We start from the raw sequence: 64,602 nt of genomic DNA, 5'->3' as shown, positions 1-64,602 counted from the left end.
TGAACGTAGTTTTCAATTTAGACTCTTTTATATTTTTTTGTTTGGGCTTGTATCATATTTTCCCTCCTGTTTATATGATCCGTTCATCCTATATTGACTCTTAAATTCAAGAGTTTATCTAAAAATAATGGTACTTTTTTTTCTAAAAATGAGGGTACTTTTAATATTGCCTTCCAAAAACCATTTCGATCTCTAACATCACTGAAGAGACATTTATTGTCGAAATCCGGATCTGGTGTACTAAAAAAATATTGACACCGTATGTTTGTGGCATAACATCGTGGCCACAAGTTAAAAAATATTTGTCTGTTTAGTATTAAATTTATATTAAGATCCATTTTGTTACATCTTTTGATCAATTTTATTTGGCAATCGCCAATGACAGTCAACAGGGTTTAAGGACATCAGTTGTTCGACCTGTTAGTCCAATGCGTTTAGTTTAAATATACTTTTTCACTTTTTTGGTCTTTTGGAAAATGTTGTTTGTGCTGTTTTTATATCCTTCTACAACGAAATTTGTTTTTTTCATGCACACGTATAAAAATTGCGGTTTTTATCCAAGGTTTGGACGTTGTTTTCAATTTAGACTCGTAAAGCATGTTTCCGAAATTTCTAACAAGAAGCCTTATTGTAGGCACAACATGATTTTCTAGTATAGGAATTTGCGAATAAACATTTTTAAAATTATGTAGTAAAACATGTGAAATCATACTATATGAGTTTATAAAAGAAAAATTGACAAATAGATTGTAAACATTTTCGTTTCATACATTTGGAATTGCCAACAATGATCTCATAATAAACGATCAAACTCGCTTTTCGTAAACAAAATATCCACAATGACTTACATGAAGTAAAATGCTTATTTAATATTTACTTTTATGTGTTATTTGTGTTTTTAGGTAAAAACTTCAAATTGTAAGTCTTCTAAAGTTATCTTTCTTTACATGGTACATAGAACATTTATCATAACTGGCCAGGCATAATTTGGCGTTAACGGCGGTATCTCAGATTTCATGTATCACAATTTAGATATAAATTATCTGATCTGTACTTCTAATAGATTTGTCTAGTTTTAAATTAGCACAATACAAAGATGTTTTAACTTAGATATGAATTCTTTTCTAAATATTGCAGGCCAGTCCCTCGTCCCTGTATATTAATGATATGTAAGGTCAGGGTCAGAGTAAGGAACAAGAAAGATGCTACATTCAGAAAACACGAAGATGTACCACTTTACCTCATTAGATTCATACCAAAGTTTTCTACTTTCTGTTTTAATAAAATTGCGTCTTTTACAGCATGTGTGCTGGTGAGTTCACAGGTGGTGCCACATGTGAAGCGGAATCTGCTTACCCTTCCGGAGCACCTGAATTCACCCCTAGTTTTTTGTGGGGTTCGTGTAGTTTATTATTTAGTTTTCTATGTTGTGTCATGTGTACTATTGTTTGTCTGTTTGTCTTATTCATTTTTAGCCATGGCGTTGTCAGTTTGTTTTAGATTTATGAGTTTGACTGTCCCTTTGGTATCTTTCGTCCCTCTTCACCACCTCTTCTTTGGCAGGTGATAAGAAATCCGAATGTGTAAGTCTTCTTACCTGTGTGTAGCCTTTGCTCTACAATGCATCCTCGCAACAGCCCATGGTAACTAGTTTCTAATATTCTATGCATAAATGAGGAAGATATCCTAGCAGCAAGGGTTCCAGAGATGCAGTGTGTTGTCCCATTGACGTGATGACATGCCGTCAACCTCTACCCAGCTATGGATAAAATAGTTGGTCAGATGAAGAAGATGAAGCCCTGTTTTAAAAGCAGTTTTTGTAAGGACCACTGTATACAAAACCAATGGCAAAAAAGAACCATATGCGGACAGTGTTTTACATTTGATTCATACACCTTTCAATTATATTTCCTTATATTTTATGCATAATATAGTAATATGGAATGGAAATTACATGTCTAAACAGTTTATAGTAATTTTACGTTAAGATAGATTAGTGATCTGGTCCAGCTTGAAAAGGTCATAGATTAGGATGTGTCCCAAAATTAATACACTACACTTTTAAAATATTTTTTGAATCGAGCAGGTGCTAATTCAGCTGTTAAAATATTTTTGTTGTTTTCTATTATAGATAAATTCACTACGTCATAACTGTTTTCTTGGTCCTATATTTGTTTCATGTCTGTCTTGTTTATTACGTCAATTTTGTCGGGCTGTTCAATAAAGTTTTTATAAGAATTCTTCGACTGTTTTGTAAACTTTTTATATATTCTGTTATTGTAACTCTTAATTCAATGTGATGACTTTCGGCCTCATTGTATCTTCTCATAACCCTTTGAATAATCATGATTTTACGAAATGGAAAGAAAACACTTAACACCAATCCTTCAAGGATATTCACGTGCTCTAAAAACCTTATTCCAAATATTCATTCAACCGCCGTCAATCGAAATTCCCCATCTAAATTTAGCAGTTTTTATAATTGTGTTAAAGGTGGCAATGCTGCTGCAGCCAGATAATTCAATAAAAATGCACGTGGATATCCACAAATATTTCAGATGGAATGCCAGAAAATGACAAACCTGTTCTAGATTATTTTCTGATAATACTATAAGGTCAACAGTGAACGGGAGAGCTTTTTGCTTTCCTTTTCCTGTGACATAACATGAAAAACCCAAAGTCTCATTTATCTGGTTACATGATCAAAGCCAAAGTGTGGTATACAATATGTAGGACAAACAGGACGGGAGATTTTTAAACGAACATCTATACCGCTTCCGAAAACCTAAGAAATTCAAAAGTATAATTTATCAACATTTAGGTAAACACAACCACAATATTAAATTTATTAGATTTCAACCGCTCGAAACGGTAAAAAAACCCAACAAGGGCAGTCGCATAAACAATTTGAAGATTCCCGTAAAATAATCGAACTGTCTTGGATTAAACGACTTCAAACAACTTATTCCCTGGGTCTAAATGATAATATACTTGGACAAGGGAACATATCTTCTACTTCTTCTATTGATATCATGAATATTATTGATAAAAAACAACGCAATAGTAGGTCTCCTGGGAAACGTATCAATCGAAATCAACAAGTTAAACATCGTAAAATTATACACTTGGTAATCTCCTATCTATATTTAAAAACAATGGTAGGCATCAATCATTATTTAAACTGGGTCAAAAACTCATTAGTAAATTACACGATGTTTTCAAAAAGTGTGACACCATCTTATTCTTCAGCCCACTGTATGAATATTCTCGTATAATTACAGCCTTTTGCCACCATGACATAGGCTGTTCCCGCGTATCGACAAATCTGAAGATCATAAACGTCATTTTCTGAAAATTAAATACATTAGCAGACATGGCAGAGGTGTTGATTTTATCAATTTATCTAGTAAATTTAATGACTCTACCGTTCAAAACTTAATATAACACCTCCCTATTTTGATAATATAAAACCACCTATAATTTCATAAGCATACAAAAAAAAACAGCAGAAGTTTATTTTTTAATTATACGTCGGTTACATCAGACGTGAATATAGATATTAATATTCTCTTAACTTGAAACTCTGAATCGTCGAAGTTAAGATATGTTCCCTATGGCCATATTATTACAGGGGACCTCAATATCGTCCAGGACAGAGAGGTTAAAAACTTTTTGAAAAAAAGGACCAACATATCGTCCTCCATCTAGAATAGATTGGAAAGAGTGTCGTCAAGTCACCAAAGATGCTCTTTCCTCGTGTTGTAAAAAGTGGTGTAAACGGGAAAAATCTGATAAAAAAATCCCTTGATTCTTATTTAAATAGATGTAAGAATGTGGTAGATAAGAGAATATAAAATTTTGAAAAATAATTTAGAAGTAAATGATAGAGTAAATAATACAACTTTTTCCAGAATAAGAAATCAACTTCAAGAACTTTCAAAGCGGTTTGTGTTTGTACCAGCCGACAAAACAGCCAATAATGTGGTGGTGGTATGCCGTAAATACTACACGGACGTTCTTAAGAATGAAGTTTTAAATTCATCTACATTCTAGTCCATGCGCTCCACAGAGAGTCATATTGTAAACAAACATCACAACCACATCAAAGCTTAAGGCTTCTTTTGAACATTTGAAGATCCCTACTATGCAGTTGTTACCAACATTTCACAAAAAACATTTAAATATCGTTTCATTTCGGCCTCTAGTAAGTGTTCTACAACTAATCTTTCAGTGCTCTTAACTAGTTCATTAACTACTATTAAACAGCTTATCATAAACTATTGTAATAAAATATATGAACATAGTGGTATAAACCATTTTTGGAGTGTAAAAAAATCTTTGGGTGTTTTAGATAAATAACGTGCTTATGATGGTCCTTTTGATTCTGTTGACAGTTTTTATTTTTCTACTCTTTACACTACACTTCCACACTATCTTATTAAACAAAAGTTTTCCTATTTAATTAAATGGTCGTTTGGTAAAGCTGAATGCAAATATATTTGCTGCAACTCATTTAAAGCCTTCTTCTCTAATAAGAAAGTATGCTAGATATACTTACTGGAGGTGTGATGAGATGTTAGAAGCTGTCAATTTTCTCCTTGATAATATTTATGTACGTTTCGGCAACAAAGTTTATCGACAAGTTGTATGTATCCCCATGGACACTAATTGTGCCCCTTCAATAGCAGACTTGTTATTGTACTGTTACGATCACGGTTTATGACTAAACCCAGTTAAGACCCGTCGAAATGGCATTTAATTGATAAATTCAACAACACTTACCGTTATCTTGATGAAATTTTTTCGTTAAATAATCAAGAATTTTCTCAATATACTGCTGAAATTTACTCTAATAGGAACTTACTTTAAATAAATCAAAGTAGTAGGTCCGGTAAGGACCGATTTTCGCCTCAAATTTCAGGTTCATCTGACGAAAGATTTTACCACTTTTTAAACACTTAAGTGTCTATTTCATTTAATTCAATAAGTTCATGTGAAAGATTATAACTGATTAAGTCATTAAAAAAACCGATCCAATTCAAGCTCAAATATCCAAAATCTACCAAATATGCCGAAAAATGTCACTTTTCAGATGTTTTTTGTTGTTGTCAAAAATGAAAGTTGCCGCATCCGTGTTCATCCTGAACCTGTAAATATGTTATGTATTGTCATCAAATACAACTCAAATTTCAATATTAATGATGAACACGAATGCTGCCACATTCGTTTTACACGGAAACCGTCTAAAATTTAACTAAAATGCTAGAATTGTGAGGATATCTGTAATTTAGCATGAGTTAATGATGCTAGTACCCGATACATGTGCATTATATTGTCAAAAACAGCCCATATTTATGTAGCAGAAGCATTTTGTCCAATAAATAACTAAATGTTTACATTTTAACAATTTGGTAAAGCTGCTATATTTTGGGCCAAAAAAGGGTCTTACAAGACCTACTCCTTTATTCGGTAATAACTTTCCTTTCCTGAATTTAAACGGGAAACTACACACTAAAATTTACGACAAAAGAGACGACTTTTCGTTCCCTATTGTTAATTTTCCATTTCTAGATGGTGATATTCCTTTGGCACCATCTTACGGTGTTTATATTTCACAGCTCGTTCGCTATGCCGGTGTCTGTTACGACGTTTTTTATTTTAAAGAACGCAATCTATGTTTTACTGGTCAATTATTAAACCTGGAATATCGTTACCAAAAATTACTTAAAACCTTTACTAAATTTTTCCATAGATAAAAAGATTTGGTTTTGAAGTTTGGTTGTACCTGTAAAAAACTTATTTCAAACGGGATAGCACATCATCATTTTTACGGAAATGTTGTTAACCGTGCCCGGAAATTTAGAAATGATCCATGTAAATTTGTGGCTCCTTTAAATAAACTTATTCTAAAAGGTTACCTATTCAACACTGTAATGAGATCATTAAATATTGTTTTTATTGGTATAAATATTGATTTTGTTATCAGTAAATTAAAAGGTAACTAAATATTACTAGTATGTTATATACATATAAATATTCATGGATCTACAATCTGTCGATACCTGTAACTTGGCATTGGACAAGGGCATGTTTTCTCTGGCTGTTTATGACGTCTTTATACTAAGTCCATTGGATGTTGGATGTGTACAGATTGATAGTTTCGTCTTAGATGCATGATTTTTTTATAAGCTGTTAGTGGCTTTAAACTAGCTGTCAGATAACTGCGAGTACTCTTAGATCTGTTCATTATTTTTTTTGTGTCGGGCTGTATAAGTACCCGGCGACGTCCACTTGTATTTTTGTCCATCTGATGAGTGAAGCCTTTTTCAACTGATTTTTATAGTTCGTTCTTATGTTGTACTGTCTAACCACTATCCCAGGTTAGGGGAGGGTTGGGATCCAGCTTACATGTTTAACCCCGCCACATTATTTATGTATGTACCTGTCCCAATGAGCCTGTAAATTAGTGGTTGTCGTTTGTTTATGTGTTACATATTTGTTTTTCGTTCAGTTTTTTTTACATAAATGAGGCCGTTAGTTTTCTCGTTTGAATTTTTTCACAGTGTCTTATCGGGGTCTTTAATAGCTGACCATGCGGTATGGGCTTTGCTCAGTGTTGAAAACCGTACGGTTACCTATAGTTGTTAATGTCTGTGTCATTTTGGTCTCTTGTGGACAGTTGTCTCATTGGCAATCATACCACATATATTTTTTTTTATATATAAGTACATCTAGAGGAATGGAACCATGGTGATAAATCATATGTCCTCCTAGAAAAAGGGTTATGCGCTAGGCTAGGTACTCAACCACGAAAAGAAAAAGAATGCTACACAAACAAGGAAAAATCTATTAATTCAGTGAAGACAAATGGAAACATTGAGGAATGCAGCCTTTGACGAGCGGCAAAACTCCATCATGTCTCCCAAATAACTTAAAACAACCAGAACCGTTCAAACTTTACTAATTTTAAAGGAAAGAAAGAGAATCAAACTTGGTATATGTGGTATAAGTTAATGTAGATGGACTGATTCGGGAACGTCAGGCACAGTTCAGACACATATATTTATTATTCAGGACGTTCAGATGGGGGACATCAGGAAGTATTAGCTATTCTATTGAATAAGAAATAAGTTAGAATAAATTAAATCGGATGATAATGGACACATCAAGCACGATGTACTTACAATCATTTAAGATTTTAAGGTAGGTTCAGCTAACACATGTTCAGAAGAAGTTATCGAAAAACAGGGACTTGAAGAATTTAACCATTATGGTGAAAGATTAGTAGAGATGAGTTATATGAACAATATGAACATAAAACATACACAAAGCCACATGGATGTCTCCGAATGTAAAAGTAGAAAACCAGATCGATCACATATTGATGTATAAGAAATAGAGGTCATCACTGTTATATTTGAAAGTAAAAAGAGGTGCAGATGTTAACAGTGATTATCACCTAGTCATTAAAATTATCAGACTGTAATAAAGGAAAAAAAAATGGAAAAAAAACAAGCATGATTTTAGACATTCGTAAACTTCAAAAACCAATCAAGGTTGAGGAGAACAACTAAAGAAACTGAAAGAGCTTTTTAATAGTTAGAAAAATCAGACAAAAAGGCATACATAGATAATATTACTGAAGAGGCTAATAAAGCATCTAAAGTTGGAGATATGAGAAGGCTATATAGCATCACAAGAAAACTCAATGGCAGAGTAAATATCACAAGTACTAACATCAGAGATAAAGATGGCCAGATAATATGTTAATAGGAGAAACAATTGGAAAGATGGAAAGACTATTTTGAACAGGTGTTATATATAAACCTGAACCAGATATCTCAGTTGACAGGTAAGAGGAAGCTTCATCGCCAATAGAAATATAATAGGACCCATTACAGATGGAGGCTAAAGCTGCCAAAATTAAAAACTAAAGTTATACGGCATACCATGAGAAGTATAAAAATTAAACATAAACCTCAAAGTGGACATCCTACGTGATTTATTGAATGAAATACGAAAGAGCTGACTGGGAGATAGTATGATTATAAAGCTACCAAAGTGGCTAGAAAGATACTTAATTCTAGAACGAAACGGATTTAGAACAAACCGTACTTGTTTTGATAAAATCCTCATACTGATCATTATTATAATTAATGCACTTGAATGGAGATCATCGAGATATATTAATTGTGTGAACTTTGATAGCGTCTATACATAGTCATTTTGGTACATGAGTATGTATGGAATTCCAAAGAAAATAATTAAAATCATTAAGGATAATCATGATGTTTCAGGTATGCAGTCAAACATGATGCAAAACTATCAAACTGGGTAAACATCACATCAGCAACGGAACATCAGGGCATACAGTTGGGATTAACCAATATTTAGATGACGGTTTGCTGATGATATCCGCTTCTTTATATATACAACAAAATATGCATTAACTGATTAGAAGGATTGAAAATAAATGAGACAGCAAGTCACTTTTAAGATGTTCCCGATAAATTTCTCTATGTTTCAATTGCAAATATTCCTTCCGGTCGTTAACGGTCACCGTAACTAAAGTACTTTGCATATTCGTATATTATCTATGATTATTTACTGGCAATTCTCATAAGCAGAAATTGACAGGTGAAGCGAAAATCTTTGTTTAAAGCAATGTAGTGTTGAATAAAAATCGCTCACTAACTTTCCTTTATACCCTCATAACTTTGTCATTTCTTTATCTTTTTTCACCGTGGACAGACGGTTGATGTTGAAATTGCGCGTCAAAACTTTTTCAAATCATAAACATATATGCACTGCACTTTAACTTAAAATACATCTAAACTTTAATGACCCAGTCACCGATAACTATCACGTGACATATGCGATTTATCGAATAGCCCGAACTACTCGCGGTAACAGCCCGGTACATCAGAGGGCCATGTCACATGAGTGATAAACATGTCGGTTTCTTTATAATTTTATCATTTTTCTCTGAAAATAATATCGAAATTCTATATTAAATAAATAAAAAAATGATTTAGACCCGCGAGACCCCTTAAGCAACTTATAAATGATACCGAAAATAAAAATTAAAATTAAAAGTTAAGAATAATTAATAATGATGCAAATTCTTGCAAAGAAATATTTGTAACAAAAATCAAAATTCACAACAATTTGACTTTGCAATTTATGGTGACTTTTTGAAAAAGAATATCCAAAAAACAAAACACACAACATATTGCAACACAAAACCACTCATATCAGACAGCCCTTACCAAATTAATTGACACCTGGCTCAAATGTAAGGATAATGGTTATGTTGTAGGAACAGTTTTTCTAGATTTAAAAAAGGCATTTGATCACACCATTCTCTGCCATATATTACATTTATACAAAGTCTCTAATCATTCAATAAAATGGTTCGAGTCATACCCGTCTAATAGAAAGAAAAAAAGTGTGCTCGGGTAATACAGCCTCAGAATATAAATGTATCAAATGTGGGTTTCCCCAAGGGTCAATTTTAGGTCCCCTTTTGTTTGTCTTATTCATAAATGACATGACTTTAGAAGCCACTCATACAGCCATTGATATGTATGCTGATGATACAACACTTCATACATATGGAACAAATAAGGAAGAGATATAAAGGAAACTAAATTATAGCTCTTCATCTTTTATATCAGCTTTGGATTTCAAATATTTTGGCCACGAGCATCACTGAAGAGACATGTTTTGTCGAAATGCGCATCTGGTGCAAGAAAATTGGTATTGTCAATTTTATTACGATGCCAACACCATAAACAATTGGTGTGTGAACAATAGGATGTTTATAAATCCATTAAAAACTACTTCTATTTTGATTGGAACAAATAAGAAACGGACTTTTTTAGGAAATTGTATGAATATATGTATACAAGATAGCCCAATCACATCCGTTGAAATACAGAAATTTTTTGGGTGTATATATTGACAAAAATATGGAATGGAAATTTCAAATTGACTATATATGTAAAACCGTAAGTTCTCGCATCGCACCGCTATCTAGAATTAAGAAATTTTTTGATATAAGCTGTTTTATATTGCTTATATTTTGCCCATATTTGAATTTTGTTGCTCCATATGGGGAAATTGCTATAAGGATGGATATAAAATAATTCTTAAAATGCAGAAAAGAGCTGCAAGGATTATACTTGATGCACCAATACTAACACCTAGTATAAATTGATCTAAAGAGCTTAAGTGGTTGAATTTCAAATGTAGAATTTCATATCATAAAATTCTAAACGATAAAGCACCTGATTACGTAAAGGAACTCTGTTGTCCAATTGTTAACCTACATATTAGAAATCTAAGGCCATCTGCAAATAATAATTTAGCTATTGTACGACCGAACACAAATTCAATGAAGAAATATTTTGCATATAGTTCATCTATACTTTGGAATAAACTACCAAATGAAATAAAATGTTGTGAAAATGTGGACACTTTTAAACAAAAATGTGTTGATTTCTTGAATATAAATGATTTATAACAACTTACTCAAATATTCTAATAAGTTGTATGTTATGTATATATGTATATTCATAATCATTGCGGTTTTTATCGAACGCAAACATAGGTTTGAACGTGGTTTTCAATTTAGACTCGTTTATATTTTTTCGTTTGGGCTTGTATCATATTTTCCCTCCGGTTTATATGATCCGTTCATCCTATATTGACTCTTACAATTCAAGAGTCAGGATCTAAAAATGAGGGTACTTTTTTCTAAAAATAAGGGTACTTTTTATATAGCTTTCCAAGTACCGTTTCGATCCCTAACATCACTGAAGAGACATTTATTGTCGAAATCCGGATCTGGTGTACAAAAAAAATATTGACATCGTGGCATAATATCGTGGCCACAAGTTAAAATTTGTTTTATGTTTAGTATTAAATTTATATTAAGATCCATTTTGTTACATCTTGTGAACAATTTTATTTGGCAATCGCCAATGGCAGTCAGCAGGGTTAAAGAAGTTGTTCAGTTGTTCGACCTGTTAGTCAAATGCGTTTTGTTTAAATATACTTTTTCACTTTTTTGGTATTTTGGAAAATGTTGTTTGTGCTGTTTTTAGACCCTTCTACAACAAAATTTGTTTTACATGCACACTTATAAAAATTGCGGTTTTTATCCAGCGCAATCATAGGTTTGAACGTAGTTTTCAATTTAGACTAGTGTATATTCATATATATATATATATATGAATTTATTTTTCTCTTGATCTACAGACAGTTTATAGTCAGTATGAACAATGCATTTACATAATATGTTAGAAACTGTGAGCTTTGTAATATTTGTACTGTTTGTTCTTTGTGAGGGCCTCACGGTAGATTAGCGAAAGCTCATTGAGTCACCCTCTTCAAATAAAGTCATTATTTACTTACTCACTTAAAATAATAAATGATTCGGTAAGATTCAGTTTTTTCGTCAATGACCAGTTTACAAAAGATTGTATGTCTTTAATTTTTCTTCTTGCAATTACATGAAATATATGCTCACTCTTTATTTCAGATAGTAGTTTTATTATCTTCTTAACACGTTGACAGAAGACCAGATTTAATGTCAAACAATATATTAGAAGCAATATCAGGACAAATGAGAAACAAATCCTACAATCACTAAATTTGATGGAGGGGATTTATAAAATACAGTAGATTTTGTTTCTACTTTTTCAAACTCAATTAAGGTGGCTCCTGGGTACAAAAATTTCAGCAAAAAATTCAACCTTTATTTTTTCATTTCAAATTTTATTTATTACACTATTAGTTATTACTTTATGATTTGGTACAAAAATCAACCCAAAAAATCGATTCAGTTTGACCCCAGATGACTTTTAAAATGTTTATATCATTGTAAAAGCTCCAAATTATCTCCCTTTGGTGCAAAAATGCCATTTTTTGTCATTAAATTTAAAATACCTTTTTTAACTCATCAGTGACCTATATTTTTTATTATTGTTTTCAAATTAGCTGTACATAAACTAAATAATTGTAAAATATAAGCGATTTCTTATATTAGGTTATTTTTTTATTTCGAAATTACCTCAATTTCGCCTATTAAGGTAGCACAATACAAAGATTTTATACCTCCAGTTCCCCAGTTTTAAAATGCTGTAACTTTTGTTGTAATGCTTGAAAATTTATAATAGTGGTATCTATAGATAGCTAACAGATTACTCTTTCAAATTAATGCAATGTTAATATTATACAACAATTATGTAATCAATCATAATGATAATTGTGTCTACAAAATTTTACAGCAAATTTCCACATTCAATTGAAATTAGCTTCTTCATGGATCACCCAAGAGAGTTGATTTTATTATATGTTGTTCCTTAAGTCATTATCAACAAAAGGGTGTCTCAGATTTTGGAAAGAACGTATAGATCAAATTTTACACCTAATCATACATTATCTACTTTTATGTGGTAAGTACGTTTACACTAATTACAAATTTATGAGAGAATGGAATACGATAGCGATAATTTGAGACACCCTTTTGAAGCTCCTGCTGTGTTGCTTAAGATAACGTTAAAATTTCTTGTGTGGGTATAGAGCTAAATTCATTCAAGGGAACTGACCAAGATGTTGCCATTAATTGCATAAGAATTGATTACATAATGATTGCATAACAAAAATATTGCATTCATTTTAAAGATTATTCTTTTACCTATCTATATATACCTCTTTTATTAATTTATATGCCGTTTTAAGAAAGTTACAGCATTTTGAAGGTTGGGGATTGGGAGTAAAAAAATCTGTGTATTGTGCTACCTTAAATCAAGAGAAAAAAAGGACTTTAACAAAAATGTATGCTTCTTCCGGAGGCAGATTGTGAGCTTAAATGAACGGTGACCCCATTTTTTTTTATTTTTTTTTTTTTTAAGTATATGATAAACTTTATTTCTAAAATGATATAGCGAAATCATATATTAGAAAAAAAAATTGGATTTATACCCAGGAGCCCCCTTTAGTGATCTCACTGCTCTGAAATAACTATAGGCATCTTGTATGCTTTTGCTGCTCACAAGGAAGCTATTAAACCAAGACTTCAAAACGGTGAAGTTGAAATCATCCCTTCGTAAATTTTACGGACGCCATCACGAGTTGATTATGGAAAACCGTTTCACAGATGCTATCGGATATGTTCCTCATGTCGTAACTACATGTACTATACCCTTTCCTTTATACAAATGTATCCTACCGAATTAGACTATTTACCGGCTTTGTTATAACATAAGCAACACGACGGATGCCACATATGCATGGAGCAGGATCAGCTTACCCTTCCGTAGCACCTGAGATAAAACCCCAGTTTTTGGTGGAATTCATGTTGCTTAGTCTTAAGTTGTCTATATTGTGTCTTCTGTACTATTATTTGTCTCTTTGTCTTTTTATTTTTAGCCATGGCGTTGTCTGTTTTCGATCTATGAGTTTGATTATTCCTCTGGTGTCTCCCGTCCCTCTTTTGTAAAATTTGTGGGCATGTGTTACCTTTCCACGTCAGTTTTAATCTAGCGGCGTAAGTACAGTACATGATATATAAGGCATGAAGATGTTATTGTTACAGATCAGCTAAATTATCTATAGTAAAGGATCCTACAAATTAATGTAAGATACAGTCACAGAAAATAATTATATATATATATATATATATATTGATATTGTGGATTTTTGTTTGTCATATACTACTCAAAGGTTTGAATTGAATTTGAATCGAATAAAAAAGAACACCTAAGCTCATGGAAAAGTTATTTGATAACTATTAGCATGTAAAAATGGGTTATTGTATTGTTTATTTGTGGATTTCTTTGTCCTGAATGTTCTTGTATTTATTTGTACTGTATTCCTGTCATGTCATGGTGTCATTTTAGTGTTATATTAAACATTGCCATAAAAGCGCGAGGTTGTGCTAGCCACAACACCAAGTTCAATCCACCATATTTTTCTTAAATTGTCCTGTATCAAGTCAGAAAAATGGCAGTTGTAATTTCCCTCGGTTTTAGTTTGTAACCCGGATTTGTTTTCTGACTTTCGAATAGCGGTATACTTCTGTTATCCTTATCTAAAACATTAATTACAAATACGAAAAGTGTAATTATCAACCTAAATCTTACTAAATATTTGTCAAAATTATCTAGAAAAGTCTTTATAGCTTGTTGTTCGGTGTGAGCCAAGGCTCCGTGTTGAAGGCCGTACTTTAACCTATAATGGTTTAATTTTTAAATTGTTATTTGGATGAAGAGTTGTCTCATTGGCACTCACACCAAATCTTCCTATATCTATATATGCATTGGAGGTAACACTAGCATAGCAATACAGTCATGTTAGAATATGTTTGAGAAAATATGTGTTATATTTTACCAGAGCATCGCTCTATAGTGTGTTAAAATGTTAATAACTTTCTTTTTTCTGTAATGATTTGTAAGAAATTAATATATATGCGTATTTCATATGTTAGTGGTCTATACATATAATATACATTGTTATTTTATAATCATGTACAATTCTTAACTCCAAATGTCTTTGTTTTCAATTGGTTAATGGTAAGTTAACTTTATTCAAATAAACCAAAAGGAGTAAACAGGTACATAGGGACCTTCTTACTAAACTGTAAGATGTAAACAAACATACAACTTTAAAAACTCAGGGAAACACAAAATCTTGACAAAAACCGTTCTAGTAATATGAATGTAAACCGAAAGCGACAGCATAGCGAACAGTTATTGTGGACTCTTTGGTGATCGGACAATATTTAAAACAGCGATCGTAGCAAATCGTAATAAATATAACCTGACGAATTAATAAATATTACAGTGATAGTGTTCTGTCATGTAATCGTCGTTGTAGACACGTACCATAATTGAGAATAGAACCAGCAGTATCATAGTATATGCCTGTCAGTTTGTTTCCACCAAGAAAGAGAACTTTTAAGGTTGATACTAAATTTGTCACAATTGTCAGACGTTTTATGGTTCAATGTCCTTTTGTGTCTTTTCGTATTGGAATTTATCAATGAAGCATTCATTACTGTTAAGATAGTTGAATATATATTTCGAAAAACAGTTCTTTTAGTTTTTCATAACGACTTATATCTGTTTCAATTCAGGCTAGGTTAATGCCTGTCCCAAGTCAAGAGCATGTAATTCAGTGATTGTCGTTTGCTGTTATATTTCATATTTTGTTCTCTGGTTTGTTTGGTTTTACATTTGTCATTTGTGGGGCCTATGATGGCTGACTAAACGGTATCAGTGTTACTAATTGTTATAGACCGTTCTGTGGCTTATATGTGTTAATTTCTGTGTCATTTGGTCTCATGTGGTGAGTTATCTCATTGGCAATCATACCACATCTTCTGATATATATAAGATAAGCTTTGAAATGATAATAATTTGGTCATAATGGGGCCTATGATTTTTTATTAATGTTGAAGACATTGCAGTATTTTCAAAACTGCAGTAATGCAAAATATTTTGTCTCTGGTGAATAATTATCTCATTGGCAATCCTAACGCGTCTTGTTATTTTATATCGGGAACACTTTGATCTCAATTATTTTAATACACTTCTTTCATCTTGTTTTATATTGTTTGGTTGTTGGTTGTTGGTCTTTTGTGTTGTTATCATTTGGTGATTCCTTGCATCCTTTTCATATATTTCTTTTACAATGCAATACAAATGTGTTAAAATGGCATGACATGTACACTTTTTAAATTTACAACATGTTTTATTCTATTGACGTGGACAATTGGTGAAAAAATCCAGTCCTTTCAGTTTGCAAGATCAGTGATGTACAAAACAGCATTATAAATACTCGCATGAGCTTACATAACGATTCAAATTCAAAAGGTGCGTATCACATGCATAACAGGTTTTTCTAAAAATAAATTATCAGCAAAAGAATAAAGGTAGGCACAAACGTGCCAAGAAGCAAGATGTCTATCACTCAGTACATAGACTGCAACATTTGGTGTAATCTTCAATGTTGCGACTCGAGTCTAGATCTATATTGATAAGTTTGTTGTTTTTTAAACAATGTAAATATTCTTGTGAAATTATCATTTAATAAATCGTCTTTAAATACTTAGCGTTATATACCCATTTAAAGGACTCTTCTGGATTCAAATAAACTTTTTGACTTAATCCTATGGGGTAAACGCGTGATATTCGTTAAGCCGCAACGAGGTCGTCTGCAAACATTTATGCCACTGAAAATAGTCCCATTAAACACGGTCCTATACTGATATCAGTAAACCATTACACGAGCTGCCTGCAAAGTGATTATGGTCAACAATTAGCGTATCACAATCTCTTTGTATTGTAAACCAAAAGAATAACAACTTAATCGATGGCACTTAGAATGAATTAGCAGTGTCTTTTGCCTTATCAAAGTTGTAGACAGGTCTAAATTCTCTGGCGGAATTATCGAGAAGGGGCTTGTTTTGGTGACCTCCCGTGTTGTTGTATCTACATTACACTTGTGTCTGGATTTACCTCTTTGTAGTTTATAGAAAACTTGAATTAAAACTAGCAAGTGATACCAATTTTGAAGTGTATGTAATTTGGTAATTAATTTGTGGTCTATATTATTTTAGAAAAGTAAACTGTATCAGTTATTATTGAAACAGAACTTAACTGGTTGGCGAAAACATTAACTTGCCATGACGTATTTTTGTTTTGGTCAGAGCAATAGCGGACAAGTTTTGGTCATGTTTCTAATACAGTTCATTGAATTATTCTATTTCTGTAGTTAGTTGTTTGTTAGTCTTATTTCAATATTACAAAGCAAATAAGATTTGAAAACAACAAAAAACATAAATTGTAGTGTGATGTCGTATAAACAATTTCGAACGCAATTAGAAATTAAAACTGTTTATGCATGGTATAATAAATGTCGATCACATCATAGCTAAGGAACATCGTTGCTTCAAGAGTGAAATTGACATGCAAGGTAATATATTCAGCAAATATAAATTTCTTTATTTGCCGCCAATCTCATAGTAAAACACAGAAACAATACAAAAAGAGACAACCGTGTCTTTATTGGGATCTAAGATTCATAGAATCATGGCTCAGAGTGTTCACGAATCGATTTGAATCTTGAATTACTGAAATGTAGTGTATACCAAGGTCACATTTTTTGGTATCCTAATGATTTCTCGTCTTTAAAATTAGAAATAATTTACAATGCTTTCCTGCCTGAATTCCCTTAAATCGAGATATTCAAACACAGCAGAAATTTATTAATCCAAAATCTCTTTACCCTACCAAGTCAGTTACTTCCATGACCTTTATTCAGCAGCAACAAAAGGAAAACAGACTTCAACAAACCCTTTTGATTTCAATAATAATTGTGTTCCTCTTTCTTCAAACACCTTCAATAATCGTTAGCCTTCATACACGTTAATGTTATTTTTTTTAATTTCGTCGGTAATGCGCAGCAGGCAACGACAGAAACATTAATTGCAGAATAAAACCGTTAAAAGGACATTCCCAGTTCTAAGTTACATAAGAGAGCAAACATGTTTTCGTAAAAAAAAAAATGAACTACAAACGAATTAAAGAATGATAAATCAATTTCAATTGATACGTTTGGTATGAAATAAACTGTAGTCTCATTTTTGGAATGTTTTGCTGATTATAAAGTGTGCCGGGGTTTCATGATTTTCACTTCCTCCACTATTACAAACTTTAACGAAATATAGAAACATATGTACCTATTAAATTATTAAAAGTGCATAGAATGATAAATTATTTTCAATTGTAGTATTGTATACAAATTGGACTCATTTTTAGAATGATTTTCTGGATTTTCACTTTTACTGTAACAAGCTTATGATATGTTTTTTTTTAAATATTTTTTAATATTTTTTTTTATTGTATTATGTAATCAGTACATAAAAACCATACTAAAAATGATATAACACATATGTACTTTCACGATACTACAATCTTTCGATACCTTGCATTGCACAAATTCATGTTTTCCCCAGGCGGTTAATGAGGTTTTTACACTAAATCTTTTGGATGCTGTTGTGTACTGATTGATATTCCAGTCTTAGATACATTGTTTATTTGTTATTGGTTTTGGACTAGCTGTCAGTAACTGCGAGTACTCTCATATATGTACTAAGTGCCTGTTAGTGTTGTTGTAGGGATGAAGGGTATGGATATATACCCTGTCATGTCATGTCTGTGTTTTGGTTTTATGTTTTCTTTGTATCAATCTGATAGGTTATGATTTGTTTAACTGATTTGTTGAGAGTTCACAAACATGTTTAACCCCGTCACATTCTTTATGTGGATGTGTCACCTCGGGATCCTGGGGCCGTGTCAACGAAGCTGTCCTATGACTAGGACATGTCTTAGGATGGTATTAGGACACATCTTAGTCCTAAGTCAGGTAAACGAAAGTCTCCTAAAATAAGATATGTCCTAAATTTGGTCCTAAAGTTAGTACATACAAATAGGTGTCTTAGGATAGTCATAAAGGTTACAATGTCCTAAAACGTAATAAAAACAGCAAATATGGCATAAACTCAATTCTAAAAATACTAATACAATATTAAACTATCAAACTGTTATAAGAATTTTTCAATTTTTGTTAAAGATTCAATTGTATAACATAAAATTATATCATGCTGCCTTTTTTGAAGCCTAAAAAATACTATCAATAAAGCAACACGGTGCAATAAAAATTTAAATATGGGAAAAAATACTTCTTTTTTTAACTAATCCTCATTCGATACATGTAATGAAATTGAGTGGACCTAAGGACAAAACTAGTTTACGTACTAAAATTGCAACACGAATATCGCATTTAACAAAGTCGTGTGACTATTTACTTTCGTTTTCGTAATAAAATCATTTATATCTTCCATCATATTTTTAAATAACGTATTTATTAGTATAACGTTAAATCTTTAACTTTTATTTTGCGTTAATTGTTTTCCATATATAAAAGTCATCCTCCCTCTCTTTACATATATAAATATTAAAATACAATAGTATCTTTGTCAAAGAAATCTCTATATATTTTTTTCAATTAAATATAGGATGGTCCTAGGACCATCGTAGTTAGGACTGTCCTAAGACAGCTTTGTTTTACATCCTAAGACATGTCTCAGACACGTCCTAGGACCATCCTAAATAATGCCCTAAGAACTATCTTAGGACATATCCTAGGATACTTTTATTGACGCGGCCCCTGTAGTTCAGTGGTTGTCGTTGGTTCATGTCTGTCATATCATTTGTAAATTGTTTTATTATAAATTAGGCCTTTAGTTTTCCGTATTGAATTATTTTATGTTTTTTTTCATGTTGGGGCCTTTCATTTTCTACAATTGGTATAGGGTTTCATTGTTGAAAGCCGTACGATTGCCTATTAATGCTTACATCCATTTCACTTGAACGTTGGTGGATTGTTGTCTCGTTGGCAATCACACCACATCTCCTATTTTTTTTTTTATCTAAAGGAATAAAGTGACATATGAACCATGACTATTAATGACGTTAAAATACTAAATCCCTGTGATGTGTTTTAGTCGATTTTAGTCTCTGATGCATGATTTTTTACTATTAATTGGTTTTGGCTTTTCACTAGCTGTCAGTAACTGCGAGTACTCTCAAATCGTATTTTCTTGTTAATTCGACCTGTTGATACTGTTTATAATGCTTTTTTTGTTATTTTGTATTTATATGGATCTTGTCTGTACACCAGCTTTAATTATTTGTAATATCTTCAATTTTTCACTTATTCTTACAACATTTGTATAAACTTCAAGATTATAAAAAACTGGTTTTTTTTCTAAAGTGAACATTGATTGGTTAAATATTTCTCAGTGATGTCCTGTGTTTGCATTTGTTTGTTAGCTTTTTGGTCATGAATGTTTGTCTCTAATATTTAATTAACTGTGCATTTGTATTCAGATATCGCAGATCAAATTTATTCGTTCATTGTGTAATCATACGTTTTTTGATTGAGTTAAGCCTGCCAATTGATATTTTATCGTATGTTTTTCTATGTTGTGATGTTATGCTATTGTTTCAGAAAAAGGGAGAAGGTTTGGATCCATTAAAACGTTTAATCCCGCTGCAAATGTTTGCACCTGTCCTAAGTCAGGAATCTGATATACAGTAGTTGTCGTTTGTTTATGTAATATATACGTGTTTCTCGTTTCTCGTTTTGTTTATATAGATTAGACCGTTGGTTTTCCCGTTTGAATGGTTTTACACTAGTAAATTTGGGGCCCTTTATGGCTTGTTGTTCGGTGTGAGCCAAGGCTCCGTGTTGAAGGCCGTACTTTAACCTATACTGGTTTACTCTTTAAATTGTTATTTGGATGGAGAGTTGTCTCATTGGCACTCACACCACATCTTCCTATATCTCTTTATCAACTTCTTGGTTGAAAATGATCAAACATTATTTTTTAATACGTGTTATGTAAAGAGTCTTTAAATATTTTGAATGGCGTGACAATATATATAGGAAGACGTGGTATGAGTGCCAATGAGACAACTATCCATCCAAGTCACAATTTAAATGTAAACCATTATAGGTGAAAGCACGGTCTTGGCTTACAACAAACAACAATCTATAAAAGGCCTCAAAACATTACTCGTGTAAAACCATTCAAACGGGAAAACTAACGGTCTAATCTATATAAAACCGAGAAACCAGAAACATTTATGAACCCCACTTTTATTATTCGAAATAAGTTTCACGATTATTTTTGAATCAATAAAAAATATCATTATGTCAAATAACAATTACATAATATTATAAATCACATTTCGTTTTTATATTTTTTTCTTGTTCCAAGGTTACCGTTAGATGAGGAGTTCTTGTATATTCCAACAAAGACTCGTTTTGAAGTCTCATCCTTATCAAGCTTTGAAAAAACCTTAAATTGGTTATTGATATCTTATTTGATACAAGTTTTTGCATTACAGTGACATTAACATAAATTGCTTATCTCGCGGATACTATAAACAAATAACGACGAGCTAAAAAAAATCCCATCTTCGCTAGGGTTACGATCCACTCCCGCTCTCTTCACAGACAAAGAAGCTCCGTCCGAAGATGGCCACGCCACCAATTGATTTTTTAAATTTCTAAAACAATCCTTCATTTATTAAATACCCTTTTATCTATTTTTTCTAGTTTTTATTATAAAAAGTTGCAAATTTTGAAAATGATAGTATTCGATACAGTGACAACATTAAAATCTAACCCGTTATGATTCGTTATAAAGAACGAAATCGTGGAATGCAATTTCGTGTTTCATCCTCAATAACCAGTCCTACTTATAAAAATGGGGGGAATTTCAAGTGGGAATAATTCATCTCATACAAAAAAGCACCGTGTAGTTTTTTGCAGTGAATTTATAGTTGTGAAAAAACGAACATAGTCGTAATCTTTCAAGTATATTATTTGTTGATACCGTAAATCCAATAATTTTGATGAACCGTAATGACTTTGTTTACACATTGCCGTACTAATTCGTATGTTTGTTTAATTATATCAAACCTACACATTTCAATAAAAACATATTTCTTAAAGATTTGTGATATGGATACTTTAAGGTGAGGATTAGATCCGTAATCCTTTGTTTTTGCACTTGTAAATTTTAAGAAATTACAATGGCTACTTTGATTTGGGTATTATACAACAAGGCCGGTAATTCAGATTAACTCCGTGATCTTTCTGAACAAAGAACCGCCCTTGATACTTTGCAGTATATTGCTGTTAATAGTTTTGTTTACTTTCGTATGCATGTACATTTTGTTCTGTTTTGTTAATTTTAAGCCCTAAAAGCTTTCGATAGCAAGGATATGCGCATCTGACTAAAAATGTTTCAAATGGTTTTTAAGTTGGGGTGTATTCACAATATGAACAACATTAACTGTAACCTTAAACCTCGGGCCTTAAATTATTCTCCCTTTTTGTTGCTATTTCTTTCATTCTCTTTGGTATTGTCATAAAATTATGTTACATCATTATTTTACCGTTGGATAAAGTTGGACATTGGCATAAAGATTTCAATTTATACCTATCATAACCACATCCGAGTGTCTTGACGAGGTCTAGGGGTTTTATTTATTTTTAAGAATAAAGCTTATTCTGTAAAACAATCATGAACGTTATTTTACAAATAAAATTATTGGTAAGTAATGCTTTGATTTTTTTTTATTCTGTGCTTCATTAATTTATTTAATCAGTATTGTGTTACCTTTCATTCTTCTATTTTCCACAGTAATTTTTTTTTTTTTATACTTTTGCACCCCATTATTATCTAATATTTCTTTTTACTTATGTTTCTCAATTCGTATTTTTATACGATTTCTCACCTATCATGAAATAAACCCCACCAGACCCTTATTTCCGTGTCCCATGGTTTAAATGAAGAAAGAATAAGTTTCCAGTGAAGTTTCTGTTTTTGGGGAAGGGCGGGTAGGGTATAGAAATGATAGAAATGATGATTTTGACAAGTTTGTCCCTCAAGGAAAACTGTGTAAACATCCACTTATTGAACATAACTCAAAATTAAGGATTGAGCAATTCAATTTGTAAAGATAGTAGTTGATAATAGTGGGAGATACAAGAAAGGCGAAAGATACAAAAGGGACAACCAAACTCATAAGCCCGGAAACAAACTGACAATGCCGTGCAGCAAAAACCCTAGAAAAAGACGAATAGACAATCAAGGGTACATAAAACAAAACACAGAAAACTAAATAAATTATTAAAATTATGCAATGTCATTGAGTTTCTTAGGAAATAACAAAATATCAATTACAAGAGCCAACATACAGTACACAGAATACCCTCACCCTACAAGGGGTAAAACAAAGGGATTTAAACAAGTACACCAAATGATGGGAATTGGTCGCTAAAAGCTATGTAATGAATCGGATTTTTTCCGATGAATAGTATAGATGCCTCATCTAATTTACGTTATAAACTACAATTATAGATGAAAATCAAAGCAAATCAGATGGACTAGTAAATACCCAACACATAAAAATGTACCTGTATACATTTGACAGCTATTTAATTCTGTCATCAGGGTGAAGAACATTTAGCTCTTTTATCAAACAGTTTCCCCATAGTCAGCTCTAAGCTATTGGTCTGGTCTGTGATTGAATATTAAGCATGATTTTTACGTAAAAAAATCGGTGCTTTTCACACGTGATTTTGTGAATGAATTGGACTGCCTTATTGTAAATTTGAGGAAATCAACTGTTTTTGTAGAATTCGGCAACATATCGAGTCATGAAAATATTCACAAAAATTGAAACTTTTCGTGAATTTTTAAGCGAAACCGTGTAAAAAAATATTTAATCACCTCCCATGTCATTTTTCCGATTCGTCATTATATTTTTTTTAATTTAATTTTGTATGCCACTTGTATTAATAAGGGGATTTTTTTTCAAATCTTGTTAATATTCTTACAATCGCCTATATAAAAGACAAGCAAATTTAAGTATTTTTCTCTCATTTTAATGTTTCCAAATTGTCTTTTATTCACGATAACAAAAAGTGACTTAGATACGAAGAAGGCCATCAAAATCAATAGTCGAAAAAGCATAGATATTACCACCATGACTATAACAAAAGGAATATAGACTAACAGACAAAACAATACGAAGAAAACAAAATATTGAGCATCACCAACACTACAAAAAACCGCCTTGTTAACTTAAATACTAACAAGCGGTTCTTTTTTTTTTCAAATCTTGTTAATATTCTTACAATCGCCTATATAAAAGTCAAGCAAATTTAAGTATTTTTCTCTCATTTTAATGTTTCCAAATTGTCTTTTATTCACGATAACAAAAAGTGACTTAGATACGAAGAAGGCCATCGAAATCAATAGTCGAAAAAGCATAGATATTACCACCATGACTATAACCAAAGGAATATAGACTAACAGACAAAACAATACGAAGAAAACAAAATATTGAGCATCACCAACACTACAAAGAACCGCCTTGTTAACTTAAATACTAACAAGCGGTTCTTTCCACAAAACAAAATACGAGTTAAAATACTCGTTTGTCATAAACATTGCAGAATACCTTATTTGGATCAATTGTGTCATAAACATTGCAGAATACCTTATTTGGATCAATTGTGTCATAAACATTGCAGAATACCTTATTTGGATCAATTGTGTCATAAACATTGCAGAATACCTTATTTGGATCAATTGTGTCATAAACATTGCAGAATACCTTATTTGGATCAATTGTGGGTCAAAAGATTTTTTTGAGCCATCGAGAATTCGGCTAAATAAATTAGTCTTTCTGCATTTATTTTTCACTGTTACTTTTAAGTCCTTTTTATAAAAAAAAATATGTTCCAGAATTCTAAAACAAAATACATCTACTGCAACTTCTACAGTAGAATACTTATGTTTTATTAAGAAAATCAACAACAGCAAACATGGAACCTATACAATGATACATAAAAAGAATAGCTGGAATTACCAAATATTTGAAAGCAAAATAGTCTACATTAACCATTTTGATCAACATACACAAAACAACAACAAACAAGATTATGTTTTTTTAAAAGAAGAAAATTACCAAAATAAAATTAAATTTGAGTTGTTTTTTTTGTAATAATTTATTTGTTAATACTTTTAAATATTGAAAAAAATCCTCGAGTTCGACCTTGAACATACAAGAAATAAATGAACGGATGAAATAAAATTAACGTTTGGTTTCATTATAGCTTTTATATTCCTTTGAAATTCGGAACATCAATTTTGATAAAAAAATGATTATTGAATAAATGAATTTTACAAATTATGGTATTGTAATGTGAAGTTTTACTTAAGATTTTTTTTATTAAAAAATGCCATGCAGCCCTAATAATGCAAAATCAAAGATAATATCATATTGTCCACAAATACCCTATTCTGGTTTAATAGAATCAAAATTCTTTTTTATTGATATATTCAGATGACGAAAAAGACAGTGAAAAATTATATTTCATGATTTATTTGAATTTCGTTTCATTTCCAGACGTTCTTATAAAAATTGTATGCAAAATACAGGGGCCGGTTTCACGAAGCTATCCTAAGACATGTCATAAGATATATCTTAGGACATGTCTTATGATCCTCTTATGACTATCCTAGGACATATCTCAGACCTCGTCTCGAAGCTGTCTTATGATGATCTTAGCTAAGACATCCTAAACCTGTCGCAAGTTCTTCAAATTTTCAAATATAAATATGATTTACGGGGAAAAAATCATGTAAATGTAGTTTGTCTTACCACAAATTATTCTAAAAGTATTGATTAATATAATGACATAATTTGCAAAATAAATATAAAAAAATAAAAGTAATTTATATCTAAATTGTCTTTAAACAATACATCAATATAAATATGAAATTTTTAATTCAAAATTAAGTAAAAGAATATAAAATGATGACATTTTTTGGTACAAGTGAGTTGAATTCAATTTCGACTTTATTGGTTAGAAAAGGTCAAGGGATAAAATCGTGCAATCTTGATTTCAATACATCGAATTTTCATCGTTGACAAATCATGATAATCTGTCAATCTAGAAAGATAACTTTTTAAGCAGGAACAGGACAATAGATAATTAGATAATAATAAGATATTTTTTTTAAATTAATATAAAAATTGAGTGTAATTTATATAAATAAACGTATAACTATCCTAAGACCATCATAAGACACCTCTCGCGTTGTCCTAACTTTATGACCAACTTTAAGAGATGTCCTAATTTAGGACCACTTCGTGAAACCCACTTAGGACTAAGATATGTCATAAGACCATCATAAGACATGTCTTAGTCCTAAGACAGCTTCGTGAAACTGGGCCCAGGTCTATTATATATATTTGCCAAGTATCTTAAGATGTTTCAAGAAAGGTTTGCTTTGATTTTAGTGCACAAACAATAAAAGCAAACATACTATTTTTTTTTTAAATAATAAAAGCAAAATAGTATGTATATATGTTAACACATAGATTTAAAATTCAAAATATATTTGCACGACTATAATTTAGAGTTTCATTTATTATTTCAAAAAGATATATGAATGAATAGTTAAAGAAGTGAACCTAAAACTTAACGAACAGTTACATTAAAATCAGTTTAGATATATTTATATTTCTGTTACAATATAAATATCGTGTGAAAGTTCAAATAATTTTGACCACTTGAATCGTTTAATTCTTAACCAAATAAGTCACTAAGCAATGTATCTTTTAATTATTTGTTTATATTTTATACCCATTAATTGAAATTCGCCTCTTCATCTGTTTAAACAAAATTTAAATACTTTAAATAAATTTATCTCAGAAAGGGCCGTAGAAAGACGTAACTCCGCCCTAATATTTAAACAGGTACACCAAAAGTACTGAAAAGCGTGAAGTTATCTGATATTATCAACCAATCAGATAACTTATTTCATTACCCCCTATCAAAATTTTGATGGTCACCAAAATATTCCAGGTTTGTAATATAAAGGTACGTTATATACAACAAAACCTCATAATTCAGATTAAGTTTGCATACAAATGTTTTGGACAGTTTGCTTTGTTTGTGTTGATTACAACAACAAAATAATGGTGTCCAGATAATTTGCAGTTTTACACGGGTTTGTTTTGTTGTCTTCTAAATTGTGATTGTTTACGTATAAACAGTAAACATTTGTAGTAAAACTCTGTGCTTAATTGTTTCAACATAGCAGTTATTTCTGCTTTAATCCGTAAAGATGCAGTATTGTGACACAACTTCGTATCAAACTCCAGGACTTTATGGAGCACCACAAACCTACGACGGTTCGACTATTAAGTTGCATCACGGACACTTTCCGGAATCTGTTCCAGCCGATTCATGTTATAATACATTTTTCAACAACGTATCTTCGCCTGGAAGCTATAGTATACCACGAGAACCACCATCATATGCCGAATCAACTGTATTCCATACCGGATTTCCACAGACTAATTCGAATAATACTTATTACAAAATTTCACCGGGTGGTAATATGCCAGATTTCACAATGCAACGCAACAACAGCAATGAACAACTGTTGTCAAAGACAGATTTGTTAGAATCAAATTCATTGGACATTAATCGGTTCGATTCAGAATCAAATAGACTGATTGTTGAAAATGACATTGATCTCAATACCACAGACACGATCAAAATAGAAGCAACTTCTACAGATAACCAGAACATTTCATCGTCAAGTGGAAATGACAGCATTGTTTCACCTGGAAGTACTAGTGACAGCGGCTCCAAAGATGATAAGGACCCGGAAAAACTCGATTTGGAATCTCCAGATAAAGGACATGATGAAAAAGCACGTGGAAATGCAGACGTGAAGCCTGCCATGTCTTATATTGCACTTATTGCTAAGGCTATTTTAGAATCGCCACACAAGCGGTTAAGTTTAGGATCCATTTATGGTTGGATTGAGAAGAATTATCCTTACTATGTGAATCGTGGGCAAGGATGGAGAAATAGCGTGCGACATAATTTGTCACTGAACGATTGCTTTATCAAAGCGGGAAGATGTGAAGATGGAAAAGGCAACTACTGGGCAATACATCCAGCAAACATTCAAGACTTTATGCGGGGCGACTTTCGGCAAAGACGGAGGTCAAGGCGTAGAGGAAGAAAGAAGGAATGTGAATTAGGGATGTATCATGTTAATGGATATTCCGCGCTAACGCCAAGCATGCCATTTAATCATCCAAATACTGCTTTTAGTTCTATTTATTCACCATACACCGAAGCTGAGCGCCGAGCTTATAGACTTGATGAAGCTCTGTTAAGGCAAAGCATGAACAATCCCTTTATGAAATGGTACCCAACTGCAGGAGTAGCTAACGGTTCGTATCCGACCCAAAACTCTAATTGCAATTCAGGGATGTATAACAACGGCTCCACCCAATGGCAGGGATACGGAGAACAGAATTCGCAATCTATGCAGTCAGTGTATCAGTTGAATTCCCCGCTCTCACGGTAAGTTCATGTCAGCGTGTCAAAAAGGGATTTGTTTCATCAGTTGATAGCAATTACGTTATCGCATGTGGTATATCATATGAATATTAACTTTCACTATAACAGTAAAAGTGACATTATCAGATAATTTAAATATTATTGCCTAACCTAATCCGTTTAAATCTTGACAATAACGGATTGTTTTGGTATTCTTCTTTACATTGTTGAAAATGATAATACTTCATCTATTATTGTGGACTGTTATTTCCCCCGTTTTCGAAGTTTAAATTATGCTATGCACAAATATTTGCGAATTGAAAGAACATCTTTTAACTGAAATCACTTTATATTTTACTGTTTTATTATAAATTCAAACATGAAATCTTCATTTTAATTAACCTTGAAATAGATAGGATAAAAGAATGACTAGGAATTTGCATTTATGTTATTCAATAAGTTTACTTATAATATGAAATAGTTTTGTTTTTACCATTCTGACTGTTTAAACAAATAAAAAACAAACCAACCAACCAATAAATACACAGATAGATAAATAAAATAATAAAAAAAATGCATTACCAAATAAATAAGTTAGTTTAAAAATATAAGAAATGAACACACAACAACTTACAATTGCATCAATAAAACAGAATTCTCTTATGCATTATTTTTTTAATACCTTGGTTTTTAGTTTAAATATTCTTAGCCCTGAATATATAAAAACGCAAATATAGTAATTCAGAAAACAAAATCTAAATAAGAAATTATATATAACAAACGAAAGGAGAACACGAAAAGTTAATGAAACCTAGTAAAATTTGAATATTTTAGAGTTTGGGTGATTTTTTCTAAATATTAACAAATACCAAAATAATAAAAATATTATTCAATTTTTAACTTTGACTCTTATGATAAAATTATATAGAAATAAGGGAGATGTGGAATGAACGCCAATGAGACAAACTTTCACAAGAGACCAAATGACACAAACATTAGCAACAATAGGTCACCATAGTTTTTTACGGTCATCAGCAATAAGTAAAATTCATATGCATACATTACAAATAGCATACTTTTGTATGTAAAGAATAATTCATATTTATCCTTCTTTTGATATAAATTCATGAGATAAAATTTTCTTGTTCGATTTTGAGAACTAGGCAATTTCCAAGAGGTATATGAAAAAATAGGGAAACTCTTATCATGTCTCTCGCAAAGACAAAACGAAAATAGGAAAGCAAAACTTGAGCTTCTTTTTCTGTTTTGTTTCTTCAAAAATGTTTATAGTAATAAGTAAACTGATAAAAAAATTAGTTTGGATTCAACTACACATTTTGAGGTCAATTTATCTTTTGTTATGGACAAATATTGCCATTCGATCATGAAGTACGCCTGAAAGTATGTTAATTATTTGAAAATTCATTCTAGAGGATTCTATGTGTTTTTTCCTGCATTTTAGAGTTTTCTGTATTTAAGAAAAGAAAAAAAAAGAGAAACGAAAGTTATTGTCGGCTATAAAATCAGTGCTCCCTTATGTATCTCATATATTTTATAAATCTTTGAAATTATTTATAAAATAATCGCAAACGTTTTAAAATGTTCTTTTCGCCTTGAAGGCTAATTCAAGAAACACACACTCTTTGTGCACACTGAAACCAGAGTTTAAAAACGTTTGTATTCTCAAATTAAGTTTGGCATTATATATAAAAATGTTAAAATCATACGGTGGAACAACCAATGATGTATTAACACGACTTTCGCCTACAGAAAACAACACGAACATTGATCGTAGCGAATATTCAAAACTTTGATCTTTTCGTATATATGAAAACACCAACAATTAAAAAAAAAATGCATAAGTAAATTGCTACAAAGTCAGCTTGAAAGGTCTGAATGTGAGAAAGAGTAAAATAAGTTAGTTTACAGTATTTCAGAACAAAATAACGTGCGTACTAGTTCTTATAATTCTATTGACTATGGGTCCAATTTGGTGTTAAAGAATACCTTAGTCAGTATACTAGGAATAGTACATGGAACAAACTGGAACGTCACTGTGACGGTTCAACGTTATTTTCTCAAGCAACAAAGAAATAGATGTTTGCATCTACAATGTTGAAAAGAATGGACATTTCTTTTTGACCAAAATTAAATGAATATTTCTTTTTGACCAAAATTAAATGAATATTTCTAGCATTTGAAAGATAACAAGAAGATCTTCCTGTGTGAAATATTTAACAATTGGGTATTAAAAACAAATCAAAATTGTGTATTAGTCAAGGAAAATAAATAGAAAAGCTTTTGTTGCCGCTCTACCTCTCCCGTGGCTGAACCATGTCAAATATTCCAAAATCTAACAGTTGTCTCGACTTAATTATTTTGCTTCTAAAACACTGTTGGCTTGAGCATACCTGATTGATATTTGTGTCAATTCTGTTAGATTTTTTTCATTCTTTTCAACTTCTTATTCTATGAACAATTTTAAAAAGTTTCATATTTTTGTCTTTGTGCGAACCTGATAAAGTTTAGAAACACATTAGATATAGTGTTATGCTTACGAAAGACACCTTCAAATGCAATCGAACTTTTGGATGTGCTCAAGGAATATTTTAATGTGGTAAAAATATATTTTCAATATATATATTGTCATTACCATTTCATGTATAAAAGTTGACGTATTCAAAATAAAACAAAAATAATAAACACAATTGTGTAGAAAATAAAACATTTTAGAGTTTGTCTACATACTATTTAAAGATTATATTTTACCAATTCTTAAAGGTCTTCGACTATTATTAAAATCAATTCAAATCCACTCCCGTCACAGTTCCTATTATATATATATATGTATATTTTATATATAAATCTTATATTAAGGGAAGCAGCTGAAGATATAGATAACATTTTAAATAATGGATATAATGATAAATTTGTTGGGACTAACTTTCCCTGTATTTATTTCACATAAAGAACACTCTATAATTCTCTGTATTTTCTAGTATTTTAAGGTTCTGTCAAATTATTTCTCGTATTTCTAAAACAGTTCAGTAATGCTTATCAATTAATTAAATCATATCCACGTCAAAATATATTATTATTAAATCGAATGTCAGCTTTTTATTGTCTTGCAGCTCTGGTCTTTGAGAACAACAATCACTATAATTTAAAATCAATTAATTTAGTTCTGATAGTCCTTCACTGCCATATATATATACACATAAAGTTTGCATGTGGAAAATATTGAAAATCTATTTTCCAGCATATAGTTTCAATCCCTTTAATAATCGTTCAAGTCTCTGAATTGACCGTAGGCATGTAACAAGCGCAAGTTTAAAATTTCAAATCAATCAGATTGACCATTTGTAGATATTGTTTAATTTTAAATAATAGCTTAATTGAAAATTTGATAAGGTGTCTACATGCATTTAAAATCATATTTTTCTTTCATATCGTATATTAGGGATATTGTACATATAAAGAACAAATTAAACGGAAAAAGGATACACTTTTGTAATTTTGATTAATTAAATTAACGGAAAAAGGATACACTTTGTATTCTGTCCATTTTTTCTTCTTCGATTCCCGGTTTCTTCCCTCCCCGTCAAACTTATTATTAAAGAATATTGCCGTCCGTTCCAATCGATTGTTTTTTTTTCTATTCCATACACTGAAGCTTATGGAATAAGTTTGATATTCCTTTGACCGCATTCGGCAGATCTTACCAATTTTAAGAACTAAAATTGACTAATCTTTCCCACTGAAAGTTTAATATGTTTATGTATAAGTTCATTTGCAAGAAATTTAATAAGAATTTCTAACAACAATTACGAAAAAAAAACCCTGCTAGATATATATGCTTTACTAGACTCTAAAGTTTTCTGTCGCTCATTCAAGAAACATAAAAATTGAATTCAAATAGACAAAACAAAATCTATATTTATCTAAACTATTGTCTTTGTGCAAGTCTGATCAACCTACAAGTATTAAATAATTATTAAAATTTAAGGTATAACCATAACTAATTCATTCAGGAAAAATAGAGAACTATTAAGAAAATTGGTGAATGCGCTTCTTTAAAAGTAATTTTAGAATACAAGAACATGCAATATTATTAATATAGAGATTATTAATTAAAGTATTTGACCATTTCAAAATACATTCACCTTAAAAGACTATAGTCCCAATTTTTTTGGTCAACTGTTGGTTCTCTAAATTTATGTTCGAGTTTGTTGTTGAAACGCTTGTAACGGTATTCGAAATCCTTTTTTTTTCTGGCATTGTTTTTTGTGCTTGTCATACTAAATGGCAAGTAAATGAACAAATAAGTAAGGAGTTATATTGTTTTATACAATATTGGTTGCAATTCTCATTTTGGAAAAACTAAGCTCTGAAAATAATTTGCGACAAAGTACTTTAGATTTGATGTGTTTCAAGCGTTATCAGACTGATATAGCAGTTAATAAAAAATGTTTCATAACGATTGTAAAAAATACAAAATGATCAGTATATTATTAATCTGTTTATAGTTTGATACCTTTAACAACATCACACTTTTGTTTATAATATTTACAGGATTACTTATGATTTAACACCTGTTCCAGTTTAATATCATATTGTTTATCAAAAAAAATACCTTCAAAGACTTTAATAATTATATTATCTTCTTAATCTCGGATTTATAATATGATATTTCAAAATAAATTAAAAAGTTTTAAACAAACGCCTTTTCTCAAAACATAAATTAATCATGAAATTCGTGTGTCGTGCGCCACATTTTCAAGTAGATAGCATGGCTCCCTGCTGTAATATTTATTAATATTGCAAATCAAAATGTATCAAAAATAGATATTAACTTGAACACTAACGGTAGGGATAAAAAAAAAAGCAACGTTAGAAATACCGAAAAAGTATAGTAAGAGACAGTTAAGAGCAGCTACAATATTAATTTTCAGCTGAACAACAAATTGATGACACGAATTTATTGTTAAAAAAATACAATCGCAGCAAAGAGGAGCTGGTAAAAATAACTGTAAAAATAGAAATAGAACTTGATTTAAGAAAAGCTTAAATAAATGCACACATTCAATTTAAAGTTCTTAAAACACTCAAGATGATTCCATGGTTCGCTTTACATCTTTTTCATCCAAGATCAGATGTTTACACGTGGATTGGAACTGATCCATATCTTAATTGATCTTTAAATTGAAGAGTCTTATCAATTAAAATACCTTTTAAAATATAAAGGCTCAATATTTTTACTTTGATTTTTCATTTCAGAAATTACTCAACACCTTCTTTAGTGTAATGCAGTTATCAACCAGCGGATTCATCTCGACACGAAGAGGCCAAGATGATTCAAATGGATTAGTTCATGGCGTCAACATAACTTCATGTTCATTAGAATCATATAACCCGGCTGATGTTTCAGACACCATGTTTACATTACATAACAGTGAAATCTATGTTATACACAAAGAATACCAAATTGCTCTCCGAACAAACTTGATGACTCTGTTTGAGATCTTCCAAGAACTCCGGTAATTTACGGAGATATATTGTCTACTATAGTTGCTTGTTAAAACAGTTTTGATTGTTGACATGATATTTTGTTAAATATTTATAAATTTTTAAAATTTGTACAATAAATTTAATCATAATGATTTTTTTTTTTATCAATATACGTTTATCACTCAGACAAGATTCAACATGACTGGTAAAACGAAGGCTTTATTGGAGTATGAGAAAAAATACGATTCAAGTCTGTCGCTTTAGTTTCAGAGAAATATGCACAAAAAAAATCGTGTTCTATTTTTAAGCCATGTCTGACATATTGGTTGGCAGGTAGCTTCAAAATACTTCGATGGTAAAAAATAATTTGAACCTTTCAAAGACACACATTCAACAGAATAACAAAGGATCATTTATGAAATCCAAGACGATTCTTAATTATTATCACACTTACTATAGAAAACACATTTTGAAACCCTTTAGGGACACACCAATTAAATTGTGTATGTTTTGTGACCAAATTTTATTTATTTCTATAAAACACTATGATTAAAAAGAATAATACCATATGCCAAAATGAATTCTTGTGAAAATGTATGTCATATATAAAATACCCCCCCCCCCCTTTTTTTTTATAAGAAAGTGTGATTAAAAATTTTCAAAAGAATATAGATACATGAAATAAGTATCTATATGTTGGTTTTCTTTAAATGATACAAATTGGATATAAAAAAAACTAAACTACAACGCTTTGATTTTTGGGGTAAGGCTCAAATCTTTATGATAATAACAGATTTAAAAATAAGATAATTTCAACAGGTTTCCATCATGCAATACGTTCGAAAACACACGGATGGTCATTGTGTATATGATATTCATGGGACCCTTCTTTCCATTGTTCTGAACGGTTTAATGGAAAATCTCAATTTCATTTTACATCTTTATTTTTAATAAATATATGTAAATGAGTCCTGTATTTTGGGGATTCATATTTATTTGCTCTAATATTATTTACAATTTGATCATGACTAAAACGTTTCGTATCATTTTTTTCTCTTTTGAAATTCTGTACAACTTCAAAAGTAAGTTTTAGCCGACCTACATTGCTCATAATAATGTTCTCGAAGAAGAGCGGCCGATATTAAAGTGTATGACGACATGATTACATCTACATCAACATGATAACTTCTTTAATTATATAAAAAAAAGATGTGGTATGATTGCCAATGAGACAATTCTACACAAGAGACCGAAATGACACAGAAATTAACAACTATAGGTCACCGTAGGGTCTCAACAATAAACAAAGCCCATACCGCATAATCAGCTATAAAAGGTCCCGAAATGGAAATGTAAAACAATTCAAACGAGAAAACTAACGGCCTTATATTTCTAAAAAAAAAATGAACGATAAAATTTGTAACACATAAACAAACGGCAACCACTGAATTCCAGGCTTCTGATCATGACTTTGGACAAGCACATACATACATAATGCGGCGGGGTTAATATGTTAGCGGGGTCCCAACCCTCCCCTTACCACATGAGACAGTGGTATATATAACAGTACAGCATGCTTTCAGTAACCGTATACAGCGTCTTTAATACGGTTTTATCTAGCGTGTACCTTTTGTTTGTGTTGCCTATAATACCAATACTATAGACTTCTGAACACGTTTATGGAATGTTCTTCCTTGAATCTTTTTGTTATTACACTTATTGAGATTAAGATACCTGCGCATCACATTGACATTATAAGGTACTTTCTATATAAAAAAAATACTCGTTTTATGAATTTTAGTTGACTCAAACTGCGAGCCCGAAATAGTTAAATCATATTTTAGTTAACAAAGTGATTATCCTCATTTCTTTTTGATATTGTCGACTTTTCGAAGTTTTGGCTGAAAGCGATCTACCGTTCAACATACAGTCTTGTTTTTTTTATGGCCACCTACGATAGTAGAGGGGCATTATTTTTTCTGGTCTGTGCGTCCGTTCGTCCGTTCGTTCGTCTGTCCGTCCGTCCGTCCGTCTGTTACACTTCAGGTTAAAGTTTTTGGTCAAGGTAGTTTTTGATGAAGTTGAAGTCCAATCAACTTGAAACTTAGTATACATGTTCCCTTTGATAAGATCATTCTAATTTTAATGCCAAATTAGAGAATTTATCCCAATTTCACGGTCCAGTAAACATAGAAAATGATAGTGCGAGTGGGGCATCCGTGTACTGTAGACACATCAAGTTCTTGTTTTTATTTCGTTAATTCAATAGTCTAAAAATTCCTATAAAGAGGATGTTCTATCTTTGATTTAATTTAAAGTTTGATGACTGTGTTAAACGCAGCTATACCATCGAACTTTAAAAAAGAAGAATGCAGGTCGATTGAGAACCAAGACATACGACAAAAGAGTTGATTTTTTTCATTTTTTAGTAGGGTACTTTCTATTTCTATGTAGTAACATCACATCAGCGACTGCTTATGGATTATATATCTCCCAGGTGATACTAACGGAGAAATATGATGAATGCTGTATGTGGAGCAGGATAAGCTACTCTTCATGAGGACATTAGACTACCTTTCGTTTTTTAATGTTATTCTTTCGTATTGCTCAGTTTTTGTGTTTCTATGTTCTGTTTTGTGTACCATTTATTTGTCCTTCTTTATGCCATGGGTTAGTCATTTTGTTTTCGACTTAAGTATTTCTTTGGTATATTTTGCCTTTCTTCTGCAGAAACATGTGTTATACATCAAATTTTGGCAGCTTCCTATTATTGAATTTTGAACCATTCACATGTTTAAGTTGACTTTACTGAAAGCTGTATACGCTCCTTATTTAGCTAAATTATTATATATCATTTAGTACATTTTGTGTTGGGTAGGTGTTTACTCATTTAAACATAAATTAGTTATCCTTATTATAGTTTTAGGCTCAGTAGAAAACGTCACTAAGGTATGAATAGGTAGCAAGTACCATTGAAGGTATCGGGAGGGCTAAGGAAATGGTCAAAGATTAAGTATTCAGCCCCCCCCCCCCCCCCTCTTTTTTTAGACTGACCCTTTTTTCTTGCCTAGGTGTGTTTTTGAATTTCACTTCTGATTAAATGTAAGATATACCAGTGTAATGGATATTTGAAAAAAATATATTTCATTCCTGTGGGCTTGTATTTATTGTCCATGTGTCCGTTACATATACTTTGACAATAAGGTGTAAATCAGAAAACTGTTATCGTACGTTTTTTTTTATTGAAATGCTCTGATTATGTATCCAATGTTTAAACTTCTGTTTTTTGTAGATAAAATTTTACACAAAGATGAACTAGACACAAAGTCAATTAAAACGTTTGAAAGCTTAAACAAAGATACTATCAAAGTAAATTGCCACGTTTGTTTAAACCTAGTGTACTTGTAACATAATTATTGACATTTCAAGAGTCCGTTAAAAATTTGAATTTTTTTTTATCTCCTTCGCTATTTGGAAATGATACTTGAATATATTTCTTTGAATGACAAATACATTCGGGGTCACTAGAACACTTTTTTGAAGACATGTACAACAATATGTTTGATAAAAACGAAAGACGTCGAGTGAATCATCTTGGTCAAAGTGATGTTTCATTTTCAGTCGTTTCTCTCAGATGTTTGCAGATCACTTGAGAAAATTACTCCCAATTATGCTTTCACCGTTAAAATAAACATTCTAATGACCGCATTGGTGTGTATAAGGATACTGAAGATAGATAAAAGTAGATAAATAAAACGACAGTCTCCTATGGCTTCAAAGCTAAAGATGACAATCGTGGGAACTTGTTGAGAGTTGTAGAATACCTGCGGTTACAGGGAAAGCCTGGAATTTAGATACTAGTTTGATGTTTGTTACTACTTTCTGTTCAGTATCTATATTTTAGGACACTTAATGACAACAAGGGAAAACGGTGAAAGTTGATTTCGTAGATCATGTTTATCAAATGAATTTTAAAGTTGATTAAAACAAATTTTTAAAACATTTGAAGAAAAAAGTAAATCATTTTAGATTTGGTATTTTGCAGAAAATAAAAAAAAACCCTAACAATTAAATTAAAATCACATAAATGTCTGAGAGATATATTTGACTATGGTCACCGTAAATCGAAAATGGAAAACTTTATAATCTATATCTATATATTTTATATTAGCGACATTGCCGGTGGCCGCTTGCGATATCTTATAACTGCGGTAATTCACATAACGCGACTTTTTATTTTAAATTATTGGCCCACCAGGCTTTATTGCGTCTGGCGTATATACTAAATTTAGTCCTGGATTGGTGTTCTCGAAGCTATCTTAGGGTTAGGACGTGTCCTAAGTCTATCTTATGACAAGTCTTTGTCCTAAGTCGTGTTCTCGAAGCTCTCTTAACTTATGATATATCTCATTTTCCGTCCTAAGTCTAGGACACCCAACAAGGTGTCTTAAAAGAGCATCATATCTTCATCCTAGCATAATAAAGTTTGGATTTCGCTTTTTGCTCATTATTTTACGTGAAATTAACATGCCCTTGCAATGAAACGCACCATCTATGATGAGTTTATTAATTGCCAATTGAGCTGATGCTATTTAACAACGAATTTAACCATTTTTCATGTTTAGCTTTTTATCTTGAAAACTTTAATTCACAGACAGAAAGTTTAGCACAAAAATAAGGTCTACAACATGTTTATATAGCCGAATCGGCATTCGACTCCTTGTTGAATTAATTGCCCCGTAATTTCGATTTGTATCATTTGTTTTTTTGCCTTTTTGTATAATATCTTAGAAATTCTAATAGATTTTTTAAGTAGCAAAAATATCTGCAAAAAATATCACATCAATAGTCAGTCAATCAGCGAGTGTGTTATAGAAACGAGAAAGGCGAGAGTGATCACAATATAGAACGACATTATTTTGTTGGTATAGATTTTGATATATATCAAAGTCAGAAGATTAGCAGAAAATGGTTAAGAGTGCGGTCAATAAAAAAGTCTCGAATTAAAATATATAAATATTTTTCTTTGATTGCTCCTTATACCAAATTCATTGGATGCTGAATGTGTACTGATTGAAAGTTTAAGATTCTTAGATGCGTGATTTGTTTATAAGTTGTTATTGGCTTTGAACTAGCTGATAGTAACTGCGAGTACTCTCAGATCTGTAGTGTCTGTTTGTTCTTGGGATGTATAAGTACCCGTCCACGTTCACAATGTTTTTTCTATTTGTATCCTTCTGATCACTTTAGCCCTTTTCAGCTAATTTTTATAGTTTGCTCTTTATATGTTGTACTGTTACACTACTATCACGGGTAAGAGAAGGTTTGGCGCCTTCAAACGATTTTTACCCTGCCAAATTTTGTTTGTGTTTATTCCAAGTCCGAAGCCTGTAATTTAGTGGTTGTAATTTTTTTCCGTGTAAGATATTTGTTTTCGTTCTTTATTTTGTACATACATATGACCGTTAGTTTTCTAGTTTGTATAATTAATGTTATGCATTTGTCATTTCGGAGCCCGTTATAGCTGTTTTAAAACTTCTATGTCATGTTGGTCTCTTGTTAAGAGTTGTCTCATTGCCGTCATTTGCAACCAATAGCTATTGTACGAGCCGTAGACAATTCTTCCTACGGTAAAAAAAGAGGTAAATAAAAGATGTAGGTACACGTTAGTGATACGATACAAAAAGAATATATCTAGAGGTCAATCGTTGGTGGTCTTCAACAATAGTGTTTAAACTATACAGGGGGATGTCAAGTTCTTAATCGGCTAGAGTCTATAGAAATGTAAGTAAATTGAATAGAACATGTAGAAGATCTGAAAAAAAGTAAGTTCATTAAATGACAAAACTTAAATACACAGACGATGTTCCCGACTCTGGACAGACACAGACACATGCGACGGGGCGCAATTAATAGTTTGCCTTTGTGACTCAGTTAAAACAACAAGCAGTATATTTCCTTGTGTGATCTACCAAGGAAGTACTGTAGAGGTGTCCTCGAATCAGGGTGACTTGATATATACTCAGCAACAACTAATGAAAATTGTCACACTTTTTCCGCATTTCAATTAATTGAACATTCCCATATGCAAACATGTAAATGTAAACAAATAATTTCATCTATTCCAATTCAAATGGTTTTCAATGTTTAACCCCGCCACATTATTTATGTATGTGCCTGTCTCAAGTCAGGAGCCTGTAATTCAGTGGTTGTCGTTTGTTTATGTGTTACATATTTGTGTTTCGTTCATTTTTTTACATAAATAAGGCCTTTAGTTTTCTCGCTTGAATTGTTTTACATTGTCTTATCGGGGCCTTTTATAGCTGACTATATGCTGTATGGTCTTTGCTCATTGTTGAAGGCCGTACGGTGACCTATAATTGTTAATGTTTGTGTCATTTTGGTCTTTTGTGGATAGTTGTCTCATTGACAATCATACCACATCTTCTTTTTTATATTTACTGTTTACTATTTTTAATAACCATTTGTACATCACTTTGAAAATGAAATTATATTTGGGATATGTGACTATATTAATTTAATCTAGCATTTTGTCTGTGAACTTCCGAGTGGGACGGTTTTTTTATGTCTTGAAAAATGCAAGTAATTTTTCCTGTTTAAGCCCAATTCAATTAATTCACTTACTTCTCCTTGTGAACTATAGATTCGAATGTTGTTTTTTTTAATTTTTTTTTTATTATTATAAATTTATACGAAATGAAAGCAAGTACCCTTAACATCTTGCAATACGCGGTGAATTTTGAATTCTTATGATTCCAGAACTTCGAAATATATATAAAGCACATTTATGTTAACATTATTTTGAATCTAAAAGTAAAAAAAAAGCGGAAAAAAATTTCTAGCTAGATTCCTCGTGAATTCAATGAAAATCGTGCATGGAAATATTTCTATCAATGATCATTTGTATCTGAAAAAATGAACAATATTTTAATGATCAATAATCTTTAAATTTTTCATATTAATAAAATTATATTTTTTCTTAAATACGAACTTTTTACAATGTACATGCACAATGTGTAAATAATTATGCATTTGGTTGGCGGAGCTTATAATTTTATAATCTAAGGTTGTTTTCATATAAATGGGTTGTTTCCATACATACTGGGAACACATCACGAAATCAAATGATTCGTATATCAGCCAATAAAATAATTCGTTTTTGTATGAACACCTACTTATAGATTATCGTTGATTATCTCAACGAGATTGATTTTCTCGCTTGAGCTGGTACAGCGAAAGTGAGAAAAGCAATCGAGTTGAGATGACCAATGATAATCTTTTTATCGCTATTTTACCTATGACTGGCGACGTTGTCAATTTCAATGTCAATTTCGTTAACAACGCCACGTAGCCTCCCGGAGTCCTTAGTTTCTAGCGATAATTTTTCCATATCAATCGAGAAGCATGATATGAAAATTATCACAATAAAAGATCAAAAGAAAAATGCACAAAATAGCGATAAAGACTGTTAATTCATTTCCATGAAAGTTTTCCTACATATTGCCGTATTTAATTCAAAGTCATAAGAATTAGCATGTAAACGTACATTTTAAAATATATTCAGATGCTTCGAAAGGACAATTAGTTCTTGCACCATTAATAAAAACCCCGTTGAAATTGGGGGAAAAGTCACATGTTGGAATGTCACAATCGAGGAAAAGAGGACAAAATTGAAGGAACGGCAGGTGGAAAACAAAATATTCGTTGTCATCTGTGACACAAAATTTGAAGAAGGTTCATACACATCAGAACAGGAAATTCTTTATTCTGTATAAAAACGGCATAATAACAAATAATAAAATAAAAACAAAACAAAACAGAACAAAAATTAGTTATACCATGTTAAAGAAATATCGCATTTACTAAAAGCAATCTCCAAGTCTTTACTTGCTGAACTTAAATACATTTCGGTGGCTATAATTTAGAGAAGTTTTCTTACAGAAACGTACAATAAAATATATTATCGCTATTTTGTGCATTTTTCGTTTGATCTTTTTTTGTGATAATTTTCATATCATGCTTCTCGCTTGAGATGGAATAATTATCACTAGAAACTAAGGAGGCCACGTGGCGTTGCTAACGAAATTGACATGAACATGATGAAATTGACAACGTCGTCATAGGTAAAATAGCGATAAATAGATTATCCTTGGTCATCTCAACTCGATTGCTTTTCTCACTTTCGCTGTACCAGCTCAAGCGAGAAAATCAATCTCGTTGAGATGATCAACGATAATCTATAAATCTTGTTCAATGCTTAAAACAAACCTGTATATATTAATTATAATGTAGAAATTATATGAAACTTATTTCAGTAACTATTCAGTGAGAGTGGAAAGGCGCAAACATTTTCATTCAACTTTAAGATCAAATTTAAAGATGATATCCTCAAACTAAATAATCAAAAGTGTGTTGACTATGTTAAACGCAACGATCTCAAAATACATGTAAAGAGTAACCATAGATTCACAATTGCTAAAATTCGTTTTTATATTCTAGCAGTTTCTGTATATGTTCCGGAACAGTATACGGAGGTTCCGTGTTGAAGGCCTATAATGGCTTACTTTTATAAATTGTAATTTGGATGGAGAGTTGTGTCATTGGCACTAATACCACATCTTCCTATATCTACAAACGCGTATGGTCATGAACAAATGCGTATACTCATATGGTCCGACCATACGCGTATGGTCCGACCGTAGATTCTCTTGGGTACCAAGTCGTTCCGATGTGTCCATAGTGTTTTTAAGAAGCTCTAGATCTCCAATATCGTAACTAACATGACTGAACTACATCATAACTTAAATAAACTAGAGTCCATGCCGGTGACGTCATTCATTTTTTTAAAAAGAAAAACACTTATAAGTAAGAAAATTCTGAACTGCTCAATGCTAATTATTTAAAGTTTCAAAAGTAAGATGGCAAATCATAATTGTACTGTAACACATATATCTGCCAGTTGATATATTTGACAGAGCTTGCGCTTCATATTATGATTTCAATGATAGAGGTTTTTCTGTTAACAAAGAAATGATCAAAACAAGGATATCTATTGGTTAAGCTAACGACATTTCTATGAAAGATTTACAGACGCCATCATGATTTGGTTGACAGTATCTGTATCAGGGATGGCAACGATTTTTTTCTACAACATTCCGACCTCTATAAATCAGCCATAATTTTATCAATTGTCCTTACGACATGTGTACCCTGCTGTAAAAGTTGTTTTAAAAGTCGTGAAAATATCTATATCGTACATTGAAACCATAAACGTCATGAACGATGCGTATATATGGAACTAGACTGGTTCCCGGTCGCAATATTCAGTATGAGAGTACGACTATTAGCTAATACCTGAAACGAAGTACCGGGAACCAGGATAATATGGAACCAACTGAGAAATAAACATAACCATCAATACTTTTATTATCAAGACCTAAAATAGATCATTTATCACAGTACTTTTTTAACGTCATTCAGCTAGCCCATTAACAAATATGCATACACGTTCTTGGGACAGGAGCAAAAATGCGACAGGGTTGAACATGTTTTTTTGTGATCCCCTATACATCTAGCAACTGATTGAAAGATTATATCTTCATCATATAAATAGCAGGCACAATCTCTCCCGTTGTTAGTGGTTTAGTATTGTACCATCATAAAATATATGAGAAGAGCAAAACCCGTGTCATGCCAACAACTGGTTTTAAAATAAATGTGTCTAATTCCGATGCAAGTGATAAGTGAATCAATATTAAAGCCAAAATATGCAATCTTTAATTATCTGACAACACTATCGTAACGATATCCCTTCTTAATAAGTCTGTTTAAAGGTTTTGTTGGCTTTTGAGGTGAATTCTGACATTTTTGTGCTTTGAAAAGAATATTACCATAAAAGAATGGATGCGAAATACCTGAACGTATATAGATTTCTGCATGTTGAGTTATATTTACGAATGATGTCCTTATACCGTTGATAAAATTTAGTAGATGTTTTGACTGGTTTGTGATATCAAAAAACCTGGTGTTATAATTTTTCAGTAATACATAAACTTCTTAGTATGAATAGTTGCATCCCTGTATATTGTTAAAATTATTCATCAAATGGTGTTTTGTTGGTCATACAGAAGTTTAACCATCAAGCCTTTTTTTTTCAAAATACCAAGGTTTTTTTTTATCCTAGGAATAGATTTACTTAAAGTAAGCTGTATGTGGCAACACTTTGGAACTTTTGGTTCTCAATGCTCTTTTCAACGTCGCATTTTATTTGTACTTATTTTCATTCGAGCGTCACTGATGAGACTTTTTTAAATGGTAAAGCGTATGGCGTATACAATTTTATTCCTCCTTGTTAGTAAATAAAATGAGTTTATTGTTCAAAGTCAGAGAGAATGCTTTTCCAAATCATGACAACAACGATGAAAATAAAATATGAAGATTGAAGTTTTAAACGACAGCAGTCCTTTTGCGCCAATAACTGTTTTTCAGGGGTATCATTTGCGCCAAATTTTGTTTTCCAAATGTATCAATTGCGCCAATATTCGAAACTCATTTGCGCCAATTTACCTGTTCTTATTTTTGGCTTTAAAAGATCATATGTTCGGAGATATTTCACCATGAAGAGGAGCACCTGGAGAGAAAAGACTTGAAATGCATTAGACAGTCCATGTACAGAGAGAGAAGAAAACTTATTGCTTTGCTGAATATTTATTACAAGATATGCCAAAAGAGAAGAACATAGAAGCTTTGGTGATTATGTGTTAGCCACATATGTTGATGACACAGTGCTTTGTTCCCACCATCCGTATAGGCTGAATTTATCTACCGCAAGACGTTCCAGTAATGGAGCAGAAGCATAACACAGGAATTATTATAAACTGGACAATACAGTAAATTTACAAGCTACTAAATACATTAAATTGGGAAATACCCATGCAATAGCAGTTAGAAGAAAGTATGTTTCAGAAAAGGAAAAAATTGCCGTGTGAACTGCCGGTTCCAAGTCCGAATAAAGGAGGAGGAAAGTCATTTCTCTTCTAATCGGCGCAATCGTTTGTTTTATTTTTGGCGCAAATAATACCATGTAATTTTAAAACAGGCGGTGCAAACGTACGCATTGGAGAAAAAAGTTGTGGCGCAAAAGGACGCATATTTGGTGCAAATGGATTTCTCTCTTTTAAACGACCTGGACTGGCTACACAGCCCTCTCACGGTCAGTAAATATAGTGTTCTAAACAAAGCTTATAGAGTTGACTATTTTCTAATTTATTTTCCAACACCACTTCACACTTTTCTGTGTTAATTGACAAATATTCAAACCCGGCTTTGTACAGTTGATGTTAAAATGTGTTTATAATATGGATGAATATATACGTATATATATATTTAAACTTTAATACTTGATCCAGTATTCCTATTCATTAGTCTGATCTTTTCTATACAGGAGGGACATTCGATCTTAATTACAATTGCATTTAACAAAATAACTGAATGTCCAGGAAAAAGGCAGTTGTAAAATGATGTTATAAACAACACTACGGCATCGCCTAATTCATAACAACCGAATAAAGACTGTTATTACCATTAAAGAGAATGGGAGATAACAAAGGATATTCAAACTCATAAGTCGAAGAGCAACTGACTAGACCATGTCTAAGAACTAAACAAAACCGACAAAAAAGACAGTGTCAAAATACAACATTGGAAACAAAAGACACAGCAACACACACCTGTGAAATAAATTCCTTGATACTAACATTTTTAAGCAGACAATGATGTCAAATTAACTACAGCAAGTTTTACAGTTATACGTCGAAAATTACCCAAAGAAATGTCTTTAATCATAAAAGACTATTATGCTTAATGTGTGCAACACTGGTTGTAAATTAACTGCATGGTTGCAGAAATGCATACAGGTAAGGTCAGCTATTATATATACTATACCTCTGAATATATGGCATCATTTATATGTAAGACTGAAGCTTTCAGTTGAAAACGATAAACTCAATGAAGGGGAATAAATCCTATGAGTAAATTTCAATTTTGAAAATTAAATAAATTAAATAGAAATGAAAAATAAATAAAGATAAAACAAATTTATTTTTTTATTGCAATGATGTACATCAAAAGTTTGCAGAAAAATATCCTACCGGCTCCGAATAATGAATCTAACATGACATTATAATTGTTGAGGCTATATTCTGACATGTCACTAGTGTTTTTATAACAATTTTAAACGCACGCATCACTTGATTATCAAAAAGTAACTACTAGATCTACAAAGTATTAACAAATAATTAGAATAAAATTACTTTATTTATAATGATGATTTAAATAAAAAAAATCTTTTAAATAGACATTCAATTGTAAAAGCCAAATTTTACATTTAAATACGTAGAAAAAAATTCCCAAAGAAGTGTCTTTAATCATATAGACTATTAAATATAAATGTTTCATACATTACAGTGATTTTTTTATATTGTTGATATAAAAATGTTATCCTAGTGACCAAAATTACAACATTATCATTTAACGTGAGGCTGTGTCTGTTTTTTTTGTTGTTGTTTTTTTTATGCGTCTGCGTCAAAATATCAAACCTACCAGACAACCAGGGAATAAAAGGAACAAACAAAAACAAAATTGTTAAAAAATAAAAAAATATCTACTTGCTTAAAATATTTAGAAAACTACATACTATTTTAATTTGAAAAGTATTATAATTTAAAATATGTGACTGACAAAAATTCAAATTAACCTTTAAACGATATATTTCTTTACATTCAAAATGTTTCCTAATATGATATGTTGTGTGCGTCATTGTTTAAAGATGACACCAACAAAATCTTACGAGCGAGCAGAATACAAAAAAGAAAGAAAAAAAAGACGATTATGAATATTGACTTATTCTCTCAATGAGTAGCAGGAGTTCCAAATTCAAATAAATTTTAATTTGTTTTATATTACTGAAGATATTTTAGAAAAATGTCACTGGACAAATCTCAATTAATTGAGTGTCATTTAACAGTACACTGATAAATACTGATAGAAAATGTGAAAACAGTGATATTGATGATATACACAATAGTGAAAGAAAAATTTCTCATTTGACACTAACCACAACGGGAGGAGACATAACGTCTTACAATAATTTTGGGTGAAACAATTCTGATAAAGGAGATTTTGTTTATGTCTTATTAGATAGCTAGATTTAGGAAATTAAGATACGAATAAACAAAAGGGGATAAAATGTGAAGGGCGATAAAACATGGATGATATTTTAAATATTATTTAATATTTGTCTAGAATGATATTAAACCAAATAAAGTATTTACCTTCTATAATATTTTTCCTTGGGTTTTTTTTAATAATTAAAGTTTAACAGTTATAAACATTTTCACGATAGTTTGTCATTCAAAACATGATACACAATCACGCAAATACACGCGTATTTTTTTAAAATTAATTGTTTTTTTTTGGATAACTAGTATCCAACATATACGTATAGTTTGAATTTTTAATCAAGCTAAAATTGTCCAGTCGTTTTACAAGAATAGATTTATATGTTGTATATGTGTTCGACATATACATGTATTATTAAATCATATATTTTTCTTGGTTTTGCATTAAAGTGATCAACTACACATCTGTTCTAGCAGAGACATATAATACAATATACATAAAATGTATAATATGTATCTGCTTCTAGAAGCTAAAATTCTGATGTTGGTTTCCAAAATGTTTGGGTCGCGAGCATTCGTAATGAGGTTTATGCCGTTTAATCCTTCTGGAATTGGCAATACATAATTTTGAACTAATTGATATGCAGCAATACTTAATGCGAAAACTTTTATTTAAAAAAAATCTTAATCACAGCTATACTTCATTAAACAGAAATCCATCAAAATTAAGAAAGAAAAAAAAAATCCATCAAAACCAAAACGAATCTTATTCTTTTTTTTATAGTCAGTTAATTAAGCATCTGTTTTATCGACAAAACAAATCGAAATGCTTATTTCTTCAGGTGTGTGCCTTTTTTCTTTCTTTTTTTTAAACTATCGTTATTTACTCTGACTCTGAACCACCTTCATATAGTTTCCTCTCATCTTTACTTTCAAACTTTTTGAATTTGTTTTGTGAAATTTAATACTTTGCCTATTATGTAGTATTTAAAAAAGAGATGCTTGCTAATGCGACAGATATACATGAAGACTAATGGACAGTGCTTATATATACATTTCTGTAATTGTAAATATCTATTTTCTCTGTAACTATTACATGTAGTTTTGTGAGAAAAGATTTGAAGAATTACAGATCGACTTATAATTTTCAATAATGAGAAAAACCCACAACGTTTGTCTAGTAGCTCTACATTGCATTGTAATATACGACATTTGTTGTTTTTAATCATTCCAAAGGAAAAGAAAACCAACGACCTGAAAGATACTACAAAAATAAACGAAAAGCATGTCAACTCTTTAACTGTTGACAGTAACTGACAACATTTGGCGTGTGATACTTCCACATAAATGATGTGGCGTGTATATTCACAAGTCTTAAAATATTGTTTTCCAAACTATTTTCAAAAACGAATTGTTTACCTAACTTTTTTCTCGATCTATTAAAAAAACAAAATGAAAATTTGAGCTTAGATAAAGAAATTAATAAATATCAAAAATATATAAGCAAAATGTTTTAAAAAGTAAAATAAGAAAAGAAAAAATATAGAAGCAAAATGTATAAAAAGTAAAATAAGAAAAAAGTATAAAGAAATTAAAATTAAATCACTCTCGACATAAAGGGAACAAAATTCTCGTGAATTGAATTTTTTTTCCTGCTAAAAATATTTAAATTTGGTTTGGGAAATATGAGGGTATCACAAGCCCAGTAGTCAGCACTTTTTGTGCTGACATGAATTATCATTGATATTGTTATATTTATAAATTAACTGTTTTCAAAATTTTGAATTTTTTAAAATACTAAGTCTTTTCTTCATCCGATATAGATAACCTTAGCTGTATTTGGCAACACTTTTAGGAATTTTGGATCTAAATGCTCTTCAAATTCGTACTTTCTTTGGCTTTTTTCTTTTGGAATCGAGCGTCACTGATGAATCTTTTGTAGACGAAACGCGTGTCTGGCGTATATATAAAATTATTGCACACAATTTTTTTCGGAGTCTTTTTAATCTTTTCCTGTCAAATGTTTCCAACTGAATATTTGTCTTTTGAATTTATATTTCATACTCAGAATAATTGCAAGGTTATTTTCCTCATTTCTTCATCTATTTAACAAATTATTTTAAATTATATTTGAAACGTGAGAGAACATTTTTTTTGGAGGGGTAGGGGTTGGTCCCATGCTTAGTGTCTCTCCTTCAAAATATACAACAAATCAATGCAATTGTGCAGACTAAATGCTATCACTTTTGGAAACAAAATAATTTGTAACAATTTTATTATATATATGCATTCATGACTTAAATTTGAAATTCTATTTAGTTTTTTGTTGTTGTTTTTCTTAAATCGGTCTCATAGAATTTGCTTTTTTATTTCTAACAATTTTTCTTAAAACTATAACAAATTTAAAATTTGAAAACAAACTTACTATTGAACATATAAATTACATATAAATTATCTATCAATTATAAAAACTCACAGACCTAGAAAATTCATTTTGAAAAGACTATACAAAAGGTTACTTCCGTTTCTTGTCACGACATTATAGTCACTTTACAAAAATAATAAATGACGAAATTATTTTTTTAAGCAATTTTGAATTAGAATATCTTTTAAACTAATGGATATAATTGTGAGTTTTTACCCCAATAACCATGTCGTCCGATTAAATGTTTAAATACGAGGCGCCTGATCCGAAATTTACCAAAACACGCAACCAAACACATCCATTATGGCAGTATTTACAGGGGTAAGCAGACGACTGAAGTTTCTTATCACCACGACAGCACTAATGAAGATTATGCTACCCCGCCTAAATAATGAAGTTTGAAATAGTGATGGCTTAAAGCGTGTACAATCTTCTGTACTAAGTTTTGATACTTTTGTATATAGCAGGTGTAAAGTTTTCTGAAAACATGAGATTTGTTAGTTAAAACTTTGGATCTGGGTCCCCGATATCCAAAGCAAATCGTGATTCTTCCAAACAAAATAAATAATTCTCGACCAGAGAGGATATATTAGCATGTTGTTTGCAAATATTATTACAGTCCAAATAATACTTCAGAAAACATTTATTTTAACTTGGGAACGCAACCTGGGAATATAAGGCAATAAAGCAATGCACAAATGTCAAAAAAGTATTCAACATGCAGTAGAAGCAGAATTATTTCTCTAAACAAACAAGGATAAGAATAAGAATAGATCTTTTTGATATTGTGAAGTTGTGTTGTTGTCCCATTGACATATATTCAACATCTCGTTTACAGATAATAAATCAATATATAAATTAAAGACATTATTGAATTTGGATAGCATTTTTGTGATATTCTACAGCTATTAGTTGATCATTGTTTTAAATATGACAACCATAGTTTTTAGAAACGAAGAAAACGGACCAGTAAATAATCAGCAACTGTTTTTGTACACCTTCGAGGAGCCAAACAGTTCTAGAATTAAACTGTTTTTCTCAACCTAATTTTGGGTTAATATGATTGCAAAAAAAAATTAATCGAGAAAGAACAAACCATAGGGTGGTGCACATCTATGGCCATTTGAAAGTACCCAATTCTGATGATTTTCCCATTTTGCATCAATTCTTACCCATTTTTGGGTTATTATCATGAAAAAGAAGTGGACCGACCTTAACAAAATCTAACTTAAAAAACTATAGGTACATGTAGGTGTTGATATGATAAAGTTTTATATTTTTTATTTGCTTTTGCGTGTAAAATTTACCATGCTGTCAATTTGTCAATTTAGTGATTTTCTCTTTCTAAAACAAAAAAGAATATTATTTGAACTTCTTTGTTATAAATGATTGAAAAATAAATTCAAATACAATTCAAAAGTACAAATGACCAGACAGTAAGTTTGAGAAGGAGGTACTTAGTTTGGTGACTAATTTGGACAACATTTGACGAGGTGACTGCATTTTTTTTTTACATTAAACAAGTACGATTTGTTCATATCTCTAAACGGATAGCAATTATAACATAATCAGAATTTCAAATGAAACTAAACAAATATTATTTTTTCCGTCGGATTACAGACAACTAAAACATTTGCTAAACTGTGTTGTCATTTTATTGAATTGCTTTGTAATTTTTTATTTCTTAGCTCTCAGAAGTTTTGCATGTCTTGTACACGTTCGTGTCTGAGGAAATAAAATATTTTGTCTTTTGTCTTGTCTTTGTTGCGTTTTAAACTTTAGACACATGGGGTGGTGTTCTCGAAAGTATCCTAAGATTCGTTATAAGACACATCTTAGACCAACTTTAGGATGGACTTAGGATTAACTTATGACACTCTTAAGTTGCGTCTCGAAGCTATCTCAAACGAATCTAATGTAAGGACGTCATAAACATATCCTAGTCGAAATTTTAAATCGTTGAAGATATTTTTGACAAAACAGTTATAAATGACGAAATTATTTAATAAAATTGTTTACGAATTTTATAATAACATGTACAGAATTAAATGCATAATTACCAATGTAATTATATACTAAAAAGATTGTTACTATTTAGTATTTAAACTAGAAAACAAGTTGTTTTGAAATGAGAGTTAAATTTGTAGTGTAATCGTATCGTGAAACACGAAGTTCAAAGTTTAAAATCATGCACAATTTCTTTATATACGAGTTAATAACCGACGATGCGTTTCATTTCATGTTTATTTTCACGTAAAATAATGAGCAAAAAGCGAAATCAATACTTTATTACACTAGGATTATGCTTTTAAAACACCTTATTAGGTGTCCTAAAGTTAGGACGAAAAATGAGATATATCATAAGTTAAGAGAGCTTCGAGAACACGACTTAGGACAAAGACTTGTCATAAGATAGACTTAGGACACGTCCTAATCCTAAGATAGCTTCGAGAACACCACCTCTGGTGTTCTCGAAAGTATCCTAAGATTCGTCCTAAGTCATAGATAAGACCAATTTTTGGATGGACTTAGGATCGACTTAGGACACTCTTAAGTTGTGTCTCGAAGCTCTCTCAGACGAATCTTATGTTAGGATGTCCTAAACATATCCTAAGTCGGAATTTTAAATCGTTAAAGTAATTTTTTTGTAAAACATTTATTAATGACGAAATTATTTAATAAAATTGTTTACGAATTTTATAATAACATTTATAGAATAAAAGGCATAATTACCCATGTAATTATATCAAAAAGGATTGTAATTTAAACTAGAAAACAATTTGTTTTGAAATGAGAATTAAATTTGTAGTGTAATCGTATCGTGAAACACGAAGTTCAAAGTTTAAAATCATGCACAATTTCTTTATATACGAGTTAATAACCGATGGTGCGTTTCATTTCATGTTCATTTTCATGTAAAATAATGAACAAAAAGCGAAATCCAAACTTTATTATGCTAGGATAAAGATAGGATGATCTTAAGACACCTTTTTAGGTGTCCCAAAGTTAGGACGAAAAATGAGATATACCATAAGTTAAGAGAGCTTCAAGAACACGACTTATGACAAAGACTTGTCATAAGATAGACTTAGGACACGTCCTAATCCTAAGATAGCTTCGAGAACACCACCCCTGGTTTCCATGCCTGGTGGTTAGTCAAGAAAAGATCTCCAAATCTGATGTAGTCTGAAGAAGATATTTCCAGAGTACATGCATACTAGTTTTTAAGAGTAAAAAGAACAAAACCCGTAACAGTTGCTGTATCTAACAACTTATCAGACGCAAATATAAAAATAATGTTTGAAGGAACCTGCATCGTTAAATTTCTTTTTTTGCTTATAATTGATACAGTGTTACAACAATATATGTGTTGAGTATTAAGAAACTGTGTGTACAAATTTCTTGCCTTGCTGATAATTTTTGCCAAAAAAAATCTGTCGAAGTTAACCATCACAGTTTTGAAAATTATAGACAAAATAAAAAGAAACCCATAAACTTATGATTTAGGACCAAACATACTCTTTAGGAGTCGATTGACGATTTCGTGTTACTTGTTTGAAGTGTTGTTTAGAATTTCAGTCCATCTATTGCAGTTCTAAAGATAAAACATGAAGAACACAAAAATAGAAAAAAAATCGTCAAAAAAAACCCATTAACACGTGTAGGAAGTTGACTTACGATTCGACTTTTCACTTTTTATAGATTTTGTCAGGCTGCTCACATTTTATTTTGCTTCGTACAACTTTCTATATCTTCTTTCTTTTTCGGTAGGTTCACAAATCTATTTTTCATTAATATTTCAGTCATGTTGATCTATTTGTAGATCTTGTCTAACTAACCATTTTCACAACTTAATGTGTTTCTCTATGTTCATGTACGTATAGTAATTTTCAAGATTCTAAATAAAAATCTCTTTTTATTGGCAACAATATGAAGCCGTCCAAAATGTTTTAAAAAATTAGTTCAAATGGACAGTAGGTAGATTTTGTCATCTGATCAAGTTTGCCAATGGAAGAATTTCTCTATTTCTACGGTTTTAGAGGCGGGGTATTCGAACTTATTTTTTACCATCAATTGTTAATCCAGCCAAATATGCAGTGCGAAATGAAATGGGTATCGATATTTACATTTCAAAATTTATTTCGTGTATAGAAAATTTGTTTCGCTGGTGAAGTCAATGCAAACATGGTAATTGGCTAATCGTTTTTCATACCCCCAAAATTATAAAAGAACAAAGGGTAAAGCAATGATCATTGTTGAACCATTGGTTACTTGAGAACAATTATTCCTCTAAAAGTTCAATAATATTGTTAGTTGTTTTAAAGCTACTATATTAGAATATTTCAGAGATAAAAAGCAAGTGAAAACGATACTGATGTCTCAATGGTTGTCCCGTTCGAGTGTCAAACAAAAGATAAAATACTACAAATACCAATATCAATTATACATTAAAGGACACTACTGATAGTAAACATGACTTCAGTATCACTTCTTCAAACAATTGTTAATGTACATAGGTTTTCTTAACTGGGAGCCGTGACCCTACTCGACCTATGTAAGGACTCTAATCTGCAGTGACCAGTTTGAAATTCACACCCAAGAATCCCGTTAATTTCTGTAGAATTCTCGTGAATAAACAACCCCGCCTTTGTTGTGGACAGCTATAAAAGGTCTTATTGGTTTATTAACTGGGAGTTTATCAAATCTACGTGCGTACAAGTAGTAAGCACCGCCCACTGATCACAAATTGATATTTGAAGGCACTTTTCTCACGGAATATTAGGTGATATCGGAATTCGGATAAACGTCACTGTGATCAAAAGTGTTGACATAGTTCGACCGTCAGTCGGCAGTCCGGACTTACAAGTTGCCTATGTCTCCTAGTCGTAGTATTTTTATCAATTTGAACCTTTAAAGGTACTTGAAAAATGGAATTCATACTAAAGACCTGTCCGAGATGTAACATTCCAAAGTTAGTTGTTTCCGATGACTACTGTGAACAGTACTTATGTTTTTATTAAATGACCAAGCGATTTTAACTTTGAAGACATTGTATTAAAATTTTTAGATAGATTATATAATTTTAACGAATAAGAACAGACACATGCAGTAGAAAGGCGTCTACGACAAATGCATCTGATACATTTTATACGCATCAATTATCCACAACACATAACAATTACACATTTGTACTGAAGTTGGAAAACACAAATTAAATAATCACAGTTGCTTTTTATGATCGCCCTTTTAGATATTTCGTTAAGAGGAAAAAATGATCTAATGGTTAACCTTTTCTTGTACTATGTAAGACTTCTTTAACTATTTTTCACATCGAATAAAGTAGCGATATATTAAGAAAAAATATATTTGCTGTCTATTGCATGCATGAGAGGGCTTACCGTCCTAAACAGCAACTTACATGGTTATTGTGTGAATATCTGACAATTATTGGAGACTGGTTGTTGCTCGCGGAAAAAACAATACCACTATATTTTTTCGCTCGGAAATCTGTTCTTGGTTTATCTGTATTGTGAACGCTCAAAGCCAAACATTTGTAAGCTTCGATTAACAATCTCTATATAATAATATTGCATGTTCTTGTATCCTAAAATTACTTTAAAAAAAAGCGCATTCACTAATTTTCTTAATAAAATTGAGGATGGAAATGGGGAATGTATCAAAGAGACAACAACCCAACCATAGAAAAAACAACAGCAGAAGGTCACCAACAGGTCTTCAATGTAGCGAGAAATTCCCGCACCCGGAGGCGTCCTTCAGCTGGCCCCTAAACAAATATATACTAGTTCAGTGATAATGAACGCTATACTAAATTTCCAAATTGTACACAAGAAACTAAAATTAAAATAATACAAAACTAACAAAGACCAGAGGCTCCTGAATTGGGACAGGCGCAAAAATGCGGCGGGGTTAAACATGTTTGTGAGATCTGAACCCTCCCCTTATACCTCTAGCCAATGTAGAAAAGTAAACGCATAACAATACGCACATTAAAATTCAGTTCAAGAAAAGTCCGAGTCTGATGTCAGAAGATGTAACAAAAGAAAATAAACAAAATGACAATAATACATAAATAACAACAGACTACTAACAGTTAACTGATATGCCAGCTCCAGACTTCATTTAAACTGACTGAAAGATTATGATTTCATCATATGAACATCAGGCACAATCCTTGCCGTTAGGGGTTTAGTATCATACCATCATAACATATATGAAAAGAAAATAACCCGTGTCATGCCAACAACTGTTTTTAGAATAAATGTGTTTAGTTCCGATGCAAAGACCGTATCAGTGACTCAATATTAACGCCAAAATATGCAATCTTTAATGACTTGACAACAGTATCGTAACTATATCCCTTCTTAATAAGTCTATACAAAGGTTTTGTTACTTTCTGAGGTGACTACTGACACCTTTGTGCTTTATAAAGAATATTTCCATAAAAAATTGGATGTGAAATACCTGAACGTATGAGAAGTCTGCATGTTGAGCTCTATTTACGAATAATGTCCTTATACCGATGATAAAATTGAGTAAATGTTTTGACTAGTTTGTGATATCGAAAACCCTGGTGTAATAATTTTTCAGTAATACATAAATTTCTCTCGTTAAAATCTTAAAACATTGTTACAGACACGAGCGAATCGTACAAGTTGAGAATATAAACACCGTAAGATTGTGACAAGGGAACATCACCATTTAGAAATGGATAAATAACGATAGGAAATGAAAAATCATCTCTTTTATCATAAATTCTAGTATTCAGCTTTCCGTTACTTACTTACTTAGTCCTTGTTATGCCTTTTGGCACATAGGACAAGGACAAGTTGCCGCCACTCCTCTCTGTTTTTTGATTTTTTCTCAATAGTTCCCCAGGTGTAACCTCTCTCTTTTATCTCTGTTTCTATTGTTCTACGCCATGTTGTTTTTGGTCGTCCTCTCTACCTTTTCCCCTCTGGTATCCATTTTAATGCAACTTTGGTCATATCTGGTTTTCTTAGGACATGACCAAGCCATCTCCATCTTTTCTGTAGCAGAGTGGTTTCAATATCTTGGCTTTTTGTTTTCTTATGAAGATCTTCATTAGTTATTTTGTTTGGCCAGTATATCTTCTACGTAGGCAGGTGTTTTGAAAGCTGGATAACCTGTTAATGTCTTTTCCGGTCATTCTCAAGCATTTAGCTCCATAAAGTAAAACTGATGTTACACAGGTGTTATAGATTTTCAGTATGATCTTTTTTCTGATTGATTGTGTTTTCCAGATGTTTCTTAGTCTGTGAAAGGCTGATCTTGCCTTGCCAATTCTAGTTTTGATGTCTTGTTCAGCTCCACCTTCTGATGTTACAACACTACCTAGGTAAGTGAAGGACTGTACCAATTCCAGTTGTTCTCCATTTACTTTGATGTCTGGTGTATTAAGCATGTTAACTGTCTTTATTTGTGTTTTCTTAGAGTTTCTTTCCGTTAGTGATATAGATATCGAGATCGAGGAAAGGGCAGTGGTCATTGTTTGTATTAGCTTTATTTAAAGTTAGTTCAACAGGATAAATTTCTTTAATATACATACTGAAGTCGTCATTATTGAGAGCCAAATTATCATCCAAATATCTAAAAGTATTATTAAATTTGTTTATCAGATGTTGTTTTGATGGGTCTTTGCTGATTTTTGTCATAAATTGTAACTCATAGCAATACAAAAAACAGGTCCACAATAAGTGGTGCACAGTTAGTCCCCATTGGAATTCCGATAACCTGACGATATACGGAATCTCCAAAGCGAACAAAAATGTTATCTAGTAAAAATTCAAGGACATTATAGTATCAAAGCTTGTCCAATTGACATAGTTATTTGTTAATTGCTACTAAAAAATGACCTAAAAGAGTTTGAACATATATATTCACATTCTGACGTTTTAAATGTCCATTTAATTAGGTGTGTGAATTTTTTCTTAATGAGAATGTGAGGTAATGTTGTATACAGGGTAGAAAAATCAAAACTTTGAACAGATTCAAAATCACCAACATAAGCATGCAATTTATCAAGTACTTCCAACGAGTTCTTGACACTCCAAAAGTAATTAATTCCACTATTTTCGAAGGCCTTATTTGAACAATTTATTATCAGGTTTTTAATTGTACCAAGTGTGCTGGTAAGCAGAATAGACAATTAAGTAGTTGAACAATGGCTTGAAGACGAAATAAATTTATATTTGTAAGGTGTTTTGTGTAGCTTCGGAAGCCAATACATAGTTGGGACTTTCATTGTAATTGGCTCTGTTTGTAAAGCGGTAGCTAAAAGTTTATGTTTGTTACAGATGTCGTTTTCTGAAAATGGAGTCAGTTGGAATGTTGGTGAATTGGTGATTTCTTTTTCCAGAACCTCAATGTGAAATTTACGTCAAACAATAATAATATTATTAGCAGCTTTATCAATTCAATTCAATTCAAAGTTTTATTGCCATATAAACTTTACAGTTTGTGACATATAACAACAACAAAAACAAATTAAGACAATAACTAAGTAACTCAATATATATACACAAATTCAGGTAAATATTAAAGGGTCCCCTGTCCTCAGTTTCATTGACTTCTTTTATAAAGGATCCTAGTTTATTCACTTGTGTTGGTGTTGATGGGTTAAGTATATATATAACTTTGTCATTGCCAGTGAGATTAGCAAATAAATTACTTTCTTTATTAATGCAATCAAAATATACTAATCTAATATTTGAATTATGAGAACAATTTATTAGGAAATGTTTCTCATCATCTAGTACTTTGCATTTTTTGCAAAGTCTCTCTTCGCGAGGAATTTAAAAAAGCCTCCCTTTTTCAATTAATAATGAATGGTCACTGATTCTAAGTTTTGTAATTTATTTTCTAAATTCAAAGTTTGGGTTAGAGAGGTAAGGTTTGATCAATAGATTTGGCTCAAGTGCTTTATAAAAATTTAATTTACTTTTATCATCAATAGATGTTAACTTATTTATCAACAGGTTGTTGTAATATGAGTTTATTTGGGGTTTAATATAGCTTTTAATATTTTTTAATTGTTTTAAATTATCACAGGTTTTTAGTCTATCTATAGCAATGTTAGATTCAGAAAGAATATCTTTTGCAAAAGTGAACCATGAATAGGTGCCACTAGAATCCAAAGTTTTAGTTAATTGAAAAGATTCATGTAATAAGGGATTCAAATTTGAGGTGAAAAGCCTTGCTAAATACATAATAGTTTGGGTTTTTATATGACATTCAATAGGCAGTCTTCCCAATTCGTTCCTTGTACCAAAATTTGAGGCACTCTTGTTAGTGCCAAGGGTAAACTTGCAATAACCAAGATGCAAGTTTTCTATTGGAGTCTTGTCAATAAAATTAAATGGGTCCACAATTTTTCCAGAAACCAAAGCTCTTTTTTTAGTTTTGAAATATGTTATATATGAGTCCAAATATGTTATTTTAGAATTATAAGTCAATATAGGTCTCACTAAGGTGTCAAATGTCAAATAAGTTATTTGACACTCTGATAGGAAGGCTGCCAAGAGAATTAGTATATGTTTTAATAGAGAACAAAACCTTTTTTGCCTTTTTTGTTAATTCAGCTGTACTATGACTGAGATTACCATTTGATTTAATCAGCAGACCCAAGTAAGGATATTCTGAAACATTCTCTATTTTTTTGTTTTTATATACCAGTATAGATGTTTCAGGCTTTTGCTTTGTTGTTGAAAAGACCATACTTTTTGTTTTATTTATGTTTAGAGAAAGCTGCCAGTTTTCACAAAACATGGAAACTTTATTTAGACTATTTTGGAGACCCTTCTTAGATTCTGATAGTAAAAGCAGAGCATCAGCAAACAGGAGGGAGCCTAGTTTACTATTTATAAGCTCCAATGGACTTGAGTTGTCATCTTCCAAACCTTTAGTGATATCATTTATAAAAATATTGAACAAAGTAGGACTTAATGAATCCCATTGTTTCAAACCTCTAGTAATGTCAAAATAGTCAGAAATGTGATCTTTATGTTTTAAAGAGGATTTTGTATTCAAATATTGTTGTTTTATTACTCTGTAAAAAGACTTTCCTACTCCCATTTTGCATAATTTATACAGAAGGGCTGTCCTCCATACAGAGTCAAATGCCTTTCTTAAGTCAATGAAGCATGCATATATTTTTTTGTTATTTTTGTGTATATATTTATTAATTAAAGATTTTAATATGAAAATACTGTCAGCAGTTCTGTGGTTTTCTCTGAAGCCAAATTGACAGTTATTTAGCTGTTTATCTACAACTGTGATTAGTCTATTATTAAGTACAGCATTGAATATTTAAGGAAGATTACTGATTAAAGATATACCTCTGTAATTATTGGGATCAGATTTGTCTCCCTTCTTATGAAGTGCAATTATATACGAGTCCTTCCATGATTTTGGGTAAATACCCGTTTTTAGAATTAAATTAAATATTTTAACAATTGACTTAATTATTACTTGATTTGAGGTTTTAATTATTTCATTTATAATTCTATCTGGTCCAGCAGACTTTTGTTTTATCGGCCGGGACAAAACAAATTCCTTGGCTAGTTCCTTTAGTTTATGTTTGATACGAGAAATAGGTTTATTGTGGTTATTGTTAATAGTAAAATGTTCTTTAAAATGTTGAATACGTTTATCAACGATCTTCATTACTGAATTAAAAAAAGAGTCCAAAAAATTTTTGTCAGCTTTTTCCCGTTTTATTCATTTCATACAGTAAGTATGGTGTGAGTCGTGGATGATATTACGACACTCATTCCAATTAATAATTGACGGGGGACGCCATTTAGGTCCTTTACTGAGGAATGATTTTAACTCTCGGTCTTGAACGATGTTAAGATCTCCTGTTATAACATGGAAAATAGGTCCACAAATATATTCGGAATTACTACAATAACATGAAGTAGGTGTATTTTCACTGATATTAACATCTTTACACAATTGACTAAAATTAAACACAAATTTCTGGGTAGATTTCTTGTAAATATAACAAATAAGAGGTAGCTCAGTATTGTCAAAATATCCAGGAATTTGTTCTTTAACAGAATGGTCGTTAAATATACCGGCAATATTTACAAAATCAATACCTTTATTGACATACTTTATTTATATAAAATGTTTTTTATGATCTTCAAGGCGATCAATTTTGGGAAATAGTTTAGAATAACAATATGCCATAATAATTTGAGCAATTTCATACTTAGGATTGCTATATGAAATTGTGTTGCAGTCCTCCAAAACTTTATTTAACTTATCAACCGGTAATGAACAGAGTTTTGTTAACAGATAATGTCTGCCGTTGTTTTTTGAAATAGAACTTAGGTCCGAAATATTGGTATGATTGGTCCGAAATTTTCTTTGATTGCGATTTGTTCTACGACCGTGAGACAGTTTTTACGAACAGTTTTAGAAACTATATCCAAAATGTTAACGGAATCGGTTCTAGATATATTACCAATTCCCATGATATTATCATTAAGACCGAGATGGTAGACTGTCTGTAATTTTTTAATCCAATTTAATTCAATTATTTTCCGTGATCGTACAAACTTTGAATGAGATTCACCAGGCTGCTTATTTACTACTTCTAAAGGTTGAACTGCTAAATATTTAAAAGGATGGTTGTGCTTCTTAATGTGTTGGTAAATGATACTATTGAATTTATTGGGTCTTTTAAAACGATACAATTGTTCTTGAGTGTTGTATTTGCTGAACACTATATGTACGCAGGGCTTCGTGTTGGAGACCCTGCTTTGATCTATGATGGTTTGTTTTTGCAAATTTTGACTTGGTTGAGACCACTTCTTCTTATATCTATGTTCTACATTTGTTCATGAAAAAAAACCCCGACTATTATTCATGTTGGAGTTGTCTTCCATTGATCAGAAAAATTCTTATAACAGACTACCGTCGTTCAGTCTTTCAGGTTTTGATGTTGATATATTTCCATGATGTTAAGGGGATTTGTTCTTTTTTCGAAACAATTGGTTTTTTTTTGTCTGGATATAAAATACGATATGTCCATATCATGTAGTTATCGTAGAAATTGTGTACTGTTATCGCAGAGAACGAATATAGATTATATACAGTTTAATTTATAATTATGTCCATATCAATGACAATTCATGTCGACACAGAAATGCTGACTACTGGACTGGTGAATTAACAAGAAGAACAAAAACTCCATCAGCAGTGGCATATAATCAGTGGTTTTAAATAAACACCTTGTTCTAGTAGTTCAAATGCTGCTAAGTTTTGCATTGTTGTGATATACAATTGGGTATAAGAATGCCTTGCAATCGCTTTCAGCCAATCAAAAGTACGGATTATAATTAAAAATATGTGTCATGTAATCATTTAAGAATTAAATGCTTCCTTTTATGATATTATTTTTTTAGGGTTTTAAAGTTTTGACCGAAGTACATTTTGTATGAAGCAAGGAAGAGCTTCAGACTAAAAAAAATGTGCACACGGTTACATGTAACGCTTTAACAACCCTATAATAACCGGTCCTATAACATGCATTTTAAGAATTGAATGCTTCTTTTTTTAACTTCATTGGGGTATAAAAGCGTTGACCGAATTACATTTGTTATGAAGCGCTAATATTGCGCTTCATTCTAAAAATGTGCGTACGGTCAACGCTTTTACGACCCTATGAAGTCCCAAAAATAAGCATTCAATACTTATGATTACAATTTTTTAGCTAGGATCATGAAAACACGAATTTTATCATTTTTTTATTTAATGTACTTGTGCACTTTATTGTGGGACCTCGTGTTATCATGAATGAAAAGTTTTATTGAGTAATGCAATTGCTAAAGGAAAACTCATGATGTATAGTTAGCCAATCAGAATAACGTATTATAGTGAAACTTACATCTAATGTAATTATAATATTATGCATACAATGTAGAAGCATTCACCTGTTTTGATTAAATTAAGCATTATGCTACAACGTCTAAATTTTATCAGTCTTTTCTATTTTTTCTATGCATTGTTTTAATATGTCACGGATTGCACGTGCTAACTAACTGGTGTAATTTTTTTAACGAACTTGACTGGCTTGTAAGTCCTCGCAAGTTCGGCACGGTACCTGAAGTCGTTTAATAAGCATTTAAAAAGGTTTTGTTTTGTATGTGCATTTATCATGTTTATAGCGCTGTTGTATTTTATACAATAGACGCCAGTTGTTTGTTGACCGTTATAGAATAGACGTTTCACAGATGATATCGGATATGTTTCTTATGTCGTAACTACAATCCCTTTCCCTTTTCACGAATTTACCGAACTATACTATTTAACGGGTTTGTTATAACATGAGCAACACGACAGGTGCAGCATGTGGAGCAGGATCTGCTTACCTTCCGGAGCACCTGAGATCATCCCAGTGTCTGTGGGGTTCGTGTTGCTTAGTCTTTAGTTATATATGATGTTTCTTGCGTACTTTTTGTCTGTTTGTTTTTTCTTTTTTTAGTCATGGCGTTTTCAGTTTATTTTCTATCTTTCGTCCCTTCTATACGAAAACATAATAAAAATTTGAAGTGCCTTGTGATTGTTGTCAGCCAATCAAAATTACGGATTCTTATGAAACCTTCATGTTATGAAATTATTCAAAGTTATATTAAAAACTGTTATTTTTTACATTAACTATAAGACCAAGTCGGATTAAAACAAATAAAATTGAGAATGGAAATCGGGAATGTGTCAAAGAGTCAACAACCCGACCATAGAAAAAACAACAGCAGAAGGTCACAAACAGGTTTTCAATGTAGCGAGAAATTCCCGCACCCGGAGGCGTCCTTCAGCTAGCCCCTAAACGTTACAAATATATACTAGTTCAGTGATAATGAACGCCATACTAATTTCCAAATTGTACATAAGAAACTAAAATCAAAATAATACAAGACTAACAAAGGCCAGAGGCTCCTGACTTGGGACAGGCGCAAAAATGCGGCGGGGTTTAACATGTTAATGAGATCTCAACCCTTCCATATACCTCTAACCAATGTAGAAAAGTAAATGCATAACAATACGCACTTTTAAAATTCGATTCAAGAGAAGTCCGAGTCTGATGTCAGAAGATGTAACCAAAGAAAATAAACAAAATGACAATAATACATAAATAACAACAGACTACTAGCAGTTATCTGACATGCCAGCTCCAGACTTCAATTAAACTGATTGAAAGATTATGATTTCATCATATGAACATCAGGCACAATCCTTGCCGTTATAAGTTTAGTATCATACCATCATAACATATATGAGAAGAACATAACCCGTGTCATGCCAACAACTGTTTTTGAATAAATGTGTTTAGTTCTGATGCAAAGACCCTATAAGTGAATCAATATTAACGCCAAAATATGCAATCTTTAATGACCTGACAACAGTATCGTAACTATATCCCTTCTTGATAAGTCTATTTAAAGGTTTTGTTAGTTTCTGAGGTGACTACTGACACTTTTGTGCTTTATAAAGAATATTTCCATAAAAAATTGGATGTGAAATACCTGAACGTTTAAGAAGTCTTCATGTTGAGCTATATTTACGAATGATGTCCTTATACCGATGATAAAATTTAGTAAATGTTTTGACTAGTTTGTGATATCGAAAACCCTGGTGTAATAATTTTTCAGTAATACATATATTTCTCTCGTTAAATCTAAAACATTGTTACATACACGAGCGAATCGTACAAGTTGAGATATATAAACACCGTAAGATTGTGACAAGGGAACGTCACCTACTAAAAATGGATAATTAACTATAGGAAATGAAAAATCATCTCTTTTATGATAAATTTTAGTATAAAGCTTTCCGTTAGTGAAATAGATATCAAGATCGGAGAAAGGGCAGAGGTAATTGTTAGTATAAGCCTTATTTAAAGTAAGATCAACAGGATAAATTTCTTTATTATACACACTGAAGTCGTCATTATTGAGAGCCAAATTATCAACCAAATATCTAAAAGTATTAAATTTGTTTATCAGATGTTATTACGATGGGTCTTTGCTGATTTTTGTCATTAAATGTAACTCATAGCAATACAAAAACAGGTCCGCAATAAGTGGTGCACAGTTAGTCCCCATTAGAATTCCGATAACCTGACGATAAACGGAATCTCCAAAGCGAACAAAAATGTTATCTAGTAAAAATTCAAGGGCATATATAGTATCAAAGCATGTCCAATTGACATAGTTTTTTTGTTTATTGCTACTAAAAAATTACCTAAAAGAATTAGAACGTATATATTCACATTCTGACTTTTTAAATGCCCATCTAATTAGGTGGGTGAATTTTTTCATAATGAGAATGTGAGACAATACACCTTATATAGATATAGGAAGATGTGGTGTGAGTGCCAATGAGACAACTCTCCATCCA

The 64,602-nt window shown here is 31.4% G+C and overlaps 1 protein-coding gene across 1 annotated transcript; it reads left to right on the top strand.

Annotated features, from left to right (window-relative positions):
• The first annotated feature begins 26,543 nt into the window (after positions 1 to 26,543).
• On the top strand, positions 26,544 to 33,687 carry LOC134725697 (forkhead box protein D5-B-like). Its single transcript, XM_063589726.1, has 2 exons — positions 26,544 to 28,050; positions 33,304 to 33,687. Exons 1-2 carry the CDS (start codon positions 26,792 to 26,794, stop codon positions 33,329 to 33,331), a joined length of 1,287 nt encoding a protein of 428 aa, XP_063445796.1. The 5' UTR covers positions 26,544 to 26,791; the 3' UTR covers positions 33,332 to 33,687.
• Positions 33,688 to 64,602: the final 30,915 nt, after the last annotated feature.

The sequence above is a fragment of the Mytilus trossulus genome, chromosome 1 (genome assembly GCF_036588685.1).
Source record: "Mytilus trossulus isolate FHL-02 chromosome 1, PNRI_Mtr1.1.1.hap1, whole genome shotgun sequence".
In the NCBI taxonomy this organism is placed as follows: domain Eukaryota; kingdom Metazoa; phylum Mollusca; class Bivalvia; order Mytilida; family Mytilidae; genus Mytilus; species Mytilus trossulus.
This window is presented reverse-complemented; position numbering and strand designations above follow the sequence as displayed.

Coding starts and splice junctions, on each gene's coding strand:
- LOC134725697 (XM_063589726.1), top strand. CDS start 26,792: ATGCAGTATTGTGACACAACTTCGTATCAAACTCCAGGACTTTATGGA. Junction 28,051..33,303: donor TTGAATTCCCCGCTCTCACG/GTAAGTTCATGT, acceptor TTTTCATTTCAG/AAATTACTCAACACCTTCTT.